Source organism: Myxocyprinus asiaticus, chromosome 44, assembly GCF_019703515.2.
Source record: "Myxocyprinus asiaticus isolate MX2 ecotype Aquarium Trade chromosome 44, UBuf_Myxa_2, whole genome shotgun sequence".
Taxonomy (NCBI): Eukaryota; Metazoa; Chordata; class Actinopteri; order Cypriniformes; family Catostomidae; genus Myxocyprinus; species Myxocyprinus asiaticus.
This window is the reverse complement of record NC_059387.1, coordinates 29172221-29244309: the sequence shown is the minus strand read 5'-3', so window position 1 is coordinate 29244309 and position 72089 is coordinate 29172221. Positions and strand designations below refer to the sequence as shown.

Genomic DNA, 72089 nt, shown 5'->3' with positions numbered 1-72089 from the left:
TCTGCATAGAAAGCCCCAATTGGTTTCTCAGAGTGTAGAATAACACATTGATGTATTTTCCACATCTGGGAAAACAAAAAATGCTTGATGGTGAACTTTACTTCAGAAGTTCACTTCTGAACCTCTCTTGGGGTGAGTGATGTTCCATGTTGGGTTACACAGCTGTGGTGGTCCTCCCCGCAAGCTGTTAAAAAATATCTTGCCCAATTAATTAATCCAAAAGGATATTGTACCTTCTGATTCCTCAACATGAGTGGAGCTCAGATACAAAATACAAAGGTACTATATAAAGAAAGCTGTCTTTATTTTCATTATAAGCAAATACATAACACATGAGTCTAAAATCATTAAAGAGAAGTTATTTTAGATGCCTTTGTCATCACTGGAGTATGCAACTGGTTTGCTTATTAAATGTGGGATTAGAGGGAACTGTAGTGGAAAACCCTCTGAGCTGGTGAGCTATTTTGGGGCACAGAGGGGTCTCAAAGGGGCCAAATCCCCTCACTTCAGTTATGAATTTCTCATGCAACATGACAGAGTTGTCATGCCAGACAGTGTTTCATATTTCTGTCTGGACCTGAAATTCTTAGACCAATAGCGTCAGACACAAATGAACACCTTGAAAAGTTGTATTGCTCAAAGATTGCTCTTTGATAGACTTTTAAATTCTGTCATCGTTTACTCACCCTCATGTTATTCCAAACTCGTATGACTTTCTTTCTACCGTGGAACACAATACGAGACGTTAGGCAGCATGTTAGTCTTAGTCATCTTTTGACCATACAATGAAAGTGAAGTCAACATGATCACTTAGGAGGTCCGCATGTTGTTTCTCCGATACCTCTGGTACCCTAGGATCGGCCACATTATGCGGACTAACTGACTCGCGCCATCTCCTATCAGACATTTTTGTATCTGCTCCAGTGTGTTTACTGTCTCTTGTGGCGCAACCAGAAGCACGTTATATCAGCAGCATGTAAGACCTGGGTTTGCATACCACATTGAAGCCAGCCCAGGAATTAATTGCGTTTACATAATCTGTGATGAGCATTGCATTTTTCACTCTAAGATTACACTTTTACTGCACTGATGGTTATAGGTTTAGGTTTCAGGTTTGGGTTGGGGATACAGTTTAAAATATACATTCACTGTATTATCTTCAGCTTGTACAGCTGAAAACAACTCACAAATTCACAACTTGCTTTTGGCACCCCTCTGTGGACATTACATCCGGAAAATGAAGCTCACAGACGCCATACACTCAACAACACTTACCACTTTGGCCACTGGGGGCAGTGTTTCAGATTTCAGTAAGCACAGACCGATTTTGGCTAAAGAAAAGTCAAATGACTGTTTCCAATTTCACTGTAAGATCAGTCTACTGAAGTTGTCATTCTGCCAAACGATTTTTTTTTGTAACTATTAACTAGTCCTTTTGTGTTCCACAGGGGAGAAAAATACAGTTTAGGAACAGGATGAGGCAAATGTGACAAAAATGACAGAATTCAGGTGAACTATTCATTTAAATAAATTCTAAGTTATGTTACTTTGTTTTAAGTATTTCTCCTAAACTTCATGGGGAAAAAAATAGGCACAGAGTGAGGTAAATATTGTGGTGAACCAGTCAGCCAGAAGTCAGATTTTTTTTTTTTTACATAATTTCTGCTTTCTTATTGTCTCAAGTGCTCATGCATAAATAATCTCTGTCTAGCTTTGAGCTTTTTCTCACAGTATTTCAAATGCTAGTCCTCAAAATCACTCCAGTCTGTTTCCTTTGAGGGAGTCTTTGAGTCCCACATTTTAGCCCTTTTGAAGACAAATTCTAGCTGAGGCCTCAAGGGAAATATCCAAGTAAATGAACTGGAATTTTGCAACAACTTTTATAAGGACAAACCACTTAAAGGGGACATATTATGAAAAATCCATTTGTGATAAAGATAGGTTCGTAGGCAATGGAGGAGTCAGGAGATAGCGAACAGCTGAGTGTTTTATTCTCTCGTCAGCTTCACATACACATTCAAACATAAAGCAAAAATGGCTCTGGGTGGCCAACTCAAATAGCTTTTCTCTGTGGTCTGTTGCTCTGGCCACTCTCTCTCTCTCCTCTGCCACGCTGGCAGGCCTTATCAGGTCCAGGCAGTGATCGCTGCAGTTTTTTTTATTATCTGTGGACGCACCTGCCCGTGACCCAAGTGGAACCCCAGTTACTTAACTTCCACCCACCCAATTGCGCACTTCTTTGGGTTGGCCGTGAGTCCCGCCTGCCGCAGCACTCTCAGGAGTTGCATATGCCGCCAACAGTCATTACTATAAATGATAATATCGTCCAGATATGCGGTGGCATATGCCGCGTGCGGTCAGAGGATCTTGTCCATGAGGCACTGAAACGTGGTTTGTCTCCGAACAAACCTCAACGGACGCGTCACAAATTGGTGTAATCCGAACGGTGTGGGAAAAGCTGTTTTTTCTCGGAATTTTGAAGTTAAAGGGATCTACCAATAACCCTTTGTTAAGTCCAGCGTCGAGTAAAATTGAGCCGCGCCCAACCGATTGAGTAACTCGTCAATTCGCGGCATTGGATAAGCATAAAATTTGGACACTGCGTTCACCTTCCAGTAGTCAACACAGAACCGGACCGAGCCATCGCTCTTCGGTACCAGAACTACCAGGCTGGCCCAGTCACTGTGCGACTCCTGTATTACACCCATTTCAAGCATTGCCTCTAATTCTTCCTGAACAATCTTTTTCTTGAGTTCAGGAAGACAATAGGGGCAGCTACGAACCACCACCCCTGGGGTGGTCTCGATATGGTGCTCTATGAGGTTTGTGCAACTGGGTAGGTGTGAAAACACGTCCGCGAATTCCGCTTGCAACCGGGCAATGTCTGTAAGCTGTGACAGTGAGAGTTGGTCTCCGCAAGGGACCGGGGTGAATGAATTTGATTTGGGAGATACCTTCGGCCCGAGCTCCGGCCTCTCCGGAACTACCGTCACCAAGGCTACAGATACCGCCTCCCTCCATGGTTTGAGGAGGTTGAGGTGGTATATTTGACGTGCCCCTCTCCTATCCATTCGCCTAACCTCATAATCGAGATCTCCGACTCGTCATGTGACCTCAAATGGTCCTTGACACTTGGCAAGTAATTTGGAGATCGAGGTGGGCAGCAATATAAGCACTTTATCTCCCTGTGCGAATTCCCATAGCCAAGTGCCCCTGTCGTACAGTCGGTGTTGACGTTCTTGCACTTGGAGCAAATTCTCCTGTGTTACCTGCCCCAATGTGTGGAGTTTTGCTCTAAGGTCAAGAACGTATTGAATTTGGTTTTTGCTATTCGAAAGTCCTTCCTCCCAAGCTTCCCGTATGATGTCGAGCATGCCGTGCGGCCGGCACCCATACAGTAACTCAAATGTGGAAAACCCTGTGGAGGCTTGCGGGACCTCTCATACTGCAAACAGCAGGGGTTTGAGCCACTTATCCCAGTTCTTAGCATCTTCGTGTACGAACTTACGAATCATGTTTTTTAAGGTCTTATTAAATCGTTCGACCAACCCGTCGGTTTGCGGTTGATAAACGCTGGTGCAAATCGATGTAATGCCTATTAATTCCTACAGTTCGCATACTGTACGTGACATGAATGTTGTGCCTTGATCAGTGAGGATTTCCTTTGGAATCCCCACTCCGGAGATAATTCTGAAGAGTGCCTCTGCAACACTATGTGCTGAGATGTTGCGCAGGTGCACTGCTTCTGGATATTGTGTTGCATAGTCCACCAGAACTAATACAAAGCAATGGCCACATGCAGTCCACTCTAATGGCCCAACGAGGTCCATGCCAATTCTCTCGAAGGAGACCTCGATCAATGGCAGAGGGCGCTTTTGGGGTGGCCGGTGGATTCACCAACTGACATTCACAGCACGCCGCACACCATTTGCTTATGTCGCCGTGAATGCCAAGCCAAAAGAAACAGGCCATTATAAGGTTCAAAGTCTTTTTGTAACCTAAGTGACCAGCCATTGGGTTATAGTGAGCCACCTGGAAGAGTGTTTCCCGACAGCTCTTTGGTACTAACAGCTGAGTTGTATTCTCTTTGGTCTGAGTGTCCTGCATCGCTCGATACAACCGCACTTTGATAATAGAAAAGTATGGGTATGTGAGTGCAACATTAGGCTGGAGCTGTTGACCATCAATTAATTTCACTTGGTCAAAGGCGTGCTTGAGGGATCCTCCGGATCATCATTTGGCCCCATCTTCATCAGGGCCACAGGTGGGGTAGGCTACAGGGAGGTCAAAGCGCCAGCCCCCTCTCTGGCGATCAGGCTCCTGAGCACCTGCCTCAGCTTGTGCCTGGAGTAGGACTTGGAAGTGTTGTTCCTGCTCCAGGCGCACCTCCATGAGTGCTTGATGCTGGTTCTGCTGGATGCTGGTGAGGGTCTTCAAGACTTCGCCCAGCGGTGAGGACTCCATCACGGCGTTCTCCTCCAAAGCTGGGTTTTCGACACCACTGTGAGCAGGTTCGTAAGCAATGGAGGAGTCAGGAGACAGTGAACAGTTGAGTGTTTTATTCTCTTGTCAGCTTCACACACACATTCAAACATAAAGCAAAAATGGCTCTGGGGGGCCAACTCAAATAGCTTTTCTCTGTGGTCTATTGTTCTAGCCACTCTCTCTCTCTCTCCTCTGCCACTCTGGTGGGCCTTATCAGGTCTCCCTCCACCATCACTATAATGAGAGAAAGGTGTTAGAGTAAATACAGCCCAGGTTACGAGCCTTACCGCTTTCCCTCTACCGCAGACAGACACACGACCACACCCCCCATGCCACACCATTTTTTCTATTTTTTAATTTTAATAAAACTCGCCAGGGTATCCATGGCACCAGCAGGAAAGGCACAGCCCACTTCCAGAAAGGGGTGTGGTGAGCAGCAGCTCCTTTGCATTTAAAGCTATGGACACTAAAACTGCCCGTTTGGAACAGGGCTAAAAAATAGGGGTATACCAACCTGATCTCATGAAAATTCGTACATAATTTACGAGTTGGCTATTTTGTTTTTCACACAATGCTGTTTACATAAACTCGTACGACTTCATCACGTGCCAATTCCCGGATGTCTAATGCGGAAGTAAGCGTGAGTTCTGTGCACGAGGCGTTAAGGACATACTTATTAATATTATGCCCTTACCCAAACACTTTATCTAAACTTAACCAATCAGTAGAGTGTGTAAACATAATAGGAAGCTGTTGCGTGTGACAGAAGCAAGTAATTGATGCGTATTAGATGGAAACGATGTCCAGTGACGTCATTGGCTGTAGTGAAATTCGTAGGAATTCAAACGAATGCAGTCGCACGATATCATACGAATTAGCCAAATGTAGAAAAGTCGTACGAATCCTGAAGATTTCGCCGTGAGAGTGTGTTGCATATACAGGCAGGGTTTGGAGGGTTACTTTTGAAATGTATTCCACTACAGATTACAGAGTACATGCTGTAAAATGTAATTTGTAACATATTTCATTAGATTACTCAAGGTCAGTAACGTATTCTAAATACTTTGGATTACTTCTTCAGCACTGGTAGATTTTTTCACTTGTTTTGACTATAAAAACTCTGCCAGTACAGTAAGACAAAATACACATGTTAAAATACATTCTTTGAAAAACCTAAATATCTTATGCAATGTTGTTTCTAAAACAAGATAAATCAAATTGATCTTGTGTAGAGCCAAGGAGGGCGGCCGGGCTGGAATGACGCACGCCCGGTCCCCAATCAGCCTGATGGGGCGCACAAGGGATAAGGACGGCCGTGGACGACAGTTCGAGAGAGAGAGAATTACAGGCTGCTGTCCTGCATGTGTTTATGTTTGTGTGTTTTTGTTTCAGTTTATTATTAAACTATTATTTATATTCTCAAGCCGGTTCTCGCCTCCTCCTTTCCCTCTAACCCCCTTACACCTTGTTTTAAGGATTTTTAGATTTTTTTACAGGAAAACAATACAAAAATTATTATCAAGAATATGATTTTTGCCCTAATATCAAAGGTCTTACTAGAAAAAAAGAAATTATGATCCAACATGAATTTTCTTGATAAAAAAATATGATCGTGCCTGGTAACATGTGCATGTAAAATGGCTAGAAATAGCATTTTAGCTTAGTGTAAAGCTGACAATTTGCACAAGGTTTATTTCTATTTCTTCTGCTCCAAACTTACTTCAAACTTACTTCTCTGTCTGCTCGTATGAATGTAACACATCATAAGAAAGTGTTTCACCGCTGTTCAAATGCACTTTGGATCGCATCATTTATATGTATAAATGTTTTCCATCTGAAAGGACTAAATATTAAATGAAACAAATGACAATAAAATGCAAAGTAATCTCTTCAGTAATTAAAATACTTTTTGAATGTAACTGTATTCTAATTACCAATGATTTAAACTGTAACTGTAGTGGAATACAGTTACTTATATTTTGTATTGTAAATAAGTATTCCCGTTACATGTATTCCATTACTCCCCAACCCTGTATACAGGCATGTTAGAATAAATGATCTGTGAGGTATTTTGAGCTGAAACTTGACAGACATATTCTGGGGACACCTGAGACTTATATTACATTGTGTAAAAAGGGGCATAATAATAACGTCATTATAACCCGAAGTGCAGGTAAGCGCAGGCCTAGAGGAAAATGTATTGCACAGATGTTGCAATCTGTTACATATCTGATGAGATATAATGGATTTCTCAGTTCTGTTTAATTTAAGTACCAACTTTGTCTCAGAACAAATAAGACAATTGTTGACATATAGTAAGAGCATAGAGATATATCATTAGTGTGGATAGTATAGCTCTGATAATGTGGTCATGGAAAAATCTGATGAGAAATGTTTGAGCTCATATTGAAATTTTAATGAGATTTCATTTGTGATTTTTCCTTCTTTTGGGTGAGCAGACATAATTAACTCTGAACAGATTTGGAAAGATTCAAGCAGGGAGGATTGACAGGGTCAAAACATCCCAGAGGCTTCTTCATGATGTTTTTTTTAACCAACCCTCCACTCATAGCTGCTGACAGGGCATGACGTCATCGTTCTGCTCACTGCAACATAACAAAACTGAGAGACCGTGAGGAGTCACCCATTGCTAAAGGCGGTAGCGCATGTGGGATTGAGGTGGGATGTGAATGTGTAGGAGTAAGACTGTGTGAAGAGAAGAGTATTAAAGGACTATTAATAAAAGCACACCAGATTACTTCTATTTGTACTGTATATACATGCTTTCTTTCTGTTACTTTTTGTATTTGATTTCATGTGTTGGATTTTAAAGAGTTAGAACACCCAAAATTGAAAGTGATATAATTATTTAGTCACCCTCATGTTGTTCTATAATTATACTTTATGATTTTCTTTCTTCTGTGCAACACAAAAAAGGAAATTCTTATGCATATAATGATAGCGAACAGTGACCAAAGGCTGTCAAACTCCAAAAATGTCAAAAGAGTAGTCCTTACTACTTGCACACTGTATTCCATGTTTTCTGAAACTATACGATAGCTTTGTGCAATAAACAGACAGAAAATGATTCACTGATAATCTGATAAGCTCTGGAATCTTATTTGCATAAGTGCTTTTTAAAGGAATATTCCGGGTTCAATACAAGATAAGCTCTATTGACATCATTTGTTGCATAATATTGATTACCACAAAAATTATTTTGACTTGTCCCTCTTTAAAAAACAAAAGCAAATCAGCAATAAAGGTAACAGTGAGGCACTTGGCAATGGAAGTGAATGGGGCCAATTTTTTGGAGGGTTTAAAGCCAGAAAAGTGAAGCTTTCGATTTTTTTAAGGCACTAACATTAATTATACTGTTAAAGCTTGTTTGATATTTGAGCTGTAAAGTTGTTTAAATTATTTAAGTCATTTTAGGGTATACGCCGTTAGTCGTGGCAACAAATTTGTAAAATTGGATATAACTTTACACAGAAAAAGTTACGTGATTTTATTACACTAAAATCATGACATAATGCCAGTGGCGGACTGGCCATTGGGAGAACCGGGACTTTTCCTGGTGGGCTGGCCATGAAATGGGGCCGCATGGGCCGCCACGTTATGCAGATTGCGCCACAAAACGGCGCCGCGATATGCGGAAAGGGGCAGCGATATGCAGAAATGGACAGTTTTGGGCCAGTTTCTATGTAAATTCCCTGGCCGAATTTTCTTCCCAGTCCGCCCCTTAACATTTACGGATTGACCTCGTTCACTTCTATTGTAACTGTCTCACTGTCGTCCAGATTTTTGCTTTTTAAAGAAAAGGAGGGATGAGTCTAAATGTATCAACATTATGCCAAATTCGCTGTTGATTTTGCTTAACTTGTATTGAACCCGGAATATTCCTTTAAGACTTGGCATGTCAAGATCCGTCACACCAGATTTAAAATGTTTAGTTCTTTCCTTGTGTGTGTGTGTGTGTGTGTTGCGATAACCAAATGTGATGTGCCATTTGAATATCCAGAAATACAAAATAATTGGGAGCTGCTGCAAATGGCAGGATTTTCAATATATTTCCTCACACAAAGCTATTACAGTACATGACTTCAGAAGATTTTTATTGAAATATTATTATTATTATTATTATTTTATTTTTTTTGAGAGCTTGACAGCCCCTTGTCACTATATGCTTTCATTGTTTGGTAAAGAGCAGCATGAACATTTTTCTAAATTTCTCCTTTTTGTGTTTTGCAGAAGGATTAAGTAATATTGGAACAACATGAAGGTGAGTAAACTATTTGTTAATTTTTGGGTGAAATATTAATTATAAGCAATGGTTCTAATCACAAAGCCCACATTCTTGGTGGGTGACCAATCACTGTGTCAGTGAATCACTTAGCCACATACAGTGAATAGCTGCCGAATTCCTTTGCAAAAACAAAATAGGGGGACTAGACAGGGCATGAACGATATCTCTCCCTTATCTATGTGATGCACTATTCACCCCTCTCTCAGGTATCACTCTTAGGGCAGACATCCCGCTCACTTAGACAAAGCAAATATCACATGAACATAAGCAACAAAAGCCAGGAAGTTGCAGAATTATTTTCCAGGTAATGACTGACTCATTAACTATCTAGCCACAGCAATGAAAACTTGTTCATTCTTACACATGCAAAGAAAATTTCCAAGTTCAGTGTATTCATGTAATATATTGCACCTTGCTCTGGAAATTGGGTTAATAACAGCTTTAATGTTCAGAGCCCTGATTCCCACTTTTAGAAATGGATTGTTCTTTTGGAATTTAACTTCTCAGCATTGCTCCTTGAGGGCTGGATACACCTTGCAGTGATTTTTGCCAGAACCAGTTACAATAGGAGCTTTGTTTAGACAGAAATGGTCATGAAATGGAGTATGAAATTACCATACAGAGGCTAAAACACATGTGATAACCCATGATAACAACTTGAAAATACAAATTCAGCTGACAGCATTTGTGGAGTAATGTTGATTACCACAAAAAAAGTAATTTGACTCATCCCTCCTTTTCTTTAAAAAAGCAAAAATGGATGTTACAATGAGGCACTTACAATGGAATTGAATGGAGCCCAATTTTGGAATGTTTAAAGCCAGAAATGTGAAGCTTATAATTTTATAAATTACTTACATTAACTCTTCTGTAAAAACTTGTGTATTATTTGAGCTGTAAGGTTGTTTAAATCACTTTACTGTGGTTTTAGGGTTTACGGCATATGTCGTCATGGCAATGAAGTTGTGCAACTTGACAATTAAAAAGGTTAGTAAGCAATTAAATCACTCTAAAATCATGTTTACACAGACAGTGTTTATGTCTTGTGGCTATAAAGAGTAGTTTCAGGCTAGGAATTATTGACAGAAATTGGGGAGGGATTGCAAATGTGAAACTGTCAGCCTTTGCATCATGTTGTACACTCAAACTGAAATTTCAGAAGGAAGCTGTATTATGTCTGCTGTAAGTCTGGAATCTGGTACAAAGGTCAGAGTCACAAGCAGTCTAGAGAATGCTTGTAAAGTGTTATTGTAGTGAGACATTTTATTTTATGACAAACATGAAAGCATGTGGACTCTGAAAACTTCAAACAGATACTCTCTGAAAAGTGGAGGAGTTAGATATATGATCATGAACATCAAAGAAGTGCATATTCGGCCTGGGTAGCTCAGCGAGTATTGACGCTGACTACCACCCTTGGAGTTGCAAGTTTGAATCCAGGGCGTGCTGAGTGACTCCAGCCAGGTCTCCTAAGCAACCAAATTGGCCTGGTTGCTAGGGAGGGAAGAGTCACTTGGGGTAACCTCCTTGTAGTCGCTATAATGTGTGGTTCTCGCTCTCGGTGGGGCGCGTGGTGAGTTGTGCATGGATGCCGTGGAGAATAGGGTGGGCCTCCACACGCGCTACATCTCCACGGTAACGTGCTCAACAAGCCACGTGATAAGATGCTCGGATTGATGGTCTCAGACGCGGAGGCAACTGAGGTTCGTCCTCCGCCAGCCGGATTGAGGCAAGTCACTACGCCACCACGAGGACTTAGAGCGCATTGGGAATTGGGCATTCCAAATTGGGGAGAAAAGGGGAGAAAAAGAAACAAAAAAGAAGTGCATATTCACACACACATCAGACTCAGTTTAGGTCTTACTAGAGCTTATGTTGTGGAATTTGAACTGGTGAATGTGCAGTGTGTCCCCTTGCGGTACATTTAATAAATTATTACAGTCAGTCTTGTCTCTCATGCCTTGTGAATGACTTTTTTTTTTTATAGTGAAACTCATGGGAATGTTGCTGTACTCTAATAAGACAGTAGATAAATGGAGCCCAAAAGCTGATGAAGTTCTATAACAAAATATTGACAGTTATTACACTTAGCGTGACTGATTAATAATACAGGCTGTATAGGAGCCAATCCAAAGACCTTACTTTTAAGACATCTTCTGGCCCAATCGATTGAAAGGAACCCAAGTGCCCTTTTTTCAGGTAGAAAAAGTTTGCTGAATCTAACATCATGACTATAGCAATGTTCTCTTTCTGGAATCAGTTGCAGCTGCAGGTGGTCTGGGTGTGAGCTAATGTGGAAAGCTTTAGTGATTCAATGTCTCATTTGATTACATTAACAAAGCCCAAAAGAGCTGTTACAATCCCATAAAATAGATTGATAATGACAAATAAATGGTTTTCCGTCAACAGATGTTTCAATCAGGGATGGCAGAAGTAGGTCACAAACTCAACAGTGAATGCCTGGTTGAATCCCAGTTAGGATGGAAACAATCAGACAAACATTTCAAAAACTCTGATCTTAGAATTATTTTCACCATGGTAAATATTTCAATTCTGCCATTTTCCAAGATATTTCAGTGGTGATGCTGAGCACACAGCGCACCGGAGTCAAAACAACCATCCACTATTTCCATGTGACAACAAACAGATGATCATGAACACTTTCCGTATAGCTTCAGGGAAGCGTAAATAAATAAATTCAATGGAAAGATTCGAAACAACATATTGTTTATGTTTTGTTGTAAATTCAGGAAATGACTGGAATTACATTTCACACACAATGAGTAATCAGTGTGACTGCATGAATGCACATAAACTTAAGTAAATCTTCATAGTAAAGTTGTTTTCTACAGGTTATAAATGTGTTAGTACTGTTATTCAATTCACTATACACTCAAAGATTATTTTAGCCTATTTTTATTTATTTATTTATTTTAAAGATTTACACATTTCAATTTCATAACAAAATTCCATCAAATTAAATTTAGTGTAATGTTTAACAAAATTAAGTAAAACTTAAAATATATATTTTTTTGTTTTATTTTATTAAAGATTACTTAATTCAATTTGATGGAATTTTGTTATACTGAAATGTGTAAATATTTTAAAAAATTGTGTGTATGATGCCTCATAGAATTTTTTATTTTTTATTATTGAATTAAGATTCACATAACATGAGCTGATATTTAGAGTTAATATTGATAGTTAACATTATAATTGACGTTTTAAACTATTATCAATATTAATTAATCATTATAATGCTATTTTAATAGTCTCTACTTGTATTATATTTCAGTATATCACTGTCAGAAATTAACTATTTTTTTAATAGGCAATATTTGCCCCTGATTTTGATTTTTCAGGGGCATTTTTATCTTTATGAGGGCAAATATTCTTTTTTTTTTTTTTTTTTTTTTACCAAATAAAACACTCTGTGTGTCATCCTTTCATGTAAAATGAATTTCAATTTCTTTAAAATACCATTTACAGACTAATTAGTAAGCTATTAGGTTGTTTTCTATAAAATTATATCAAAATCAATTCACATTTTGTATGATCATATATTTTAGCCTAGAATAAAATGACACAAGATGAAACAATCAAAACAGACGAATTAATAAAAAATGTGTGGCCATTTTTAGCCAGAGCCCCCTTTCTGACCCTGCAGTATATTATATTACTGTATATTAGTTAATGTTAAGAGGGTAATTTTTCCAAACGCAAGTAAGTAACTCCTTTTAGTAAAGCTAAAAAGCAAGACACTTAATTACAAAGTAAACTTGAGCACAATTACACAAGTACATCACTGTTCATGCATGTCTTGTGGTCGAAGTAAAATACAGTATGAATGAATGAATACTTTTTAGTGCTACCAGTAGAGGGTGCTGTTTCAAAACGCCTGCTCAAGACTGTCGTATCACGTTTGTCCTCTTTGACTTTCCGTAGTGTCTGTATTGTTGTCAAATGTAGACTGATCTGCTCAAAAGTCTTCTCTGTCTGCTTTCACAGCTGATACTTTCCATATCAGTTTACAAACCCTTTTAAAATATACATTTGCCGGTTGCTCTTATTGAATATGATTATCTACATGTTTTAAGACTCAAACTTAAAGTTTGGTGTCATTAATTCAGTGATAGTAATTCATTTATTAACGTGACTGATGGCATTATTATGTGGAGCGGTGTGTGGTGTCATTCTCGCTGGTGTAATATTAATATCAGTGTTTATTTTGCAGTTTTTTGTGATACCACGGCATGGATCTGAATATAAACCAGGACACAAGGGATCTGTGTCAGTGCTGGTGGTGTCTGGATCAGGTAAGAGCCAAAACCAGACAGGATTGATATTTCTATTATGAGCAGAATTATCATCAGCTGCACCCACAGATGAGTCTGGGTGTTTTTATTTATTTATTATTATTTATTTATTTATTATATGTATTATAATAGATAGAAATAATTTATTAAGATTTTTTTATATTTATAAAAATATTTATAAATTGTATAATAATTATAATTTATTATAATAAATCCCCTCTGATATTATAATAAATATAAACATTATTATTATTATTATTGTATTTATTACTATATTATTTTGATTAATGTACTTTTTTTTTTACTTATTTCTTTGATTGAGCTGCATCTTGCTTTTTAAAACTGTTTTTATATGACGTTTTATTGTTATTATACACTATATTGCCAAAAGTATTCGCTCATCTGCCTTTAGACGCATATGAACTTAAGTGACATCCCATTCTTAATCCATAGGGTTTAATATGATGTCGGCCCATCCTTTGCAGCTATAACAGCTTCAACTCTTCTGGGAAGGCTTTCCACAAGGTTTAGGAGTGTGTTTATGGGAATTTTTGACCATTCTTCCAGAAGCGCATTTGTGAGGTCAGACACTGATGTTGGACGAGAAGGCCTGGCTCGCAGTCTTCGCTCTAATTCATCCCAAAGGTGATCTATCGAGTTGAGGTCAGGACTCTGTGCAGGCCAGTCAAGTTCTTCCACACCAAACTCGCTCATCCATGTCTTTATGGACCTTGCTTTGTGCACTGGTGCGTAGTCATGTTGGAACAGGAAGGGGCCATCCCCAAACTGTTCCCACAGTGTTGGGAGCATGGAATTGTCCAAAATCTCTTGGTATGCTGAAGCATTCAGAGTTCCTTTCACTGGAACTAAGGGGCCAAGCCCAGCTCCTGAAAAACAGCCCCACACCATAATCCCCCCTCCACCAAACTTCACAGTTGGCACAATGCAGTCAGACAAGTACCGTTCTCCTGGCAACCGCCAAACCCAGACTCGTCCATCAGATTGCCAGATGGAGAAGCGTGATTCGTCACTCCAGAGAACGCGTCTCCACTGCTCTAGAGTCCAGTGGCGGCGTGCTTTACACCACTGCATCCGACGCTTTGCATTGCACTTGGTGATGTATGGCTTGGATGCAGCTGCTCGGCCATGGAAACCCATTCCATGAAGCTCTCTACGCACTGTTCTTGAGCTAATCTGAAGGCCACATGAACTTTGGAGGTCTGTAGCGATTGACTCTGCAGAAAGTTGGCGACCTCTGCGCACTATGCGCCTCAGCATCCGCTGACCCCGCGCTGTCATTTTACCTGCATTTTCGAGTTGCTGTCATTCCCAATCGCTTCCACTTTGTTATAATACCACTGACAGTTGACTGTGGAATATTTAGTAGTGAGGAAATTTCACAACTGGACTTGTTGCACAGGTGGCATCCTTTCACAGTACCACACTGGAATTCACTGAGCTCCTGAGAGCGGCCCATTCTTTCACAAATGTTTGTAGAAGCAGTCTGCATGCCTAGGTGCTTCATTTTATACACCTGTGGCCATGGAAGTGATTGGAACACCTGAATTCAATTATTTGGATGGGTGATCGAATACTTTTGGCAATATAGTGTATAATGCTTTATAGTTATTATTATTATAGATGCAAAAATTATTATATTTAATAATATTTATTTTTTATATTTAGCATGCCTTTCTTAACTTGTTTTAGAGCTACTAGCTTAAAAATGGCTTTTTAAATTATATTTATTGTTATTTTAGGTATTATTATTATTATGCCTTGTTTACTATTTCTTTGCTTTCTCTTTTTATCCATTAGGAGGACACATGACAGAAATAATCTGTTTGATGGGGAGTCTTATAGACAAATGGAAAAAATGAGTGAAGAGAAGATCAGAGCATTTGAAGCAAAGAAAAGTGGTTCTGCATTGTTTGCTGAAATATACTTGCAAAATAAATAATTTGACTCAATTGCTTTTTTTTTTTTTTCATCAGTGTGCAATGTCTTCTTTTGACCAGCGGATGGCAGAAGATCCTACTTAAAGACGCTTACCTACTCTAAACCTGCATCCTTACATTAGGCTTAACTCCTAACCATAAGTCACCACCACTTTATCAGTTAATTAAATGTTAGTCGGTCAGTCTTATTCCCTCATTCAGTTAGCTGCATAATGTTGTGTTGCTTAAAGGGACTGTTTACCTTAAAATGAAAATTCTGTCATCATTTATTCACTGTCATGTTGTTCCAAACCCATCTGACTTTCTCTCTTCCACGGAATGCAAAATAAGATGTTATCCTCAGTTACCATGTCATGCAGGTGTGAAACCACATAAGGATGAGTATATGAGACAAAATGTTTCTTTTTGGGTGAACTATCCCTTTAATATTCTCATCACAACTATACCATTTGTCACATACATTTTCTGTTTAAATGACAGTTCACTGGATTCCTCACAGTCGTGAGGTACGTCAGTCATGTGCTCTGAAGTCCTCTGTCCTGTTGGTCTTCAGACTCCAGCCGGATATTGTGGGTTGTCTTCCCCCCCCCCCAATCATGTCCTTATTAAGTATTCATTTCCTCTGTTCAGGATGTCTGTGTAATGCCCTCCAGGAAAAGAAAATTCATAAAATATTTATGAAGGAAATCATGCCTATGGGCAGCCCAGCTCTATTTTGAATCAAAAAGTGCACTTTTCTTGTAAATACTAATACATTTTAAAGTTTTGAATTTAAGTAGATTAGAAAAGTGATATATATACATCATTAATTGATTCCTTCATGTAAATTATGTACATTTGTTTTGACCAAATTTTTTTGTTTCATTAATGTACCATATTGCTCAGTAATATTCAATGCCGTTTCTAAACAACATTTCTCAAAATGTGCGTCTTAAATTTTTTTACTCAAAAAAGAAAGTTCTCTGATCGTTTACTCACCCTCATGCCATCCCAGATGAGTATGACATTTACATCTGCTGAACACAAAGATTTTTATAATTATATTTCAGCTCTGTAGGTCCATACAGTGCATGTGAATGGTGAACAGAACTTTGAAGCTCCAAAAAGCACATAAAGGCAGCATAAACCTTACATAGGACTCCAGTGGTTTAATCCATGTATTCAGAAGTGATATGATAGGTGTGGGTGAGAAACAGGTCAATATTTAAGTCCCTTTGTTTTTTAACCATAAATCTACACTTTTACATTCTTTTTTTTTTTTTTTTTTTGGCAATTAACATTCTTCTTGCATATCGCCACATACTGGGCAGGGAGAAGAATTTATAGTAAGAAGGACTTAAATATTAATATGTTTCTCACCCACACCTATCATATCGATATGGATTTAACCACTGGGGTCTAAGGGATTACTTTAATGCTGCCTTTATGTGCTTTTTTTGAGCTTCTGAATTTTGGTACTCATTCACTTGCATTGTATGGACCTACAGAGCTGAGAAATTCTTCTAAAAACCTTAATTTGTGTTCAGCAGAAGAAAGAAAGTCATGCACATCTCGGATGGCATGAGGGTGAGTAAATGATGAGAGAATTTTCATTTTTGGGTGAACTATCCCTTTAATACTGTGGTGTCTGTCGTACAGCTAATAACCTAGAGAATTCCAGCATCCTGCTTATTGTTTTGTACAACATAGCTTTATGTAAATATCTCCACCCTCTTTTATTTACAATTCAGATCATATCTGTGAAATCTAGCCCAAAATGCACACCTTCAAAGACTTTCTAAACACATGAAAGCCTGTTAAAACTGCCTTGAATTCCCAAAAACCTAGTTATTAACTCTGTTTTGCACTCTGTCATTCCACATTCCATACAGCAGCACCAGTGAAAGTTTAAGTAGGTGATTGAGGCCTTTTTTCCTTCAGCAGGTGATAAGACTATCACATTACTGCTGCAAGACTATCTGCTGTATAAACAAACCCTAATCCTGCTGTTTGTCAGCGTCTCTTCAGCAAGAGAAAGACAGATAAAAACAGACTGAGGGAGAGAGGCATGGAAAACACTGAATTGGAGGGGGGTTGAATTAGTAAAAGAGAGAGATGGACTGCGTTTAAGCCGTTTTTCGGGAATGCAGAGTAATCTAGGGCCCCTCTCTCCTCCTCCTGTGGTTGTGTAATGAAGGGTTTTGTGAGGAGCCACGGAGGGGTCTTGTTCTCGGGATGTGGCGAGACCTTACTGGCTCCTCAGCCCAGCTGCTCAACTCCTCAAGGGGGTGGGACTAAGCAGCATCAAGTTTCTGTGTTGCCAGGTGACCAGCCGAGGGGAGGCAGAGCATGACTAAGTAGCCTGTGCTGCAGTACTCGAGCTGTGGAGGCTGTTACTGGCATCCACACTACTATTCTAATAACCTCTAAATAGCACCCTCTCTCGCTATGACATCATTTTCCACTTTTAACATCATGCTAGTTTTCTAGAAAGTGAAAGAACCATTTTGGGCTTATAATATCATTTATATACACGTGTGTGTATATATGTGTGTGTGTGTATCAGTTGTCACATTAGTTTCATGTTATGAGAGTGTAGACAAACTTCTTGTGTTGATTCTTGAGATTTTGACATTAGTTTTGTAAATATCAAAAATACTTATAATGGTCAAAAAATTGCAAGTGTGAACCAATAAAGTATTTTTGGAGCAATAAATCAGTGTGCGGACACTTACCAATTTTTTCTTTGTTGATTGCATCGTGTCTTGCACCAGTGCCCAAATCAGATTGGATGTGCATACCTTTTTTCTTCATTTTTCTTTATCACATTACACTTCAACATTACATCATTACACTTTGAAATTAATTAGAGATGATCAACAGAATGTCCTCAACACAAATGTACCATTTTATTTTATTTTTTCTTTATTAAAACTGACATAATCACTCACTTCCCCTAAAACCACCTATCATCAGAACATAACTTTATATGTTACATATTATAAATATATTTTTTTTAATTATTATTAAATGTAAGATTTATATTTCCATTTTTATGCATCTTGAAAAAATAACATTACTAGTAGTTTGTAGAAAGAAAAAAAAAAAACCTTTTTTTAGAAGGTTCCACTGCTTCACAGTGCCCATACATTCTGGTCATTGTCACCAGATATGAAAACATTTTTAAAATCTGTTAATATCTAAGTCAGCCTTCATCTTGAAGGTCCTCTTTCCATATATCACCTGCTTTGCATTAAGCAAGGTCACACATAGTATGGTAGTAGAGATGATGGAGGCATTGGATGTATTTGCAGGCTTTAATGAAGAACAATAAAGAACCAAACAAGCTATACACTAACATATGAATGTTACACAGAGGAGAACTAACCATGAATGAACAAAACTGGAGGGTATTTATACACAAAAGGAACTAATGAGGGAATGGAAGACAGGTGAGGATGATGAGGAACAGATGGAAGTGATGAGGGCAGTGAATTCTGGGAGATGTAGTCCAGGGGAAAATTTTAAAATAAGAGTCCTTGGAAAACATGAGGGAGACAGACTGTGACACACTGGCTCTGATAAGTTTTATAGATTTTATTAAGTTTACTCTAGGTAATTGTGTCACAACCAAATTGTTAAGAACCTCATTATAAGTTGGTTCTATTAGTAGCTAGCAGCACTAGAAAAACAAAAAGGCTACTTCCAACATAGTCTCACGATGACTCCTAATAATTCATAAGAGATGGCGAAATCGTAAGATATCATACAACTTGGCTTGTACGAAAAAAGCTATGACTTTCATTCCCATAGAGACCAACCATTCAACAAACAGAATTTCAAATCGATACAGTACTGGCATTACATTTTAGCTAGCCTCCTATCCAACAATTTATTTTAAGAAAGGAAACGTCAGTCTGGGGGACGGAGCTTTAACTTCTATCAAAAGATTATGGGAGAAAGATTTAAACTTGGTATTGGAGGAGGGAGTGTGGGCTAGGATTTAAAAAAACATGAAGTCTACATCTAGAGATGCAAGGGTGCGCCTTATGCAATTCAAAATTTTACATTGATTCTATTGGACCCCCTTTAGATTGTATTGGCTTGGTCTTAAAGTCACACCCACCTGCTGGCGATGTCAATTAGAAGATGGAGACACAACCCATGTTTTTTTGGTGGTGTGTTAAGATCCAAGAATTTTGGTTGAAGGTTCAGAGTATTATGTGTGATGTATTGGGCACTCAAATTTCATTTTGCCCCAGACTCTGTATTTTAGGCGATGGGGCGGTCATCAATATAGAGAATAAGCACATAAAAAATTTGGTCCTAACCAGCGTCATGATCGGCAGACAAATAGTTTTAAGGGGATGGAAGTCGGCTGGAGCGCCCCAGTTTCAGGAATGGTGCTTGGAGATGGGGAGGGTGGCGGCTTTTGAAGAAGGATCATCTAGAAGACTGGGGAATTTAGATTTGTTTGTGGGGAAATGGGGCAAATATCTGCCGTTTTTGGAGGGCTCTCGGGCAGTAATAGTAGAGGTTAAGTATTGATTCTGTTTGGTTATGTTTTGCTTTTCTTTGTTTAATATATGAATCAATAAAAATACAAATAAAATTATCACAGAAGAAAGGAAACGTCTGTGAAAATATTTGGGTGCTCATTCCATATTTATTTATGCAATAAAAATGACTGATGTCTGTTAATAACCTGTAATTCCTCATCTAGTTGTAAACCTAGATGTTTTCTTCCCTTGTAAGCTGTTATTTGAGCTCGTTTTAGGCGTTAAACTTCAGAACAAATCATAATAATATCTTTCGTCAGTTCATTTATTTTTCTCTGTGGGAATAATAGTCATACGATTTTGTATGAACAAACTCGATTTTGTACGAGCCAACTATTCGTTTTTTTCCGATTTTGCCATCTCAAACTATTATCATGAGTTGTTATGAGACTGGGTTGGCTACTTCAACTTCATTTAAATCATGTGTGATGTGTTTTTAGAATCTTACAGATTTAAATAGCCAAATATATGCCTTAAATCTAATAATTTTTGTTCAGTACATATTTATTTGTAATGTGAGATTACAATATGAGTACCAGGTGGCCTTTGATTCACCACTGGACCGCAAAAGCAGGATTTCCTTTTTAGTCCTGCAGACAATGTGTAAGATCTTCTTTATGGGGTCCAGCACCCCCATTGTGTCTGGGCCGTGAGGGAGCGTCCTTTAACTTGATTCAAATTTCAGCTGTTTTTTTTTTTTAACCAAACTTGAGCATTTCAGTGATGGACCAGGGCCCGCTTGTCCACATTTCAGAGCGGAATTGGGGGAAATGGGGGGTCAAGTCTGGAAACCGGAGGTGAAGAGGGGGAGCATTGAGTCCTCCTATAGCCGTAAAAGGAAATAAGCACGTCATGAGCATGCACAGACTCCAGATGTGTCAGCACATGCCAGGAGTCTGATGTCGAGCATCATTTCAGCCTACTTCTGCATGCTGTGAGGAGAAGTTAGTGAATACTACCTTTTATTATTTATGGCCAGTGAAAATAGGTTATGCAAGTCTGATAAGCTTGCTCCTGTGTAGCTTTACTCTATGATAATTATAGGTGAAGTCTGTCATTTTGTCGATGTTAGAATATCTTCTAACTATTTTCCATATAGAAAAATATAATTTTTAGAATAGAACCTCTATTTTCTTTTGTCCAAGCTTAAAATCCAGAGACAATTATATGCAAGTCATTAGTAGGTTGATTTCCCCCAAATTTTAAAAACTGTGGCTCTGTGGCACAATCAAACATTGCGTGTCCCAAATGAGGCACTATACACTTTGCACTTACAATATAAACTATGTACTCAACCATGTTGTGTATGAATTTTAAAAGTGTAGTACAGTCCCAAATGGAACACTTAATGGATTTCTACTACATGGAAGCACTCGCCGTTTAACAGCTGACAGAAGTGACGTTTCAAACACATGCAGTACATGTTGCCACTAGCTTTAGCGCATTAGCCAACCTCAGTTCAACACTTGCATGTCAAACAATGTGCATACTCAAACAGGGTGGGGTGATGGGAAAGCTTTCAACTTATATTTGAAAGGTCCTGTCTCCACTACATTTTGGCTAGAAGCTAAATTTTCCATTGTTTACGATTGTTTCGTCAGACTGGAAACGCAGCCAGGAAACTTGCCCCTTCCGCTACATACAGCAACGCTAGTGGCACAGAAATTACACAATTTACCTTTAATAAATATTCATTTCCATTGTTTTTTAACTAAAGAGAAACATTCTGTTAACTTAAAAATTAGCTTGCAAAAAATAAACAGGTTGATATTTTGACATTTGATGTTTTAGCGAGATTTTGCAAATAGAAAGCTGCTTTTTACAATCTATATGTCAGAAAAATGGATTCCATTTCCAAAAAAGTTAAAAACAATTTAAAGAATTCCCTCCATTCCACAGATCCAGCTTTTTCTTCTGTCGAAAAAACGGGGAGGAGTTTTTGTGGGGGTGGGGTGGTTTGTATGATTTACAAAAACAATAACGGGGGCCTGAACATTGTATGGTGGACGTATTCTCACATTCCAGAGCGACTCCTTACTGTTCCTCAGAGTCGTCACGTTGGTTGTGTTTGACTTTGTACCCCAGTGCTTCAGCTCCATATGTTTCATTTTAGCCTTATTTGGAAATTGTTAGGGAGCGCAATGGATGGATCCACAGATATTTAATCTATTTTTCTGCATGCTTTGATGGAAGATAGTGATGGATTGATCATGAAACATACTGAGATATACATGTAGATAAATAATGCTAATTTAGAGGCAATTTTCAGTTTAGTTAGTCTGTAATCATAAATGAAAATATCCATTATCAAACCCATGAAACAACAGAAATAATCATATACACTGAAATAAATAAAAATACATATATACTGTATATATATATATAGAGAGAGAGAGAGAGAGAGAGAGAGAGAGAGAGATGTTTAGTTTTATATAAGCTGCCATTTTAATTATTTTATTACAAAAGTCTGTCTTTCTGTGTATTTTTGTTTATTCTGACCTTAGTGTTAATACTGTTTGACCTCTTAAATATATATATATATTTTTTTCCACTTTCTATGGTTTTCTCATATATATATACACTGGCAGCCAAAAGTTTGGAATAATGGACAGATTTTGCTGTTTCGGAAGGAAATTGGTACTTTAATTCACCAAAGTGGCATTCAACTGATCACAAAGTATAGTCAGGACATTACTGATGTAAAATACAGCACCATCACTATTTGAAAAATGTAATTTTTGATCAAATATAGACAGGCCCCATTTCCAGCAGCCATCACTCCAACACCTTATCTTTGAGTAATCATGCTAAATTGCTAATTTGGTACTAGAAAATCACTTGCCATTATATCAAACACAGCTGAAAGCTATTTAGTTCATTAAACGAAGCTTAACTTTGTCTTTGTGTTTGTTTTTGAGTTGTCACAGTAAGCAATAGACTGGCATGTTTTAAGGTCAAAATTAGGTCAAAAATGGCAAAAAAAGAAACAGCTTTCTTTAGAAACTCGTCAGTCAATCATTGTTTTGAGGAATGAAGGCTATACAATGCTTGAAATTGCCAAAACTGATTTGATTTCATACAAAGGTGTACACTACAGTCTTCAAAGGCAAAGGACAACTGGCTCTAACAAGGACGGAAAGAGATGTGGAAGGCCAGATGTACAACTAAACAAAAGGATAAGTACATCAGAGTCTCTACTTTGAGAAATAGACGCCCTGTGGGATCAGCTAGACTGTAAGGTGCGTGAGAAGTGCCCGACAAGACAGCCACATCTATGGCAAGTGCTACAGGAAGTGTGGGGTGAAATGTCACCTGAGTATCTGGACAAACTGACAGCTAGAATGCCAAGGATCTGCAAAACTGTCATTGCTGCACGTGGAGGATTTTTTGATGAGAACTCTTTGAAGTAGTTTAAGAAGTTCTGAAAATTTTTTCCAAATTGTAATAGTAATTTTTCACGTTATTAATGTCCTGACTATACATTGTGATCTGTTGAATGCCACTTTGGTGAATTAAAGTACCAATTTCTTTCCAAAAGAGCAACACTTTGTACATTATTCCAAACTTTTGGCCGCCAGTGTATATACACTAATTAACCAAACCCACAGCATTTGCATTTATCTCATTTTCTGTTTATGTTTGGGAAGTTTTGCTACTGATACTGTTCAGTCAACCTTCTACTGTGTTGCTGTTTAACTCAGAACAAACTTGTCTGTATTTCCAACACCTGCTGTCTGGTCTGTGCTGACTCATCTCAGGTCCAGGAAAGGAAATAACAATAACTGGTAACAGTTCAACCTCCTAGAGCTGCTCTGTATGAAGTGGCATAATATATTCGCCACACCTTTGTGACCTCATAAATAATTACGCCTCAGCATCTGTGCATGATGTTTCCCTCTGGCATCCTCATCTCTCTGCAGCTGTGACACAAAGACGACTCACCATGACAGGCATTAATGACTATTAACCCTTGATAAGACCTTTGAAATTAAAACATTAGTGTTTAATCCCCCACTGGCTTAAAATTATATATAATTTGCTCGTTTTGGAACAAAACTAACATTTTGTTTCAATGAATGTCAAGAAAATTTCATACAGATTTCATTTTAAAGTTTTATATGTGTTTGGGATTGTTAACCTAAAGACTTTCTCTTTTCGGAAAATGCGGAAGATGCCAAAAAGGAATCACCCATGTAATATCAGGCTTTCACTGTCAGGCTTCAACTTCTCCATCCCTTTTTACACAAAGAGAGACTTGAGAAACAAGCTGTTTTCACTAATGCACATTTACAGTTTTCCTAAAGATCGCTCCACTGTTGCGACGGCCCAAAGATGAAGGTTTTCTGACCCATTATTTATTTCTTGTTGAAAGTTCACATAATGCCCATTTAAATTTGCACCATTCTGATGACAGATTAAAATAACGCTCTGACATCCTGGCCTGTGTCCATTCCAAACACTATCCAATCTCAGTAAACAATCCAACAGCCCTTAAGAGCTGAAGTCAGCGTCTCTCTGTTGGGTGACAGTGATCTCATACCCTGAAGGGAATTTGCAGGTGTGTGTAAAGTGTAAACACGACCGAGACAGATCATACTTCCCAGCCCTTCCTCATCACCCACTTCCTCATCTCTAACTGTTGTTAGGCATTTGGGCTCCGATTTCTGGGTGAAATATCCACAGAGGGGCACCAAAAGCGAGTTGTGAAGCGAGTTGTTTTCAGCTGTACAGGCTTTAATACAGTGAAGAGGAATGCGTGTTTTATAAACTGTACCCCCCAATCCTAACCCTAAGCCTAGCAATCAGTGGAGTAAAAATTTAATCTTAGGGGAAAAAATGCAACCTCTGAATTACACTTGTCCCTGATTATGCGAACACGTTTACTACACGGGATCTGAATCCTGGTCTCCCACGCTGCTGACACAATGGCATCCACTTGCGACACAACTGAAATTAAACATACTGAAGCCAATTATACACTGATCAGCCACAACATTAAAACCACCTGCCTAATATTGTGAAGGTCCCCTTCGTGCCGCCAAAACAGCACCAACCCACATCCCAGAATAGCATTCTGAGATGCTATTCTTCTCACCACAATTGAACAGAGTGGTTATCTGAGTTACCGTAGACTTTGTCAGTTCAAACCAGTCTGGCCATTCTCCCTTGACCTCTCTCATCAACAAGGCATTTCCATCCACAGAACTGCCGCTCACTGGATGTTTTTTGTTTTTGGCACTATTCTGAGTACATTCTAGAGACTGTTGTGTGTGAAAATCCCAAGAGATCAGCAGTTGCAGAAATACTCAAACCAGCCCGTCTGGCATCAATAATCATCCATGCGATTATCTAATCAGCCAATCGTGTGGCAGCAGTGCATAAAATCATGCAGAAACGGGTCAGGAGCTTCAGTTAATGTTCACATCAACCATCAGAATGGGGAAAAATTGGATCTCAGTGATTTGGACCGTGGCATGATAGTTGGTGCCAGATGGGCTGGTTTGAGTATTTCTGTAACTGCTGATCTCCTGGGATTTTCACAACCACAACAGTCTCTACAATTTACTCTGAATGGTGCCAAAAACAAAAAACATTGCAGTTCTGTGGATGGAAATGCCTTGTTGATGAGAGAGTCTACAGAGAATGGCCAGACTGGTTCAAACTGACAAAATCTACTGTAACTCGTATAACCACTCTGTACAATTGTGGTGAGAAGAATAGCATCTCAGAATGCTATTCTGAGATACAGGTTGGCATTAATTTGGTGGCACGAGGGGGACCTACACAATATTAGGCAGGTGGTTTTAATGTTGTGGCTGATCAGTGAATATACATATAATATCTTTCAATTTGAATTATAATATTATATATATATATATATATATATATATATATATATATATATATATATATATATATATATTTATTTATTTATTTATTTTTTTTTAATTCAGATTGAAATATATTGCATTATTGTTGCAGGTGAGTAAAGTTTTGATTAGACAAAAAAAAAAATTGGCTTTAGAAGTCATGATACTATTGTTAATTTTATACCTAGATCATTGAACAAGCCTACAGTGGACAGTAATCCATTTTGCAATGGAGTACGTCCATCTGTCCTTTTCTTACAGGATGCGTAAGAACAGTTGAAAGTACTTCAACATTTTACAAATCGCTTTTCAAGATCCATGCATTCTGTTGAGCTTCATCTAGCTGTCAAGCTCGCATTCTATTGCTGCGCTGCTTGTTAGGTTTTTTGAGGCGCTTTGACCGGCCTCTGCTGACGTGGCACATGAAAACACAGTTACATGTGCTTCAAGCTTGTATTGCTCTGGTGGTTGGAAAATGCATACTTTTATTATGGAATTTACGTACAGGCCAGTGAATGTGATTAATTGTGTTAATATTTAACGCATAATTTTTTATATAATTAATCACACTAAATTAACATGTGAAATCGACAGCCCTTTTAACAACTGAAACATACGTGAGTGGAAACGGCCCTCACCTCTGTTGATGGTCTCACTTGACACAGTTCAGTTGTTGTCCACAGTTCTTGCCTCGTATCACTTTCAGCTCAGAGCAGACAGAGGCTGGATTTTTCCAGAGTTAATGTGTCTGAGCAGTCGGTGTAAGATGATTTCTCCAGACCCCGTGGCTCGTCTCCATCTTAGTCTAACTGCCTTCCTGTGCCGTGCTTTATGTCTCCAGAACTGAACCAGAAAGCTTGTGTTTCTCTGACTCTGAAGACTAAGCACTTTAGGGCATATTTCTGCTGATGCATTACCTATTTTAGACATTAATAATTTTACAGACCTGTCTATTTGATCAAATATGTTTGAGTGAATTTCAGGTGCTGTGTAATGTGCCTGGTACATGTGTCCCACTATGTGCTGCTGGGTTGCTCCTGGGCATTCTGTGCCTGAAAAGGGTCCTTATTGTCTATGTGGAGAGCATCTATCATGTGGAGACGCTTTCTCTATCTGGAAAGATCCTTTACTGACTACTTTTTTGTGCAGTGGGCACCACTGAAAGACAAATACCCAAAGTCTGTTTACTTGGGGAGATTGGTATGAGGAGAAATTGTGCAAAAAAATAGCCAAAAATTACATATATTTTAATATTGTTCTTCACAGTGAAACTGTGATGTGTTTCATTCCTGTGCAGTTAATGATGTGCTAAATAAACAGATGTATGTTAGATCTCAAGGTTGTCTGGTTTTAACTCAAGAGGATGGGCTGATGAGATGCTATCAGACCAGTTCTACTCCCTAGAAATGTCAACAAAACTGAACCGAAGGTTTTACACAATATATACACTCCATATCGGGTGTTCCAATTTCTCCCACTGAAATTGACCCGTCTCTGGTTCTATTCAGCTGCAGGCCTGCCCAAACTCCCAAATGGGCCCCTGAAAACTTATATCTAATGGGCCCCACTTCAGTCTGGTTCAGAGAGAGATGCATGTGCCGTTATATGTTGGAGCGCCGGTATTTGCAATGCACGTGTGCGATCTCCGCCGGGCAATCTCCGCCGGGCAATATCTGGACGTCATAGCACTATCAGGGGTGTTAATCTATCTCTCTTGGGCCCCTCTCAGTGGCTGGGCCCCTGAAAGCTGTCCCCTTTTTCCCCCCTTATGGGCGGCCCTGTTCAGTTGTTAAGCTCTTGAAGATTTGATGATGGACAAGCAGCAGGTCACAACTGTAGTTTTTGTGCAATGGCATGTCAAACTCATTGTGTTGTTATTTCTATATCCTGAGACAGCACTCCTATAAAATAAACCTAAATACTGTAGGTAGAAGGTGTCTTTTCAGACAAGTCCATGCAGGTAACTTAGTAATTTCTTGCTCAGCATTAAGTCTGCCCTCACCTGTGATGTTTTTGAACAGCTGTAAATGGATGATCCCATTAGACATGTCTGGTATGTGACATCATTTATTACATGGCTATAAACATTGAGAAACTTGTGGTGGCAACACACAATATATTTGTACAATTACAACTGTAATTGAAAGACAAACGTTAGCAGCAGTAATTGTTTCTTATGACTGGTTTCGCCGATTAAGTTTGTTGAAGAGGGAGGTAAAGACCTAATACCAATCATACAAGTGATTCAGTCTAAGAGAGATGATTCGAGATTGAAACTGGAATTGCACTTCTCTCAGTTCATTAACAAAACAGAACTTTTAACAGGTCCATGAAATGTTGAACTCTCTTTTGCAAGCATGTAAAAAATGTTCTTGTTTTTTAATTCATAAGTGTTGCATTACAGTGTTGCCTTTGATTTCTTCAAGAGACTTTCAATATCTAATAAAACATGTTGAGATGTTAGATTAAACACATGGCAAAGCTCCAAATAGGCAGCTATTTTGGTGTTCTGTTTAAGCTTAAATATGTAATTTATTAGAAAAATTCACTAAAATGCAACAACATAGAGAAAAACAAAGTGGAGCACGTCTTCACGTCGTCATTTCCTTGTTTACACAGAACAGATTGAGCTACGGAGAGATATTGATCTCCATTGACAAAGCATCATGATAATATGATGTCAGATGAAAATTATACTGTATATATACACTGATGAGCCAACACATTATGACCACCTGCCTAATATGCTGTTGGTCCTCCACGTGCCGCCAAAACAGCGCTGACCCGCTGACACATGGACACTACAAGTCCCCTGAAAGTGTCCTGTGGTATCTGGCACCAAGACATTTGCAGCAGATCCTTCAAGTCCTGTAAGCTGCGAGATGGCGTCGCAGTGGATTGGACTTGTTGGTCCAGGACATCCCACAGATGCTCAATCGGATTAAGATCTGGGGAATTTGGAGGCCAGGGCAACACCTTCATCATGTTCCTCAAATCATTCTCGAACAATGTGCAGTGTGGCAGGGCACAGTATCCTGTTGAAAGAGGCCACTGCCATCAGGGAATACATAGCCATGAAGGGGTGTACCTGGTCTGCAACAATGTTTAGGTATGTGGCATGTGCAAATTGACGTCCACATGGCCGGACCCAGGGTTTCCCAGCAGAACGTTGCCCAGAGCATCACAATCCCTTCACCAGCTTGCGGTCTTCCCACAGTGCATCCTGGTTCCATCACTTCCCCAGGTCAACGGTGCACACGTACATGGCCGTCCACGTGAAGTAAAAGAAAACAGGACTCATCGGACCAGACGACCTTCTTCCACTGTTCCAAGATCCAGTTCCGATGGTCACGTGCCCATTGAGGTGCTTTCGATGGTGGACAGGGGTCTTCATGGGCACTCTGACCAGTCTGCGGCTACGTAGCCCTGTACGCAGCAGAGTGTGATGCACTGTGTGTTTTTGACACATCCTCCCATAACCATCATTACAATTTTCAGTGACTTGTGCCACAGTAGACCTTCTTTCTGTTCGGACCATACGGGATAGCCTTCAATGCTCTCGTGCATCGATGAGCCTTGGACCCCCAACACCCTCTCCCCAGTTTGTCCCTCCTCAGACCACTGTCGGTAGGTACTCACCACTGCTGACCGGGAGCACTCCACAAGCCTTGCCATTTCAGAGATGCTCTGACCCAGTCCTCTGGCCAAAACAATCTGGCCCTTGTCAAAGTCGCTCAGGTCTGTACTGCTGCCCATTTCTCCTGCATTCAACATGTTGACAATGAGAACTGATTGTTAGTTTACCATCTAATCTACCCAGACTCTTGACATGTGGCCTTGTTAGGAGATGATCAATGTTATTCGCTTCACCTGTGAGTGGTCATAATGTTTTGGCTCATCAGTGTGTATATATATATATATATATATATATATATATATATGTATATATATATATACAACAGTTAGTTCCGGTCCTCGAATCTGATTGGATGAAAGACGTTCCATGAGTACTGATGTCTCAGAACATCACTGTTTCTATCACTCCGCTTGTGTTCGTGCCGTTCTATACTAAAGTGTAAGCAGTGCAGATTTGTAAAAAGCTAGGTGTGTCTCTTTACATTATTTTCAGAATGGCATTCTGAGATGCTATTCTTCTCACCAAAATTTTACAGAGCGGTTATCTGAGTTACTGTAGACTTTGTCAGTTCGAACCAGTCTAGCCATTGTCTGTTGACCTCTCTCATCAACAAGGCATTTCCATCCACAGATCTGCCCCTCACTGGATATTTTTTGTTTTTGGCACCATTGGGCTGGTTTGAGTATTTCTGTAATTGCTGATCTCCTGGGATTTTCACACACAACAGTCTCAAGAGTTTACTCTGAATGGCGCCAAAAACAAAAAACATCCAGTGAGGGGCAGTTCTGTGGACGGAAATGCCTTGTTGATGAGAGAGGTCAACAGAGAATGGCCAGAATGTGTCGAACTGACAAAGTCTACGGTAACTCAGATAACAGCTCTGTAAAATTTTGGTGAGAAGAATAGCATCTCAGATTGCTGTTCTGAGATGTGGTTTGGTGCTTGTAAGGGGGTTTAGAGGAAAGGAGGAGGCGAGAACCGGCTTGACAACTTAATGCCCCGACTGCCGGCGGGTCCGCCCCGCCTTCCTCGACCTGGGAGGAGACAGGAGGGGAAAAAAAAAACAAACACAAAATGGCGAGGGAAAGGCCAACACGGAGCAACAGAGAGAGAGATTGGAGAGAGAAAAAGAAACTCACCGGTTCTCTGATGCGTCGTCGCGTGGTCCTCGATCACTACTCCACCCTCTCAGGCGGACTGCGGCCGCTCCTCCCCGGGCAGACCGGAGTCAGACCTCCGACCCCCAGCGGACAGAACGCCCCTCCGCTTTCCGGCGTCCCGTGGGGACTCTCCTCCGCCCCTGGTAGCGGCCCTACCACTCCAGGCGGTCGGGGAGTCGCTTCCCTCCTCCCCCCGCGGATGGCAGTCTTCTCTCGACCCCTCCGCGTTCCCGGGGGACGGCAGGGCACTCCTCCGCCCCTGGCAGCAGCTCCCTCGCTCCAGGCGGTCGGGGAGTCCCGTCCCCACTCGCCTCGCGGACGGCGGCCGTTCCCCGCGTCCGGGTGGTCGGGCTACTCCGTCCCCCGTCGGACGGCAGCGGCGCTCCCCTGGGTGGACGGCAGTGTCGAGGATCCTGCGACGGGAATCCCTCCTCCTTCCCGGGTTTCGGCACCAGTGTAAGGGAGTTTAGAGGAAAGGAGGAGGCGAGAACCGGCTTGACAACTTAAATAATAATTTATTAACCAAAAACCCAACCAAAAACACACAACTAAAAACACAGCACAGCTGTCTGTAATTCTCTCTCTCTCTCGAACTGTCGTCCCCGGCCGCCTTTATCCCTCGCGCGCCCCATCAGGCTGATTGGGGACCGGGTGTCTCTCATTCCAGCCCGGCCCCGCCCTCCTCGGCTCTACAGTGCTGTTTTGGCGGCACAAGGGGAACCTACACAAGATTAGGAAGGTGGTTTTAATGTTGTGGCTGATCGGTATATATATATATATATATATATATATACTTTAATATGGTTTTACTGTAGTAACAATAACTGTACTATGATATTTTGGTGGAAACTGTATGTCCATAAGAACATTAAAAAGATAATTTCATATAAATAGATCATTACTGTACAGTTAAATAGTTTAATTTGGATTCACATAAATTTGATAAATGCATTTTATTTTCATATAGCTATTCACATTTGTATGCACAACAGCTTCTGATCTGTTATTATGTTATGTACTCTTATTAGGTTATTATAAAGTGAACCCGTTTTGTTGTTGTTACCATACACGCAAACAGCAGGAAAAAAGAAAAACGATTATAATACAAAACAGCGCTATAGATAATCCACAACTCTCCAGTAAACTGAAACTTATTTAATACAAACGCCAGACTGATCGACTAGCTCGTGGCACCCAAACAATCAGTGACCTCGAGAGCCAAAGGAACAATAGTCTAGTTAATATGCAAACCCGAGGCTTCTGATTGGTCTGAGGAGCCCGTCAATTACTTGCTCCGCCCCAAATCAGGCGGCATCAGACTCAAAAAGAGCGAGAAGTTTTTCCTCGAGTCACTCTGTCGTCTGAACTCACAGTCCGTGCAAATCGGATTTTATTCATGCACACGGAGCGCCGAATTGTTTGCACTGTGATTCTACTGCAGCTTTAGGACTTACCTCGTTCATTCTTTGTTGGTCTGTATTTGACTTTAAGAGAAAACTCAAAGTGAATCATGACCCAGTTTAACAAGGGACCAGCCTACGGATTATCTGCAGAGGTTAAAAACAAGGTAAATAAAAAGTTTCTAATTTGTTTGTTTTGATGTCTATGTGCAAATTCGTGTATGCTGTTATACTGGTATTTACATCATTGCACTAGTTATTTATTTATAGGATAAGACATTCAGGATTATAACCGTATTCTTTTTGTTGTGTACTTAAACTTTTTTTTTTTTTTTTTTTTTTTTAATCGTGCATGGTACTTTTGATGTGGTTTTTATTAAACTGTTTTTATTTGAGAATTATTTTCCTTGATTATGTAAGATTTGCGTGCAGTGGAAGTTTCATTGAATTTTTTTTTTTATTTTTTTTAATTTGAGTTACCTGTCTATAAACCAAGATGAATTTGGGTAAAGAAGGTCATTGATCCTAAAGAACCAGTAAAATTAAGATACTATTAAGTAGCTAATGCTTTGTTTTTATGTTGTACTTTTAGTTTTTCACTGATTGGATAAAATGGAAACTGCTTATGGATTGTTTAAATTAACATCACCTCTTAAAACAGGAGTATCCTATTTTAGGCCTAAAAATAACTTATTTTATATGCTAGATTTTGTTTTACCCATGCCATAAGGGGATGAACATAACAAAGGGGAGAAATTCAAGATTATGTTGACCTTCTAGATTATCTAGAGTTCAGGGAGGAGTTGAGTTGAGTTGAAGGAATACTCTGTGATACAATACACATGACAACAGAAGAGCATCTCTGCTGTAGATCTCACATGTTTTTAGTGCCACTCTCATACAAAAAGTTGCTTGATTGTAGAATTTAGATGTTAAGTGGAAAAAAATAACAAAAATGTGGATAAACAAGCAGCAGGGTCCCAACTGTCTCCATCAGTCTGGATCCATTGAAACATGTTGTGCAATAGTCAGATTAGACAGGATGTTTTACACCTATAAAACAAAGGAAGCAAAGTTAAAAATAGTCCACCATTCAGATTTCTCAATTATGACATCATGAGTGTTGAGGAAGAATAACCTTTCTAGTTTATTCTTCTTTAGATGCTTGTATAGTGTCATTTAGGAGTATATTTGTTTCTCAACTCAAAGGCAGGTAAATTAGTGTAGTTGTATCCTGGTACAGAAATCAGTGTCTCACCTCTAAGGTAAAGAATGCTGGTAGATTTTATTTTATTTTTTGGTGTTTCATTCAGTCATACATTAGAAATGATGATTTCGTCTTGGAATTTGAAGCATTCCTAAAATGTGACGACAATGCCGGGACAGCTGTGATGTGTATAATCCCACTTCTCTTAAAAGTGCTCAACTACTGATTTGATCTGACAAAGTGTTTCTCCCAGTAATGCACTAATGACCTATTTAGTTCAATGAATGACTTGCATTTCTAGCCAGTTACTTTTCCGTTATCTTGCTAAAAATCCAACATATTGATCCTGACTAGTCCTATTACACTGTTTCTTTAAATCCGAGACTTGTTTTCCATTTAGCCAGCTGGACTTTTAAAAAGGTCCTAATTTTAAACGCAAGCGTTTAAACGAATAGTTCATCAAAAAATTAAAGTTCTCTTATTTACTCACCCTCATGCCATCCCAGATGTGTATGACTTTCCTCCGCAGAACGCAAATGAAGATTTTTAGAAAAAATCTCAACTCTGTAGGTCCTTGCAATGCAAGTGAATGGTGGCCAGAACTTTGAAGCACCAAAAAGCACAAAGGCAGCATAAAAGTAATCCATACGACTCCAGTGGTTTAATCCATATCTTCTGAAGCAATATGATAGATGTGGGAGATAAACAGATTAATATTTAAGTGCTTTTTTTTTTTTTTTTTTTTAAACTGTAAATCTCTCCACTTTTACAGCCCTCCTATGCGTGTTCATAAGAGAACCGAGTTCTTCTCCCTCTGTTTTTTGGCGATTCCCATTCATCGCCACCGACTGGGCAGGGAGGAGAAAAAAAAGGGAGGGTGAAAGGAAAAGAATAAATGCATAATATTTGCACACCCAGCCAAGTAGGTGGCGATATGCATGAATAATGCGAATTGCCAAAAAAACAGAACAACTCTCGTGACCGTGCATAGGATGGCTGGTCAAAGTGGAGATTTATAGTAAAGGACTTATTATCTGTTTCTCACCATGAATATACGGATTTAACCACTTATTTACTGTAGTGCTGACTTTTTAGGTATATATCAGGGATTTTATTTTCAAAAACCTAATATTTGAACTGCAAATGTAAGGTATGTGTTTCACATGTTTTAAGCAAATATACATAAGGCTTATGTCTGGTGTTTGTCCTTTGGAAACAATAGCAGCTGGGCCTGATCTTACCTGAAAAATGCAGGCAGTGTTTTTCTGCAGGGCTACACCGCATGCCTTTTTGTTTTATATACATATAAATGGAAAATGGCTTGTAAATGTTCAACAAAATATATTATGCATGACATGCATTGGTCTGAATTGGGTATTTCAGAATGTGTATGACTGTTTTACTGGTTTATATATATATATATATATATATTAGTTTTTAGACTTATTCCTTTCAGAAATGAATGGTATGATGATCAGTATTAACCTGGAACTCGCTAGAATGTTCTTTGCCATGTTAGTTTCAAATCTTTTCTGGGTCATGAACGTTTCAAGGACTTGTTTGTCTCGTTCCTTGAGTTTCATCAGCACTTTTGCTTTACTGAAAGCTGAGAGTTGGCTTTGTTTTTCACTAAGCTGATCTTGAGGGAAGTTTCAGTTTACCAGTAAAATGTTCTACCTTCTTAACCAACTTCAACTGTGTCGCTGTAAATGTCAACATATTACACCACCTTTACAAATGACATAATGGGGAAGGATGTTTTCCCCATCAAATTCATGACCCTTCTCTGGTCGTGTAACTGCAGACACAAGGGGTTGTTCATTACAGGGTTGTTGCCAAAACATCATCCTCTGTCTAGCACAGTGAAGATATTGTTCAGAATGGTTTATTTTTATACATTGAAGGGCTGTCAGTTAACTGCCTATTTTTGTCATGACCATTTGTGTTATATTATTCATGTTACTTGTTTTTGTCATGTTATATTTCCCAAACTGCTTGGACAATAAGGTGTCCAAAAGATTGTGTGGTTTTTTTTTTTTGGAAGTCATTGTTATTTTAGCTCCGTTTTAGAAACTTAATTTTAGTTTTAGCAACCTTTTGAGTTTGGTAGCTTTTGGAAACTTTCTGTATCATCCATAAAGATGGGACTGGTGGAGAGTAGGGCTAAGATATTAACAAATTGTCCACTTTCTGACGATATATGTAAATCATGTACATATGGGTCAGGAGCTTCAGTTAACGTTCACATCAACCATCAGAATGGGGAAAAATGCGATCTCATTGACTTCGACCGTGGCATGATTTTTAGTGCCAGATGGGCTGGTTTGAGTGTTTCTGTAACTGCTGATCTCCTGGGATTTTCACAAAACAATCACTAGAGTTTACTCTGAATGGTGCCAAAAACTAAAAACATCCAGTGAGTGGCAGTTCTGCAGACAGAAATGCCTTGTTGATGAGAGAGGTCAACAGAGAATGGGCAGACTAGTTTGAGCTGACAAAGGCTACGGTAACTCGGATAACCACTCTGTACAATTGTAGTGAGCAGAATAGCATCTCAGCATGCACAACATGTCAAACCTTGACCTACATGGCCTGCAACAGTAGAAGACCACGTCGGGTTCCACTTCTGTCAGCCAAGAACAGAAAGTTGAGACTGCAGTGGGAAGGGCAATACACCTATGTTATTTGCTTTTGAGGTTTTTTTTTTATTTATTTTTTTCAAACCAATGAACCTTCATTTTAACCAAACAGCCATTTTTGCCAAGTAGATTCAAAGTGTTTAATGCAAGAAATAAAATACAGTAAAAATAAGAAAAAAAGTCAAGGCATGGTTTTTCACTCAACTAATTAAACACGCAGATGCTAATAAAACATCTTTGTCTTAACACACTCATTCTTGCAAGTCACAATAGAAATAAGGATTGTAAAACTAGTGGCAAGGGCATTTGGAAACTCAATGGCCGAATTAAAAAAAAAATGCATTAAAATCGATGCAGCGTTCACAATGTTGCTTCCTATTATATCAGCAGCAAAATCATAGCAAATACTTTGTTGTGAATATTCAATATCACCCAGCCCTAGAAACATATTTAGTATCTGTCTATCGCCTCAATACATTGTCTTTGTACATTGGGCAATTGTTGAAACATTTTTAACACCGCTGTCAGAATGTTGAACCTCCCCCAAGACACAGTTTACATACACAGGAATTTCCCCTGAAATGTTTAGATGTGGTTCAACACTTGAGACACCTTGATTCTCTCAGGCCTGGGAAACTGTATTTTCTCACTAGAGTAAATTCATATTATGCTTGGCTCATACACCCATGTCATTCTGTATCTCGGCGTACATGTCCGTCTTGTAGTTTGAGCATTGAGGTCTGGAAATACGCCAGTACTGGGCCAGACGGACTCGCCATTCAAGTCCCAGTGTCCTGGGAGAGGCCAAGTGGAACTGAAGTCACAAGACCAGGGTCAGAACAACTGAGTCATGCCGGTTCTTGGGTAAACCAAGACCAGTTAAAAGGGATAATTCACCCCAAAATAAAATGTCTGTCATTATGTTCTCAGCCTCTTATTGTTCCTTTTGGAACAATGTGTGGGTGAGTAAATGATGACAGAATTTTTCATTTTTGGGTGAACTATCCCTTTAACCTGATGGCTTTGGTTCAGTGCCCTCAAATGCCACATTCCACCTTGATCCTCAGCGTATAGTGTTTCACCGCCATACTGTGACTACTGATGAGCAGCAGGCCCAGCGAGGGGCCATAACATTCCCCACAATGTGCTGATCAGCAATATTTTCCAGGATTGGTTAAGGCTCTGCGGAGTGTGGCTGCAGTTGTTAACCCTGTGTTGCACTTTTGGGAAGTACAGGAAAGTGTGTTTTCCTGAGGCTATTGTTTGGCTTCTATTGTTCTGTGGGATATTATAAGTGTAAACATGCACGACATTTTTTTAAGGTCTTTAAAAGATTATCAAAGTTTATTGAAAGTTTGAAATTCCTTTTAGCCAAAAGTTCTCTGAAGTCACTTCATGTTCTCAGTCCCTCAACATGGTCTTTTTTTTTTTTGTTTTTTTGTTTTTTTTTTTTATTTGTATAACACATCACAACAAATGTAGTTTAAAAGCAGCTTTATAGAGAATCATGCTTTAACAGAAAAATAAGCTATAATGTCAAAGTCCTCAGTGTGTGTGGTTTAATTGAATAAAGTGATGGTAGATTATGCCTTAAATTATTAGTCTTTAGGCCCCCAGTGAGCAAGCCAAATGCAACTGTGGCAAGGAACACACAACTCCATAAGATGTTAATGGAGAAAAATAACACTGGGGGAAACCAGGCTCACCAAGGGAGTCAGTTCCCCTCTGGCTAGTCGTGCTTGTTGAATTGCTCATACTTCTGAATACAATTTTTGTTGAACAATTTGAGAACTAAGTATTTCCCACTTAACTCATGCCACTGAATGATACCTCAAATGATGAGTCTTAATTTGTAGAGGTGTGCTATTTTTCTAAGCAATCTGACTTTTGAAGGAGCATTTCTAGGGACCAGAATATCATAGAGACTTTGGAGTGGGCTCTTTTGACTTGGACCAGTAAGCAAACACCCTAGCAACCAACTAGCAATGCTGTAGCAACCACCCATAACACCATAGCAACCACACAACAACGTCCTGGCAAATATGCATAACACCATAGTGTCATGGTGTTGAGATTTGTATGGCAAGCACCACTTGGAAACCATGCAAATCAAGCTAGCATAACTGTTTCTCAGGATGAATGTTATCCGCCATTTTAAGTGTCTTGATCCATTTTTGTTCCTATTCAGATCTTTTGAAGAGAAAAATCTAGCCGATTTCACATGTATAGTAGAGCAAATCTCTCCTAATGTTTTCTGCTTCACTGAGCATTTACATAGCACATGGTTAAATATTGCCTAATACTGGCTCAACTAGTTACTCCAGCACAATCCTCAATATTAACCTTAAAGAATGATAGTAGTAAATTTAGTTCAGTAAGGTGTTTTAGGATTTTTTAAAATTATTTATTTTTTTTTATATAAAGTTATCCTTCATTTTAACACTAACAAACATTTTGCAACCTGGTCTCATAGAACCGTGTTACTATATGTAATTTTTTGCAAAATTATTTCAGTCACTCATATGCATCGCGGCAGTTAACTGGTGAAATAAACTCCAGAGGTGCTACAACAATTCACTTTTACACCAATTAAAAGGGTAGATATCGCCTTCATAAGCACTTTTTACACCTATAGCGCATGTCTTGTAAGGCATACATTTTAATGTTTGCATTACATAACCAACTATTTTTACAAGCTTGTTCATGTTCAATCAAATTGTGCAGTAGCTCAACTGCATTTGCGACGCAAAGGACCGTGGTACGAGTCCAGAAGAGCATGCAAGTCAACATGTGAGCCCAAAATTTCATAGAAGTATACTGCAACATGAAGTGGTTTCTTCACTAATTGCATTTTTCATCCTACATTCGCTGTTATAACCATGTTAGGGTAGGTAGGTCATTATTGTTGATTTAAAACTTGCTGAGCATTAACCTTAACTTCATCTGTTTGGAAGAACATTTAACTCCCACTTAGCGCCACAGTTTCACCATGACGTTGCCACAATACGTGTAATGAACTGCGTCATGTCATTTTGCAAAAATGGCGTCACAATTTTCATGAGATCAGGCTGTCATTTTGCTAGGATGGGCTATGAAATTCATTTTGAAGTCAATCTATTTAACTTGTTCCAACACATTCTCTCAGTGTTTCAACTTTTCTTCATCAGTAAATTCAAAGTGGTCAAAAGTGCAATGAACTTATGGCTTATAACTGCAGGTTTGAACTGTTGCACCATTTCAAGTTTAATGGGTTGAAATATTTTACAGTGTAGACTTGTAGATCTCAGATTGCAAACTATTTTTTGTTTATTTATTTTTTATAAATAAACCCAAGGTGAGAGAGGCCGGCCTCTCCTTTGTTCCACGGTAGTCATCACTGTTTTATCGATCTCTTGGGGACTGTTTGTCCAATTGATTGTCGTCATGAGAGCCCTTAGGCTCGGTGACCTTTTTTCTTTTTAGTTTATATGTTTGCTCAGTTTTTGTGCTGCCATCAGTAAATATTCTGAATTACGAGTGGGGGAGGAGAGCTAGAGGTCGGACTCCATCAGGATCAACCCACAACCTTCCTGAAGGTTCTTCAGCAAATGCCTCTAACATCTCCATCACAGGTCACTTTTTTTTTTTTTTCCACTTTTTTTTTTTTTCTCTACCATTGGCTGGTTTCCCAGTAGACTGGAAGGACCGAGAGGACAGACGCATGGTTCTGCAATCTTTCCGTATCACTCTGGTGTTCTTCTGTTCATTGTTCATCTTTTTTTCCGTCTTTTTTCTCTGATTCATGTCTAATATAAGTCACCCCAGTCAGTGGCTCATTATATCAGAGATATAGCATTCTTTGTCATCCATTTGAAACCGTCTAGTGCTCTTTTGAACTGTTTGGAACACTGCACAAGTTCTGCAGTTCTTCAAAGGCAGTTCTTTTGTCTGTCATTATAGGAGAAGTCATCTCGCATGACCTCAAATTGCGCAAGGGAACTGCCACAACACCCCATATGCCATATTTTCCTAGTGCTCTCACATTCTGACTGCTGGGCTTTAGTGTGGGTGGATGCCTGATTGATCTTTTTAGCTAGCTGAGAGCCCTTCTATGGAAGTCTATGGGCCCCAAGTAATATCTTGTTTCATCTAAGTATCAGCTTTGTCTCGGATGTTTCTCCTAAAATTCCTTTTTAAGGAATAAAAATACACAAATGGGACAATTGTTGACCTACAGTCAAGATATAATTTGAGCAATGTTGAGATCTCAGATCTTGGCAAATCTGCTAAACACAATTTGTACACATTGAGATCTCATCTGAAACTAGAGACGTGTGCAGGGTTTTTTTTTTTTTTTTTTTTTTTTCCCTCTCTCTCTCAGGAGAAAAAGCAGGCTGTCCCAGAGAAACAACCAATCTATTATAGTGATCTCATTAGTGATTATTTTTTTCTATGGGTGGTACTTATGTGTTTGTCATGACTGTTTGAGAATATATATCCCTACAAAAGCACCGTTGCTGTAAAATTTACAGTGATAGAGACCTTAACACTTTAGATATATCATAGTACTGAATGAGTACCATATTCATGCACCTTGGTATTTCATTCATTAACATTAGTTAATGCAATAGGTATCATGAACTAACATTGAACAATATATAATTTACAGAATTAATCTTAAAGTACAATTGTTCAATGTTAGCTCATTGCATTAACATGTTAACAAATAATTAATTTAAAAAAAATGTATTGGTATGTTGAAATTGACCTTAATCAATATTAATAAATGCTGTAAAAGCATTGTTCATTGTTAGTTTGTTAATGTTAAGAAATGGAACCTTAAGTTTTACCCAAATATCTACACTGGACATCGGTTGATTGTTTAAAAACAGCTGACGATCAGGGCTGATTTATTTCCTGTCAAAAAGGGCCCTAAAAAGAAGACAAATTTCATCATTCAGAATTCAGTTAACCTGTTCAAACATTTAACCCTTGGTTACTGTTCATTACAGCCTGACACCTTTACTGTTCCAGGTCAGTTTTTTTTTTTGAAGTCAGTTTTTGCAATAATGCTACATTAGGTGTAGTAGTTTAAATTATTTGGTCACTTATTTCAGACATCAAAATTCAAATAGGAAACTCAGAGTAAATGAATAAAAATGTCAATAAATCAAACAGCAATAAACTGATATGAACAGCAATGCACAATGATAATACAATTTGTGTACAATCAGGAGACTGCAATAGGAAACTTGCAATTTTTGGCAAACATCAAATTCAAATCCATGAAGTTAACCGCAATAATGTGGGGTCAGACTTTGTTTTTGTTTTTTTTGCAGCCATTTAGACTCCTCAAATCAAGTCCAGTTTTTGTGTTCAGATGGCAAACTGAGGAAAAGTCACCAAGCCTTGTGCAGCTCTAATGAAGGAAACTATATTTTTAATTTTATAAAGAAATGGCAAACGGGTCAAAAAAGACCCAAACAGTAACTGAGGGTTAAAACTATCAGAATCGGTAATGGGTATCATTTCTAAATCGGGTTTTCAAACTTTGATGCCAAGGACCCCCAAATATGATGGACCCTCTTTCTAAAATAAAGTCAGTTACTGTATATATTTTAATGTATAAAGACTCTTATGCTGTGTATGAAAAATAGAAAGTGTGGTTATTATAAAGACAGCGTGTTGGCAAACTTAAATAGTTGGATTTTATATTGTCATTGTACTGAAGCCAAATTAAATTATTAAAAATTTTCCATTTTGGAAAGGCTGTAACATAACAATGTGGAAAAAGTGAAGCGCTGTGACTACTTTCCAGATGCACTGTATAAATGGAAGCCAAAACAAAAGCCAAACACTAAGAGCTGTAAGGAAAAGAGCATATCTGTGAAAAATGTGGGGTTAGAGCTGTGTTTGTGCTGGAAATAAAGTTTTCGATAGCAGACAGCTTGTTGAATGCCATGAACATTGTGTTTCCGGAAAGGCTCCTTATGTTTTGGCAGTGGAGAGAGACATCTCCAGGAGCCTCTTTCCAATGACTACCATGAGAATATCTTCTCCAACCTCCATTTCGCTCTGTCTCTTTGTTTCTCTTGCACTTGCTCTCAGATCTATCTTGATGGCCACATTTGTCTGTGGAGGACTTGACCCTGAAAGCTGTCCTTTAAAATTGAACCTCTGTGATGGAAGCTATTTCCTGGAACTTGTAGCCTATAAACACTTGCTTTTAGAGTGCTTTTAAAGGTTAGTTCGGCCAAAAATGAAAATTCTGTCATAATTTACTCGCCTTTTAATGTCTTTCCAAACCCAAATTACTTTCCTCTGTGGAACACAAAAGGAGATATTTTTGAAGATTGTTCATGCTGAAAAAGTGACACAAAGCACCCTAAATGTTAAAGATTTTCAGTGAATAATGACTTAAATTTTGATCTGTTCCTCATACTTAGCCAACATATGGCTTCAGAAGACTTGGAATATAGTGCAAGTCATATTAACTTCTTTTATGGTGCTTTTTTTTGTCATTCGACGCATTCATTATTTTTTGTTCCACGGCAGAATACTTTCATACTGCGAGTCTCTGTTGGGATTTCATGCTCTGTTGGCAGAATCGCTTGTTGAAATTGCATCACACACTTTGAAGGCAAACACTGCAACTCAAAAACAAAGTAGAAAGCCAAACAAAGGCAGAAAAGAGTTTTGGTGTCCAATCTGATTAAATTTAAGCCACATTTGATTTAAGTTCCAGTGGCTCTTATGCAACTTAACTGGCAAAGGAACCATTTTAATGGTTCAAAAGTGTTTTGGTCCTTTTTGTAATGTAATTTAGTTCACGTAAAAAAAAAAAAGTAAATTCTGTAACTTACTCGCCCTCATGTTGTTCCAAACTTGTATGGATTTCTTACATTGAACACAAGGAGATTTTAGGCAGCATGTCATCTGAGTTTTGAACTACATGACAGTGAGTAAATGACAATTTTCTTTTTTGGGTGAACTATCCCTTTTAAGGCAGTTTATTTTATTTTTTTTGTGCTCTTATCAGGTGACAATCAGCCAAGCATATTGACATTGCAGTAGCTCAGATTGATAGGATGAATGATGACACATAACTGTACAGTTGCAGTCTAAAGGAAGATCATCCAACATAACTGACCCTGAAGAGCCCGTATGACTCTTGACATATTTAAATGACTGACTCACTGATTGCTCCATTCCTTCTGTCATTCACAGATTGCACAGAAATATGACCTACAGAAGGAGGAAGAGCTTCGTTTCTGGATTGAAGACGTGACTGGCATGCCGATCGGAGACCACTTTCAGAAAGGGCTCAAGGATGGTGTCATACTGTGCGAGTGAGTCAGTGGATAATTTGTTGGCAAATTTTGCCTGAATACAATCTTGTAAGGTGACTGAGTAGCTCTGTCTGCTCCAAAGGTGTAGTACTGTATAAGGATGCAGTGCCGGAAATCAATGAAAACAGTTTCAGCATTTAAACATGTTGCTTAAGTGGGTTTTTCCATGTCCAGTCAACTCCCCCACTTGAAATTAATATTTTCTGAAGAAAGATGAACATAATTTATGATAAAAGCCAAAATATGAAATGTCTTTGATCAATATTTACCAAGTAATCCATTATTTTGTTTAGGAGGGTCAGAATGAATTAATCTATAATTTGAGCAAAACTACAGGGGGAAAAAAAATAACTGTAGAAAGGTGCCAGCATCATTTTAATTTGACACCAGATAAGTAGGTCTATTACTAAATTCAGTTGACTTCAGCACCTTTTTGTTGCATCATGCCCAAGGTGTCCAAAAAAAAACACCTTTTTGTTTTGCAATCATGGAAAATGTCTCTTATGAACGTTACCCTAAGAGGGATCGAGACATTGCGTAACAACGCAATTGGGACTACGTCAATGGTCTCACGTTTTCCGACACCTGTATACAGTCACGCCAGTTTATTGGCTGATGGCGCTTAAGCATAAGGAGCCACATCACGGGCTCTATATGGGCAAGCGCTTGACGCCATCTTGCAAGATTTTCTGTAAAAGGCACGAGCCTATGCAGCAACTAGAGCGTATGGCCAGCTCCACAATGTCTCGTTCCCTCTCAGGGAACCAAAGTTCCCCTTCAAGGAAATATCGATGTTGCGTAATGACGCAGTTGGGATGAGATACCATCACGGCAAATGAACAGTAGCTGCCAACTCTAAGCCTGTGTGGAAAGCTTACAGCAGCGCACAAGCAAGCTAAAGAAATGGGAATCTCAATTTAGTCCTGATTCAACCAAGAGAACTTGAAGCAGGAAACAAACTTGAGTCCAAATGATAAAATCTATCAAAAATATGCAGAGTGGACCATCCTGCCACCATACAAATGTCTTCCAAGGGCGCACCTCTAGCCAATGCCCATGAGGATGCCTTGCTCCTTGTAGAATGTGTTTTTGAATACCCAGAGGCGAAGGCAAACCACGTGCCTCGTAAGCACTCGAGATTGCATCCACGATCCATTGAGAGAGTCTCTGCTTGGACACCGAAGCACGCCTGTTGCAGCCACCAAAGCACACAAACAATTGCTCTGACTTGCGCTATTGGCTAGTACTGTCAACATAAACCTGCAGAGCCCATACTAGGCATAGAATATGTAGCCTCTTATGCTCCTCTGCTTCAAATGGTGGAGAAAAGGACTGCAAATTAATAATCTGTGAGCAAAAGGATGAAGAGATTACTTTAGGCAAATAGCCCAAAGAGGTCTCAGCATGACCTTTAGATAACACTGGAGCAAAATCCATGCACAAGGGATTGATCGACAGAGCATGCAAATCACTAACCCTCAAACTATGCCAGTGCTAATAACAGGGCTGTTTTAAGAGTTAGAAATATCAGTTACTGATGTTAAAGGCTCGAACGGAGCAGCCGAGACTCTAACACCATAAAGGGACGCGGATGGGACGAAAAGGTCTAAGCCCGAGTGCTTCACGCATAAAACGAGAGAGAGAGAATGTCTTCCAATAGAACTCCATTCATCAGTGCATGCTCAGCTGCTATAGTGGCCATGTAAACTAAGCGTTTGCTGGAGTAACCCAGGCCCCAAAACGATCTTGCAAAAAAAATCCAGCACTGACCCAATTGGGCAGTGGACTGGATCCTTGCCCTGCACTGCGCACCAAGAGGCAAAAATATGCCATTTTAAGTGTATATAACCTGAGTTCTAGCATTGGTATCGACCACAGTGGGGGATAAACCATCATTCAAATGCTGCTGCGCTACCCGCGCCTGAGACAACATGTCCATTCTGACTGAAACCTCGCAAGGCATTCTCTCCAGGAGAGAGACCAGAATCATACCATACTTGATGGCCAATACGGTGCCACTAACAGAAGACTTAACACCATTCTCCCGAACCCTCTGCAGAATCTAGTGCAGCAATGATGCGCTGTCGGCCACTGATACGCCAGTGCATCGATGCCAGCGGAGCCAGAGACGAGAGAGAAAACCAGTGTGATGTCTGGCTTGATGCAAACAGGTCCACTTCCACTCTTCCAAACCTCATCCAGTGTGTGTGGTTTTTTTTTTTTTTTTTTTTTTTTTTTTCTTTCTTTCTTACAGTCTGCTTGTGTAATGTTCATTCTCCAGGCATCAGAACCTGTCTGGACAGGAGATCCACTACCAAATTCAATCAGCCCGGAACATGTACTGCTTGTAGAGACAGCATGTGACATGCCAGCCTTAGCATGGCATGAGGGCGCACCCCTCCCTGACGGTTGCTGTAGCCACCACCGACCTGTTGTCTGATCGGATGAGACCGTGACTGCCCTGAATTTCGAGAAAAAAAGCCTCAAAGCCAACAGCACCACTAGCATCTCCAGACAGTTTGTGCCAATTCAGCCACTGACCCATCCATACTCAAGCAGGATGGTTCTCGTACGCAGCGCCCCAACCCATAGAGGAGGTGTCTGTTGTTATAACCTTGCGGCGACACACCTGTCCCAACGGGACACCCATCCTCAGAAACCGGTTCCATTTTTTTCTATGGAAACAGAGCTTGGTAGCACCCATGTGTCACTCTGGGACGAAATGCATGCGTCAGTGGTTGAAGTCCCTTTATGGAGTTCATACAACACTGAAAAGGTCTCACATGCAACATGCCCAGGGGAATGACGGCGAATGCCACGATCAAAAGCCTGCGAAACAACATTCTCGCAGGGAGACTGTGTCCCACTTTGAACATTGCTTGACACTGGCCGAATGACAGGACGCAAGTTGGAGGCAGGCATGCTTGCATTGTCCGAGTCTAGCTCCACCACTAGAAACCGCGTCTGTTGCCTCTGCAACAATGTTCTTGTCTAGGTTGACTCGCAGCCCTAGATTGTTCAAGTGACTGCAAAAAAACATCTGTGTTGGACAGCCAATCTGTCTGAGTGAGCTAACACCAACCAATCATCAAGATGACTCGATGTGGATGCTCTTAATCCAAAAGGGTGTCAGTGCTGCATCCATGCCTCTTGTGAACATGCGAGGTGCTAACGCAAGTCTGTACAGAAGGATGCAAAATTGGTTGGCTTTGCCCCCAAATGCGAACATGAGAAAACACTTGTGCCTTGGTGTAATTTGAATGTGGAAATGAGCATCCTTCAAATCTATTGTCACAAACCAGTCCCCCGGCTGCACTTGTGACATTATGTTGTAAAACAACCGCATTCTCTCGTTCAGATTACCCAATTCGGAACGCCTTGAAATTGCTGCCAAGCCATCACGCAGGCAGACGGGAATTAATGCATTATTCTCTATTGCAGTGCAACGAGTAAATACTAGATGGCGCTCTTGGCTTACCATTGGTGGCCGCCTTGCAATCAGCGGCACAGTGGAGGGAAGCCCTTGTGCCTCCATTTTGACTAATTGAATGGGGTTTAACAATGTTTGCCTTATTATATTTGGGCATAATGTCTGTAGTCCTGAAGTGTGCTTACAGAAAATGCTTGTTTTGAAAGGGAAAGAGTGTATGAACATTGGGGAAGAGTACTTGTGCTCATTGTATATCGAATTCTGATATGCCTGTCCTGAAAACCTTGGCCATTGGGACAGAGGCCGAATTCGATCAGGCAATTATAAAGAGGTCACTCAATGTATTTACAGCAGAGGATGCTGGATAAACCATTTTCCCTAGCATAGAACTGGGAAGAATTTGCAAACATGGAGGGAAATGAGAGCAAGCAGGTTTACCACAATGGCCCCAGCATTTATTATGGGGGGAGCAGCATGTGACATTTGAGTGATTCGTGAACACATGCTTATACATCAAATTCCATTATGCCTGTCCCGAGACCCTTGGCCATGGGGACAGAGGCCGAATTCTATCAGGCAAATATAAAGAATGGATCACTCAATGTATTTACAGCAGAGAACGCCATAACCCATCTTCCCTAGCATTAGAACAGGGAAGGATGTGTGAACATGGAATGGAATTTAACAAGAGGCTGGATTTGGAATGAGAGGTTTCCTTTTTTTACTCCCCAGCATAAGTTGCTGGGGAAAACTGAGCCATAATCTGCCTTTTTTTAATAGGCAAAGTCTGATACCAATTGGCCTCCATATACAAATTGTGACCCAATGGTTTCTTATGACCTAGTCGGTCATCCATACATGCTAAATCTCGAGTGTCCGATGCGTATCAAATGGCGGACTCGCACGAGGAGAAGCAAGAGCGTGACCGACAGAGAACTCAAAACACAACTCCTTAACAATGGAAAGGCCGCAAAATCGGTGCGTACAGAACTAACACATCTTAAAAGGAGCAAGGAGTGTGAAGTAGTGCCACCACTGAACGGGGACAGATAGCATTTGCGTCTCTTCACCCTTCAAAGAAAAGATGGCCGCGCAACTATTTGAGTTGGACCCAGGGAGAATAGTAATGTCTGACGCATCCCACGCGTCTGTTCACAATATCGTATTGGAGAATTTTTTTTTTTTTTTTTTTTTTTTTTTTTGAGCCTCTTAAGTCATTAAGCCCGAGCACCAATCACACGGGAGCTTGCCCGCCACCCAACAGTGCTCCAAAAATGTGAGAAAGTGGCCAGGACAGTGCCCCGTGCCTCATTACGTTTCTGCAAACTCTCTAAGGTGACAAAGAAGAAATTGGGTATTTTTAAACAAGTTCCTACCTTTTCCGTCATTCCCGCGATTAAACTCTTCCAAATCAGCATTTCCTCGTGGAAAATGGCCTGTGTGACGTGTAATGGTGCCGAACTAGGCTGCGTGCCAGATAAAGGAGCATGTCTCGATGGTAAGAATGGTGCATCCATCCGGATTGAGAGGGAGAGAGAGAGAAACGCCAGGAAAAGTCTGGTGTCTGTCCTCAATCCTTATGACGAGCCAGATCCTCAAGGCTCATATGGCTCCTTTCAGAGACCACATGGTTTGACAGAGCCTCGATAAAGCGCCATCGGGCCTGTTTAACAATGCTGTTGAATCCGCACACAAACTGCTCATTTCCAATGACATCATGTTGTCACTCAAAAGGGAGAACATAGTCCTTTCTTTGCATGAGTCGCTAGTAACCAACACTGGCTTGGACAAATTCATGCATTAAAGTAAGAAAATCTGGCGAGATGGCACCAAGCACTCTCCTATATAGAGCCCATGACGTGGCTCCCTATGGGCGTAGCTTAAGCGCCATCGTGATTGTATACAGGTTTCAGACCACGTGAGACCACTGACGTAGTCCCAATTGCGTCATTGCACAACGTCAATGTTTCCTTGAAAGGGGACCTGGAAATATCAGGGATAGTATTTTCCAAGTTTGGAAAATCACAGAAATCAATAAATATTAAAAGTGAAAAGTAATGGAAATTTCTATAGTGAAAATACATTTTTCTACTTATTCTAAAATATTTAATCGGCTTGACATTTATTCTTGTGTAGAACAAACTTGCCCACAAACTATAGGCCTAGTGATGTCCAACTTGTAAGCATATCATTCTTTTTAGAGATGAATATATTATTTTTTTTTTTTTTTTTTTTAAAACCAGTTCACATTGATTTGATTAATGCATTGGTCTGGTTTTGAATATTTAATTGACAGTCATGGAGAGTCATGGAAATTCATTTGTCAAAGTATGGAACCCTTTTAACTTTCTGTTTTTATTCTTTTCAGATTGATAAACAAGCTTCAGCCTGGATCAATAAAGAAAATAAACCACTCACAGTTAAACTGGCATAAGGTATTTATCAAAATAAGCCACTTAAGAAACTTTGTTTGCACTTGACAAAGTTATTACCAAAAACACAGTTTTTGGTGTTTTACCAAAGCGACAAAGTATAATACACTGCACAAATCATGTTACAGTCACATGCAACGAAGAATACATGAGCATTGCTAAGCAAGACCTTAATCACCAAGAAGAAACTTTAAAAAACTGAAGTATAGTATAAAACAGCTTGGTGTCAATTCAGAATTCTCTTGCGTGTTTTAAGAATAAATGGGGCCCATTCATGCTCGCTCACAGTCAAACTCATCCACCAACAACTAGCTCTTTTATCTGAATACAAACAAAAAAAAAAATGAGGTAACCATTGAGGTTACTGAAAAACACACCCTTACTGTTGGCTTTGTTTCTTCAGCTAGAGAACCTTGGGAATTTCATCAAAGCCATCCTAACCTACGGCCTGAAGCCCAACGACATCTTTGAAGCCAACGACCTCTTTGAAAATGGGAACATGACTCAAGTCCAGACCACACTTCTCGCTTTGGCCAGTATGGTACGTCTACCATCCAGTGGGAATCCTTCCAGCACTGCTTACTTTAACCTTCCTCATGGTCAATTTGTCAAAGATTTTGATTTTGAATAATCTGTACCGATAGCACCCATAGAGTAACGTTTCGGTGTTGTAAAATGACGACATCTGGGGCCATATTCCAAAAACATCTTAAGGTTCCGTTCACACCGGAAGCATTGTATTCATCGGCACTGATTTTCAATTGTTTTCCAATGTAAACTTGCACTACATGGACCTCTTTGACCATTGCGCCATGTCTTGCTGTTTTTTTAACGCCTAGTACAGAAGCGCCACACTTTTTTTTTTTTTTTTTTTTTTTTTTTTTTTGACGCTGTCAAGTAAAAAGAAATACAAACTGTTAAAAACGAATCTTCTGTTAAGACACCTCCTGTTTCAGTGCATGAACCTGTTGGACCACTAATTCTACAATCTTATCTGTTAGTCAACATGACTATTTCAGTTAGGATTGATATACAGTACAGCATGTTCTGACTTATCAGGTCATAACTGAAATTGTTTTGGTCCTTTTTGTCATGTGACTTCAAAGGAATAGTTTACCTTAGAATTAAAAGTCTGTCATTTACCCACCCTCATGTTGTTCTAGCCCGTGTAACTTCTGTGGAATACAAAAGGAAATGTTAGGCACAATGTTCAGTCTCAGTCTGAATGGAAAATGATGCAGTGAATGTGATTTGGTGACTGAGGCTGTCAGCTCCTAACACACTGTCTAACATCTTGTGTTCCATGAAGAAAGTCATACAGGTTGGAAACAACATGGGGGTGAGTAAGTGATTACAATTTTCTGTACTGTCCCTTTAAGATAGGATGTTTCTGTAATGCGACCATGCTTTCAACTAAACTGGAATTTAACATGTAAATCATTTGCTTTATAAACTATTAAACAATTTGTCTCTTTCCATAGGCAAAGACCAAAGGCATGGAAACAAATGTCGACATTGGTGTGAAATACGCAGACAAGCAGCAGAGGCATTTTGACGAGGAGAAGTTGAAGGCCGGCCAGTGTGTTATTGGACTTCAGGTTATAGACCCTTTACTTGGAACAACCTTAAAGGGATAGTTCACCCAAAAATTGTCATCATACTGTTATTCCAAATTCATATGACTTCCGTAGAACACAATTATATTTATGGCATATTGTTAGGGACCGACAGCCTCAATCACCACTCACTTGGAAAAAAGATGCAATGAAAGTGAAAGGTGGCTGAGGCTATTATTCTGCCTATTGTTTCCTTTTCTGTTTCATGGAAATATGGGTTTGGAACAACGTGAGGGCGAGTAAATGACAACGTTCGTTTTTGTGTTTCTGCCTAGCATTGTTCACAAAACGAGGCTTCCTTTAATGTGGGGGAACAACCGATCGGTTACTTGCCAAGATCTTTAACCACAAACCTACAGCACTCCGATCAGTGCCTAGACTTTGGTTGAGAAAAAGAATTGTTCTGGTGCATGTTTTATACAATGCAATTGACTCTGTAGTATTTCTGAAGTGTTCGTATTCATTTCCTTTTAGATGGGAACCAACAAATGTGCAAGCCAAGCTGGTATGACTGCTTATGGGACTAGGAGACATCTTTACGACCCTAAGACACAAACAGAAAAGCCCTACGACCAGACCACCATCAGCTTGCAAATGGGCACCAACAAAGGAGCCAGCCAGGTACAATCATCCACAATTAACTTATATTTACAGGGATGTAAAAAATACTGATGCTTTGGTACAAAGTCTATACTAAAATGAGAGGAGAAAAAAAAATGTATCAATATCTGCTTTTCTACAGTATCCAGTACAGTAGTGACTCAGTTTTGTACATGCGCACTCTCACATGTATTGGTTTGTGTATAAAATTGATGATCAGTGTCTATTATTCTCCAGGCTGGTATGTCTGCACCAGGTACAAGGCGGGACATCTATGACCAGAAAGCAGCTCAGCAACCATTGGACAACTCTACCATCTCACTGCAAATGGGCACCAATAAGGTGGCATCTCAGAAGGGCATGAGTGTATATGGGCTGGGACGCCAGGTTTATGATCCCAAGTATTGCGCCACCCCAACGGAACCCATCATCCATGCCAACGGCAGCCAGGGAACGGGCACGAACGGGTCAGAAATCAGCGACAGTGACTATCAGGCAGAATACCAAGAGGAGGAGTACCAGGGCGGATACCACGATGAGTACAGAGGGCACTACGATGACCAGGGCATTGACTACTAGAAAAAGCTGCTGCACTGTTAGTCAAAGCAGTATTAACACGATGTATATCAAAAGAGCAAGTCTTTTGCTATGCCTTTTGCTTCTCACAATTACCCTTCCTCTCCCAGCGCATCTGTTTGGGTGGTAGTGCTTTTAAACGATGAAGGGTAAAACATAGAATTGTGAGAGATCAAATCTATCGTCTTAAAGGGATAGTTTACCTAAAAATGAAAATTCTGTCATGATTTACTCATCCTCATGTTTGTCTAAACAACTATGACTTTCTTCTGTAAACACAAAAGTTGATATTAGGCAGAATGTTAGCCTCAGTCACCTTTTACTTTCTTTGTATGGAGAAAAGATTCAATGAAAGTGAATGGTGACTGAGGCTATCATTCTGCCTGACATCTCCTTTTGTGTTACATGGAAAAAGAGAGATATAAGGGTTTGGAACAACATGTATGCGAGACAAAACTTGCATTTTTGGGTCAACTGTCATTTTAACAATGGTAAAATTTATTTTTAAGTGTTTTTATGAAGTATGGAGAACAGTTAGCTAAGGGTTTACAGTTTTGCAGTAAGATTTTTTTGCATTATACCTTTTTTTTTTTTTTTTTTTTTTTTTTTTTTTTTTTTTTTTTGGGGCCTTGCATCTTGGAAGTGTTACTAGTTTAAAAGCTCAATTCTGCTTTGCACCAACATTGGACAGACTAAAAGGATGACAAATGGACTAAAGTCTTCCGAAGACATTCCTAAGTCTTTCCGTCTTAATTGCTTTAAGTCAGTACTTTTAGAATTCCATATCACTGGAAATGTTTTTAATTTGAACATGTTTGCATTGTTAAAGAAACTTTAGCTGACTAGACGACTAAAAACATTCCACTTTATTGGCTTTTTGTTTTTGTGCCATAATATCAGAAATTATATATTTCCCACTGTATTTATTGCCCTGCTTGTCATTATAAACCATTCTTTTATATGGTTCTTCTATGAATAAATTCTATGTTATAAACAAAGTATTGTTTATATACCTTGGTCCTCCAAGTATATCTATTTTTAGCCTTTTTGAGAAGTTTTAGATTTGCATTTTGACTAATGCTTTAAGTTAGGCTCTTTATTGTCATTCAACAAGAAATGATTTCCATGAGGTTGTTGCATAGAATTAACATTTAAATACAGTATATATTAATAGAGAAATAAAGAAGTATATAAAGTTGTACATTTAAAGGTGCAGTAAGTAAGATTCAGAAACCCTTGTTATTAATGACACCTGTGGCCGTTTAGTGAACTGCAGCCAGCTACCTGTTGCTCGTGCTCACTCCATAGGGACCAGAGCGCTCATCGGCCAAAACAATGAAGTAACATACAAAGAGACTGAACGTGATCCACTGGCATCATGCTGACAGATGAGGTAGCATAATTAAAATTACACCGTTATGGTTGTTTTACTACAAATGGAGACCAAACTAAAACTACTTATCAGCTAACATGGCACACTGATACACCCATACAGCTACATACTACCGAACTATACCAGACAGTTTACTGTTGCACTGCACTTATGTTGCACAACTGTATGTTGTACTACGATCAAGAAACCAGCGTATTTGCTTAAATTTATCTTGTATACCTGACTTTTATTATAAAGAGAAAATCGTTGAAATTATTTCAAAGTTACGAAGCAAGGTACCTTGCAATTTGTCAGCGTTAGCAGGCAAGATTGAGTTAGCTAAAATTACACCGATCGATCCTTTTATGGCACTATATTTCGCATGCTTCGCAGTTATGTAAGCTTACCTGTCCAATAAGAATGCCAATTCAGGGTCTGTTTTGATCCCCAAAACCGAACGAAGGTCCCTCCAGGAATCAAATGCCCTGCCGATGTTCACTGTAGTTTTCGCTCAATCACGTTCCCGCTTAGCCAGACGAGATTCAGTCAATAAATGTTTTTGTTTTTTTTGTCGGTATTGTGCTGGGAGCCGGATATTTGCTGGATTCCATCGCAACGATAACGTTACCTAGTGTTTCAGTTTGTTGTCACTGTTGAATAGCAGAAGAGAAGCACTGAAGCAAGGCTCTCGGGAACGCGCATAAACGTCACATCCTTTTGGATTTTCCCTGCAAAACCGACCCGCTCCCTTCGCGTGAAAATCGGTCTACAGGCTTTAATAGGCAACCTAGAAAGTCCGGGAAGGGCAAATTTTGTTGCGTTACAAGCCGTTCACACATTGGCAAAAAAAGGGCGAGTATTACATGTAATTGTTACGTACTGCACCTTTAAAGAGATGCATACTATTTGTAAGAAATATGCAAAAGTACAACAAATACTAAAACATTATATAAACATGTTCTTGAAACGGGCAGAACATGAATCTGTTCTTACATAATTGTTACTACATAGAACTCAATGGGTAATGATGGTTTTACTCAAATACAAAAATAAAAATTGTTATGCTCATGTGCCATCTATAAGGCCCTTAGTGTGCATGGAAAGAGATGACCAAGGCATTGCAAGATATTAATATTCTGTAAAATCCAAGTTTCTTTAAAGCATTGCTGCTCGATTATCATCTATAAATTCTAATTGATTACTATAACTTTAAAACTTTTTTGACAAGTTGAAGTGGTGGTTTGCTGTTGCCCTGTAATGTTGGGGTGTGGGTTCAACAACGGCCCTGATTTCATTCTTTGGCTCTGTTCTCTTGTACCTTTCATGAGGGTGAATTGAAGTGGCACTGGCCTTAACATTTTCGTTCACTCTGCCCAAGTAGCACAGCACAGCCATAAATCTTGTGTTTTTGAGGCTACTCTGAGGCATTTGGAAGCTGCTCCTTGTGCCGATTGCCCACATTTTCTGGAAACAGTTATATAACCGCACTAAGCGCTGAAATCCAGAATCTAAAGTAGAGCAACTCAGCGTTTAAGTAATGCATCTTGTGCTTTTGTATACACCATCCCAGGGTAAGGAGCAGTCTCCATTTGCTCTCCATTTAATCTCTTTGCTGTCTAGGAGAAATTGAGATCTTCAAGTGATTTCATTTGTGTTTTCTTTTTTTTTTTTCTTCTTTTTTTTTTAACAGAATATACTTACAGATTTGAGTTTCAAGTGAAAAGCTACTGGCACAAGTTTGTGTCCTGGAATATGAAAATGTGTATGTTCTGCATCTTTTCATCCTGTACCTTTAAGTTAGATCGATGCGCATGAAATTATGCAATAATTCCTTGACAGATCTAAACCCGTAAACACAACCAAAAGAACTCTGATTTGTATGAAGGGATATGGAACTTGAAGAAAACCATTGAAATTAGTTACAGTTCCCATGCCGTTGTGTTCCAAAACACAGCGGAGTGGTAAAATGGTGTGAAGGGCACATGATGGAACATTCCAGAAGTGTTGGACAAGTTTGCCAGTTTGCACTGGGTTGAGGCTGCGGGAAGCTTGAATCGAGGGCAGAAGAGGATTTATATGTGCAGCAAATACCATGTTAGAGTTGCATGTTACATTTTGGGTCATTCAAATATATACATAATGTAATAGCACATGCCATAATGATATTTTGTTTTCATAGTGATTTGGAGAAATTAAATGCCCAATAATACAGTGGTCCCCAAAAGTATTTAGACACTTAAGCCGCATTTAAAACCAAGTCCCTTTGCATAACATAACAAAATATCAATTCAAAAGGCATTTATTTCTAAGAAATGCAGCACAAAACACACTTTTCAAGCAAAAAGGGACCACTGTATGTTTGTTTTAAAGTATCTTTTCTCAAATAAGTTGTCATTGTCCCAGAAAAGCACTCAGGGTTGCACTCGTAAATATAGAACTGAGAGTCTACTAATTCGAGTCACCGTGTTAGTGCTAAAAATGAAAACAGCACGTATGTCTAGGGGTTAACGAACTTGATTGAACTGTTATTGTTTGAGTTCACATAAGAGGAGGATCACATACTGTAAAAGTATATCCGTGTGTACAGGACAGTCTTGCAGCCAGGACAGTGACCGAACAACCAATCATCTTAATGAGAAAGCAATGGCATTTACTCAAGTGCTGCCCCCTCCACCCCTCCTAACTGTGTTACTGTGAGAGACAATCAGCGCTTTGTGCAAGCTGTGGAATCCGGGACAAAAATGCAATACTCAGTTTTAGAGAAGGCCCGAAACAGACTGTTACCACAGCAACCACAAAAAGCCTTTAAAGGGAGATAGAAATGTAACTATTGCTTTTGTACAGTGCGACGCAACTGTGCCACCAGGCTCTCTGGATCCTGAGGCCTAAACCATGTGGAGTCCTCACTAGACCATGGCGTACAGTAGCAACACAATGGCATTCATCCAAAACACTTTAGAAAGTGCATAGCAATGCACATAAAAACACTCAGAGCACCTCAGCAACCACACAGCAATTCCTTGGCAACCACCCACAACACCCTTACTTCATGGCAAAGCTTTTTTGACTTGGTCTAATAAGCAACTGCAAAGCAACAAACTAAAACCACTCAAAACACCTTAGCAACTACTTAGAATGCTCTGGCAACCACAACACTCTAGCAGTGTGGCAGGGCTCTTTTGAATTGATCCAGTAGGCAATCACCTAGCAAAACCCAGAACACCCTAGTAACCACCCAGCAATGCTCTAGCAAGCAGTCAGAACACCTATATTTGTAGCTCTTCACCGATAGTGTTGAACCTGCAGCAAACCTTTGGCAGCAATGGACAATTTGCAGCTACTGGCAAACACTTCTGTGGAAACTCGTATGGCAACAATGAAGAGTTTGCCACAGAGGTTTGCCAGAACTTTTGATTTTAAAAAAGGAACATCATACTTCAGAACTGTGGTCGTAAGTTTTACATGGTCAAGTGTAACGGGAGCCAACTGGTACATGATTGCTGTGCAGTGTATGTAAACCTCACTCCCCTGGCCTCAAGAGGTGCACTAATGTCTGATGGTAGAGGCTGTAGCCTTTAGCCTCCTCATTAGTGTGCCCACTTCCCATGCTGGCGACGGCGGTCGAATCCCGCTCGGAGCAGGTCAAGCAGTGGTGCCGTGACCCGGATGGGAGTGAGGTTTAGGGGGGTGAGTGTAACGGGAGCCAGCTGGTATGTAATTGCTGTGCAGTGTGTGTAAACCTCACTCCCCTGGCCTCAAGAGGCTCACTAGCGACTTAAGCTAGAGGCTGTACCCTTTAGCCTCCTTGTTAGTGCGCACGCCTCCCATGCCGGCGATGCCAGCTCGAATCCTGCTTGGAGCAGGTCAAGCAGGACCGGTTACACAAGCATCATTGATCTAGTTTCTGATTATATTTCCTCTAATACTGTGAGGCAAGATAGCATTTTATCACTAAAACCAACTCATACTATGCTGAACTTCAGCCAAAGCTTGTTTTGCTTTATATATCTGTGAAAAACTGTGATATAGATTCTACCGATTTTCACGTCCCAGAAAAGAACACTCCCACAAGAGAAATGTGATAAACATGTGTAGAAGCATGTTACGGATCCAAAAACAATAGAGAAAAGAACTGAGTTAGATCTGTGGAAACAGCCTGGATTTCATTAGCCCAGCACCCCAGCCTAACTGCTGAGCCTAACTTCAACTGGGCCTGGAATGAACATAGGGGGAGGGAGGTGTTACGGATGGGAGGATGGATGGAGAACAAAGATATACCGGTCCTCAGACAAACATGCTTGGAGGAACTGTGAGGAGAAAGGGTTTCTTGACTGCTGGTCACCATGGGATTCGTCCACTTGTCTTGATGAGAGATCAGTGAGAATATGTGGCTGATGGTTGTTTGTTGGTGGGATTTTTCCAAGAATGGCACAACTAACCAATACACTGAACCATTCCTGGACAAATCTCAAAATGTAGCTGCCCTGTTGTTTCCTTGATTAGTTAAATTTAGTCTTAATTTGCAAGCATTAAAGGGGAGACCAGGGCTAGTTGTCGACTTTTACTCAAGTCAATATTTCTCGAGGTATAGTGTTATTTTAAAGAGATAGTTCACCCAAAAATTTTAATTCTGTCATAATTTACTCACCCTCATGTCATTCCAAACTTGTATGACTTTTGTGTTCCTTAGTCACCATTCACTTTCATTGCACTTTTTTTTCCCAAAAATGAAATTGAATGGCGACTGAGTCTAACATTCTGCTGGGAATGGTCTATATTAATTGTACTGCACCGAACCATGCTCTATTGGAAATGTCACTGGAACTGTTACTCACCATGCTCAGAACCATTCGGCCAGTTGGTGGAAAAGTGTGTAGTGATCAAATAGTTTTGTTTAAACCAAACTATTAAATGTAAATGTAAACGTCATTACTTAAGGTGAAAGACTGAGTAGAAGGGTTTAATGAGAACAGCAGATGGTTGAAAGAAGTTCTTCCAGTTTAAATTTCCCTTTTGAATACAAGCTGAAACCATGCGTCTGTGACACCTGAAACTTCCTCACATGCCTGTGGAATTTTTTTTTTTTCTTTTCACATTCCCTGGTCGCTCAGATGCTACGAATTTCAGAACGTACTAAGATGAATTCAGTATCGATTATTCTCTTTTCAAATCCAAACCAACAGGCTCTAGCCATCCAAGTTTGTTCTTTCCCAAGCTTTTAAAGGATTTAACTACATTTTCTTTCAACTTCATATCTTTCAGTTTTGTCTCAAATTATTTATTTCATTTTTTAATTTGAAATTTCATTATTTATACAATGAAAACTGAAAGAAAAGTGACTCTCTTCACTAAATTATGAACTTTTGTCACTAAGTTGTTCTGTTATTTTGCGAATACTCTGTTACATAAAAATAAATAATTATGCCTATATACTTTCTAAACATCCAAAAAAAATAATAAAATAAAATAAATAATAAAAAGTGATACTGCTGCAGGATTAACACCTGGGCATGAACACATTGCAAACGGCACATGTTGTCAGCCAAAGACTATTGTTGTATTTCATGAGACACAACGTTTTCTTTCTCCAGGGGGCGCTATATCTCATTGGAGACATTTTTACACTAGATCGTTGTTTTTAATAAAAACTGATCATTGCAAGGGTTCAAACATGTGAATGGAAATAAGCCTCAGTAGTCTCTATAAAAGTATTTTTTTTAAATCCTAATCCAGATATATTAAACGACTGTGATTGGCCCGTCCTGGCTAGTGCAAAAAAAAAAAGTAACAAGTATCACGTGACAGTGCCGTCTATGCGCTGTTTCGACCGCAGTCAGGACCTCTGGACAATAATTTCAACTTGATTAATTATACTGACAAACATTATTACCATTTAAATAAAATCGGACCTTTCTGCCATCATTTACTCACCCTCGTCATTCAAAACCAGTATGACTTTTTCATTCGTGAAACACAAGATTGAGGGATGAGAGGATCGTGACTGTGGCTGTCCAAGCTCCAAAAGCACACATCAAAGCACCTAAAAAGTCGTCCATAACACTCGTGCCTTAGATCTTAGTACTTGCTCGTTTTGATTATTGGGGTGGGGGGGGGTTTCCTCCCCCCCATCCCCCCGGAAACTACGCCCCTGAGTTCATGTATATTGGAATGTCAAAAGTTTTCTTTATTAATTCAAGGTAGTCTGTGGTATAGTGCCTCCTGTTAATCTAAAACATCTGTATCTTAGTCAAGACTCAAGAAAATTTTATTATTTTGTAGTAATCCGGTTAAAGGGATAATTCAGCCACAACTAAAATTCTGTCATCATTTCATCACCTTCATGTTGTTTTGAACCCATATGACTTCATTTTTTCCGTAGAACACAAAAGGAGAAATTATGTAGGACAGCCTCAGTCACCATTCACTTTCACTGTAAGTGAAAATGAAAAGAAGCAACGAAAGTGAATGGTGACTGAGACTAACATATTGCATAAAGAATACAGGTTTGGAATGGCATGCGGGTAAGTGACTAATGACATAAATTGTGTGTGTGTGTGTGTGTGTGTGTGTGTGTGTGTGTGAACTATTACTTTAAAGCCAAAGTATTCATCATCCAGGTAGATAAACATACATTTATAGCAAGGTGACAGTGCTTCTGGTTTCTGCACTACCTGTAAAATATGCCTCAAGTTTATGACATCAGCTTCTGAACAATGTAAGCAGGGTTGGGAGGGTTACTTTTGAAATGTATTCCACTACAGATTACAGAATACATGCTGTAAAATGTAATTTGTAATGTATTCCGTTAGATTACTCAAAGTCAGTAACATATTCTAAATACTTTGGATTATTTCTTCAGCACTGGTAGATTTTTTCACTTGTTTTGACTATAAAAACTCTGCTAGTATAGTAAGACAAAATACACATGTTAAAAATACATTCTCTGAAAAACCTAAATATCTTATGCAGTGTTGTTTCTAAAACAAGATCAATCAAATTGATCTTGTTTTAAGGATTTTCAGATATTTTTACAGGAAAACAATACAAAAATTATTATCAAGAATACGATTTTTGCCCTAATATCAAAGGTCTTACTAGAAAAAAAGAAATTATGATTCAACGTGAATTTTCTTGATAAAAAAATATGATCGTGCCTGGTAACATGTGCATGTAAAATGGCTAGAAATAGCATTTTAGCTTAGCGTAAAGCTGACAATTTACACAAGGTTTATTTCTATTTCTTCTGCTCCAAACTTACTTCAAATTTACTTCTCTGTCTGCTCGTATGAATGTAACACATCATAAGAAAGTGTTTCACCGCTGTTCAAATGCACTTTGGATCACATCATTTATATGTATAAATGTTTTCCATCTGAAAGGACTAAATATTAAATGAAACAAATGACAATAAAATGCAAAGTAATCTCTTCAGTGATCAAAATACTTTTTGAATGTAACTGTATTCTAATTACCAGTTATTTAAATTGTAACTGTAGTGGAATACAGTTACTAATATTTTGTATTTTAAATACGTATTCCCGTTACATGTATTCTGTTACTCCCCAACCCTGAATGTAAGTCACATTTCTGCAGCATGATGTGGAGTCTCACATTTAGTAAGCTAATAAAAAAGGAGATAAGACTTCCTCTGTTTTACAACCAATTAGTCATCTAGTTTGTTCTGTTTACAGATGGAGAACAGGAACAGGCCTGAATCATTTCAGAGGTCACAAAGTGAAACCATGCATGTGAAATATTTCATAGGATTTAGTAAAAGACTCCAGAATATAAAGTTGCTTTAAAGGAATATTCTGGGTTAAATACAAGCTAAACACTGTGGATTGCCACAGAAATTATTTAGAAAATAAATAAAAAAACAGTAAGTCCAGTGGCAGTGGCAAGTGAGAGGGGATTGAAAGTTAATTGGTTGCTCACACGAGTGAACTGTCCAATGTCATTTATGTCATTAAACAGAAAAAGAAAAGCATTTGGCACAAGGATGAAGAAAAGCAATTTGCAATTCAAAATGCATTCAAAATGATTTATTAATTTATTATTTTGTTATATGTAATGAAATTTTACATGAATTAACACATATTTAATTAAATGAATTCAATTAAATAAAACATTAATTAAACAATTTTAAATATATCTATTTATTTGTAAATTATCAATTTATTTTTTTGTTATATTTAACTACATTTTAAAACATTAATTAAACCAGCAGTTTTAAATATGTCTATACATTTGTCCAATTTAATATTTATTTATTTATTTACATTTTAATGTTTGAATTAATAAATTGATTGATCTAGTTTTTAAGAATCACTCCTGGTTCTCCATTCCATTGTAAGTGCATAACTAGTGTCAATGCATCTCAATTTTAGATTTATGACAACACAGGCATTTATGGCCCTGGGGATTATTACATTACATGCTCTCAATTTCCATAAAAGTACTCCAAGATGAATCATCAACCAGGGTGAGGAATTTCCTTGCATGTCCAGAATGAAGAGTAGCACACATGTGAACAAAATGTGAGACAAGTCAGAGTAGTAGAAAGGAAAGAGCCTCTCACTTTGCCAACAAATCCTCTACAGAAAAAACCTGACTGTTCTACTGTATGATTTTTTTTTCTTTGTTGGCACTTTGCCATAGAGTGCAGTCTGTTGCATGAGAGCCATTTTTAATGCCCTTTGTTAAAGAGGAAATCAAAGTGCCCAGACTTTGCTGGTCTAACGTAAAGGTTCTAGAACATTACACAACCTTGCAGTAAATGGATAAACCACTGCTCCTATCTCTCTGGGGTGTTCTGCTGCGGAAATAAGAACATACCTATAAACTCATTACTTTCGTTAATGAGATTAACACAGAATACAACGGTTTGACAGCACCCCCAGCACCCCTACTTCCCGTGGCTATGAACACTCTCTCCTAAAACTATATTTCCCTTGTTAGGTACAAACTTGATTCCAGTGATATCTTAGTGCTCATAAATGTCTGCAGGCAGTAAGTGTTTAAGATAGATATTTCATATTGCACATTGGCAGACAATGGAGACTATTCATAAATTTAAAGCTCAAAGCAGCTTTTACGTAATCACATCCCTTAGTAGGTCCTTCCCTGTTTCATTTTATTCTGTATGTGTTTGCTCAGTTAGGTCAGTCTCTGTTTCCTCAGGAAGAGGCTTAGAGGATGGAATACTTTTCCGCACAGGGCCTGGTGAATAGGACGAAACCCTAAATTTAATAGATCTATACTCTTACTGTATGTCAACAATTGTCTAATTTGTATTTTTATTTCTCCTAAGGACTTTCAGAAGAAACAAACACAACTGAGAACTCCATTTATTCTCCTGAGCTCTGAAAAAGCAGACTCTGATCAATAAACTTTTCCTTTGGGTGGTTCTTAACTGGTTTTGCTTCAGGACAGAGATTTTACATTAAACATCAAATGGTGACTTATAATGTACCAAAATTGTTTATAGTATAGTAGTAAACAAAAATATACTTAAAATCAATTTTCAAAATATTAAAACGTATTAAAAGTACCATTTATGCATAGACTTAACAATATGCAAAATTATTAACACTGTGAAAATTGTGCTTCTAGAAACTGAAGGTTCACAAAATGCATCTAGTCTGTCTTGAAAACAAAATGGATCTGAAACCTCTGTAGATTGTGATGGAAGAGCATTTCCAAAGGGCTCAAAAACACAGTATTACGTGACATTTGTTGTAAGCAACTTATATTGGCATTCTGCATATGCCTTCAATAACAAATTTCTTAGTGATACCTGAAATAGACATTACCAACATCTCCACCCTCCTTTGCACAAGAAAGTGCTACAGAATGAATGTCACTGGACATGCTGTGAATCACGGTCTACAAGACAACATTTTTAGAACTAATTCAATAATCAAATGTTGAAAACACCCAAGGGCTCCGTGGGGCCTGGTCATTTAACTTACACCATTTTAATCTGATTTGTGTCTGTGGTGGCTGAGCAACAAAACAAAGGTCTGTATTGGGTGTTCTAGTCTCGGTTTTTGCTGTCAGGTATGTAAACATGAGAAAAGATGTATCAAATCTGTATATTCTGGTAAGTAAAGCTAAAGCTAGCATCAGTTTTACTACTGCTCATTTCGGGGTTTGGAGGTCATAACCAGGGGCGGATTGGCCATCGGGAGAACCGGGACTTTTCCAGATGGGCCAACCGCGAAACGGGGCCGAATGGATCACGATAAGCTGAAATGGGCCGCCACGTTATGCAGAATGGGGCAGCAATATGCAGATAAGGACAGCAACGCCAACTCCCCCCCACCCCTACAACTTTTGGGCCACTTTCTATGTAAAATCCCGGGCCAATTTCTCTTCCCAGTCCGCCCCTGGTCATAACCCCAATATGTATTAAATTCCAGCTCTGTTTTGTGAGTATGAGTGTACTACAGAAACGAATGACACCTCAAATCATCATTTTAATGGTGCCGTAATTGATTTTAATGAAAAAATTAATTAATAATGGTTCTAGAACTTCACATAGCAAAAAGCAAGAGTAGCAAAATAGCGTCAAACTGATCGCGATCCGCGGCCTTTTTTCCCCACTCACTTTTTAGAGATGGAGTAATTCTTATGTTCCCAGGGTCCTATGTTCGCCAGATTTACATGGCACATAATGAACACATGACAAAGGGTCCTATGTTCCCCAGTTCCCAGGGTCCTATGTTCCCCAGCTCTAAATAGCACATAATGGGAACCTGAAAAACATGCTCCCCAGCTCTGTATTCTCTTAATATGACATGGGCTATTGTGGGAACTTCTCAAAGGGGGTTTGTGTTCCCCAGCACTGCCGTATGGCTCTCAATATAATAGGCCTACACTTGAGGAACTTATCAAACGGTTGGAGTCATGGAATCACCAAAGGTCATAGCTTAATACTTCCTTAGGTGAAAACTTGCCTAGCATACATGTTTTTGAATCTTACTCTCACACTTCACATCTGTCTTCTAACTGGACATGACATCATGACTTAAGTATCTAATTTAATCCAGTTTGTTTTTGCCTCCAAGTAGCATATGCTAGTTTCTTTTTCTGCATTTTTCTATAGTTGATTTTGAACACCCTTTTCTATTTTTAGCTGTGACTGACATCTCACTGCTGAAATGTCCAAATACCAACACAGTGATATTGTTACAATAGAACAGTGCTATGCAGAGAATAGGAGCAGGGAGAAACATGAAAAAAGGGCACATAGCATGCACCAGGGGTGTCTCTAGACATTTCAAACATCCGCACAGAACGCATGCCGATTTCTTTTTTAACAATTAATATAATTCGCCAGTGGAACAGAAAGTGGAATATGGTTTTGTGAATGAAGTTGTAAAGTAAACAACATTGTCTTGATTTTCGTGATACACATTTATTTCAGATGTGACTTCAAAATCAAGTGCCCCTCACAAGTGTCTCCCCCACACACACATTGATCACCAAAAATAGGGTAAAATCTGACCCACAGAGAACACTGTCTTTTAATAGTATGGCAGACTCTTTTATATTCTCTGCCGGGTCAGATTTGACCCGGAACACCACAGATGTAACTATTTTTTAGAGACCTTCAAAATCAAATAAAATGATAATCATTGGTTTTGTTGTGTTTATATAGCTGTTTTGAAGCCTTGTTCCAATAAAAAAAATAAAATAAAATAAAAAAAAAAACAGAATAATATTTGTGAAATATTTTAACTTGAAACAGGTCGAATTTGACCCAAACACAATAGGAGATTTAATATGTGTTAACATAATATTGAACTGGGGAACATAGATACACTCCCTTTAGAGATTATAGCGCTGTCACAGAGACAAGTCTAATAATTTACTGCACCTATTTCATTTATATTTTTTCAGGGCATATGGACATTTTCTGCTTATCATTAAAAAATGTTTTTCCTTACACCACCTTTAATTTGTTGTGAGACTTACGATGTAATTTCACTTGGTGGTTGAATAAATGGGTGGAAAAAATCCAATTAAATTAAGGGAGATTAACAAACCATATCTAGTGATGTAGAGACTTACACTGAGCTCTTTTATACTTAGGCCATCAAACAAGCCCTTAACTGCTCACAACACCGAGCAACTGCATGAAAACTTACTAAAACATTCTGAACACCTTAACAACCACACAGCAACAACCTGGCAACCACCTACACTATCATCATGGCGGCGAGTTTTGTGCAAGCAAGAACCACTTTCATTTTGTACAGAAAATGTGAAAATCTAGTATTCAGTACGAAATCAAACCATCAAGAGAAAATATGAAGACTGTCTGCTCTCTGGTGGTGAGTTGAAGAAATTGCATCTGTGAACATCTGCAACATTTGTTGTGGTGTGTCAATGCCCATTGTGGTAATTTACTGTACAACGTGTTGTGGTTTATCCACTGCATTTTTTATTTTTTTATTTTTTTGGCACGTCTACAGATGTTGAATCATACTATGTCCTGCCACCATACTGCCAAAGAGATTTGGCAATGGCCTTTAGTCCGAATGAAGGGGAACATATGTGATGCAATTTGGCACTTGTCTGAGGAAAACACTAAAATCCTGCCAAATGACCAATGTGCTGGTCTATTGCCCCAGTGAAACCACTACAGAATTTAAAGGGATAGTAAACCAAAAATGAAACTGTTATAATTTACTCACCCCCATGTCTTTCAAGTTTTGTTTGACTTTTTTCTTCTATCTAAACAATCTTAAAACAAAATAGATTTACTTGACAAGCAAAATTGCATAAGATATTTAAAGAGTTCACATGTTCATGTAATCCTTAAATGGAAGAAAAAAGAAAAGAAAAAAAATCACAGTCCATGAAATCCAAGCAAAATTCAAAACAAAGTAGAGCAAACAACTATGGCAAGCCAGTTTAGCTTTTAATGCATCCAGCGTTACTCATTGTAATTGTATTTGTACTAGTAATATTTCAATTAGAGAGCTCTTCAATATATTTTCTACTAGTAAGAATTCCAATTACTGAGCTCTGTAATGACACTGTTACTAGTAAGAATGCAATAGCAGAGCTCTATAATTGAATTACAAAGCTCTGCAATTGCCTTTTTACTGGTAACAATTCCAACAATTGCACACCGAAAAACTGAAGGAGAAATTAGAATTTATGGTAAAAACTGACCAAGAATATTTATCTGTTTCTCATCCACACCTATCATATAGTGTCTGAACACATGTATTTAACTACTGGAGTCATATGGATTACTTTTATGCTGCCTTTATGTGGATTTTGGAGCTTCAGAATTTTGGCACACATTCACTTCTTCTAAAAATCTTAATTCAGGGTTCATACACATTTTTACCAATAATTTTCCATGACTTTTCCATGACTTTTGAGGCAAATTTTCATGACCATACATTTCCTAAAGCATCTATGTACACATGTCAAATAAGAAAGATCTATGTCAAAATTTACCACAGCATATTCTAACTACTGGCAGTACTAACAGAACAGAACTTCCTAACAGAATGACAACTGACAAGCCATGTGGTTTACTACAAAATAAACATTTATTTAAATAACGCTCACTGACACACCAGTATGACTGTTCAATAATATAATGTGTCAAACCCTGAGAACTCCATTGTGTAGCCTTCATAAACATAAATGACTCAGAGGGACAAGAATGTTTGAAAAAAAAAAAAAGGAAAAAGGAAATAAAAGTGTCCAGTAACACTGACATTAAATTAATTAGGATGAAAACAGCAGACTTTAACGCTGTGGAGGCGCGTTAGGTCCCAATGCAAGATAACTCCAATTAAAAAAATGCTTTTAGGATAAATGAGCCGCGGGCCACATAAACCATGTGGAGGGCTGGATCCGTTGCCCAGGTCTGGTCTATACACTTTGTTATGATTAAAATAGCAGACTTTAACACTGACTGGTGCCAGAAACAACAGGTGTTGGAATCCTATTAACTAGAAGCTACTGACATGTAACACAAACGCATTGTCACCAGGACTTGTACTCTAAAATGGGCTTTTTCGCTTATAATATGACATTCTCCATGGTTATATATGAGAGAAATTGAGACAAACATTTGATCCTTTCTGCTGATGTCAGCCTCTGTTTTCTTGAAGTGTGGAACGCTTGCTCCTTAACCTTGTGAATAAACCACGCCCCGCCTGATGGTATTTCTGTAAAATGAGACCACCATCTAGTGGTAGCTGCTTTGCTCACATAGAGTTACGTGTGGATCATGCAAGGCAAAACCAGCAGAAAGGAAGTCTCAAAATTCAAATGAATCAAAGGAAATTGACACAAATAGATGTCAATGAATGTGTGTGTATCTCTTGTTCCACAAATGCCCATTCAATGCTTCACAAGAACAATTTGTGTTTGATTTGGAAGATCTCCCTTTGGTTGCACACACAAATTGTGATGTAGTTGTACAAAAAGGAACACTTGTATTCACAAATCTGTCTCTATTTGTACAAATTTCAAAACATTTATTTAATGACAAACTTCACAGATGTAAGTTTAAATGCATTTTTGAGGGTTGAAATACACATTTGTTAAGTTTTTTTCAAATTAATGGGTAGATATGCACACATTATGAATAAATGTAGGACTTATCCATTGGTAGTTGTTTGTGTGTGAGTCGGCCATGGTAAAAACTGCTAAACAAAAGTCTCAAAATTCAAATGAATCAAACAGAATCAACACAAATAGACATCAGTGAATGCACGTGTTACTTGATCCACAAATGCACATTCAATACTTCACAAGACAATTTTGTGTTTGATTTGGAACATCTTTCTGGTTGCATGTACACAAATTGTAATACATTTATACAAAAGGGAACATCTGTGTTCACAAATATGTCTCTATTTGTACAAATCTCAGCACATTCATTTAATTTTGAATTTCACATACACAAGCTGAAAGGCATTTGTCTGTGGATTGTAAGATACATTTGCAACATTTATCAAATTGATGGATAAGTAGGCGCGCATTTGTTAAATCATTTTGAGTCTAATTTCATCCCATACCTTTTCTGTGTCCCAACATTTCCCTGCCACTCATGATGCACGCGTGTGTTTGTTTTTGTGCAACTGATGATGTCATCATGCCTAAATCGGCAAAAACGCATGCGCAAGTCATTTTAAGTGCGGACTCGAGTACAGTTTGCTTTCTCATGCGAACCGCGCCACAGTTCTAGTGCAACTGAATTCAGACCACCTCCTACAGGCAGTAGTCTGCAAAGCAGTTTTCACATTACCAAATTTTCATGCGAACCGTGCTGTTTCGGACTAAACTGCGACTCTTGACAGAAAGATCAAGGGACATCAGTGACAACCAGCGCAGATCTTCTCTCATGTTTTCCATTAAAAACAGGAGAATGTATGTGATACTGAGACTTTTAATGACTGCTCATCAAGAAGTGAATAATAACACTGCTCGACTCACGTGCAAACATCACCATAAGCTTAATTAACATGGCAAGTTATTACATACAAACATTTAAAGCCTTAATATATTCAAAAAATAATGTAAATATGAAATCTATTAATTCCTTGTACACTATCCATATGAACTTGAGCAATCGTGAGCGAACTTTTCTAGCGTTAATGAGGTGCCAAATGCGACACCGCATGGCGCTACGTCTATTCACAAACTACTCAGTTTACGCAGCAATGCATTTTGCGTACTGCTGCTCCACGCGGGCTCTGAGTAGAGCTTATTCACGTTGCTCCGCGATCGCGCGAAACTTGAAGAATTATTAGCACACGTGTACTGCTGAAAATATTTGTTAGTAAATTCCATGACTTTTCCAAAACATTCAGTGTTAACTTTTTTTTCCCATGACATTTCCAGGCCTGGGAAACACAATTTCTAAATGCCATGACTTTTCAAGGATTTACATGAACGTACGAACCCTGTATTTGTGTTCCTCCGAAGAAAGAAAGTCATACACATCTGTGGTGTCCTTTTAACTATCCCTTTAACTTTAAAAACGCGTCTGTTACGTTCGTTTTGTTGTGTCTAGCATTATTTTTTAGCGTCTGTCTGAACGGCCCCTTAGGCTACAAAACACTTCGGCAATGGAAATGTACAGATTTTTGCCATGTAAATAAAACTGCAGAGAGAGAGAGAGAGAGAGAGAGAGAGAGAGAGAGAGAGAGAGAGAGAGAGAGAGAGAGAGAGAGAGAGAGAGAGAGAGAGAGAGAGAGAGAGAGAGAGAGAGAGAGAGAGAGAGAGAGAGAGAGAGAGATGAGCTCCTGAACTTTCTTGAGTTTATTGCTTTTAAAATGAGTTAAACCTAAGAAAAAACACAAAATGTAGCAAAAATGTCATGGTGAACACAAGTTCAACAGAAAATATTTTGGCAAAAAAACGTTGGAAAATAAGACAAATTTGTGAAAAACTTGAAGAACTTCAACAAGTTGGAGAGGACCCTCCCTACAGAAGGACAACTAAGAGGGGAAAAAACAACAAAATCTGGAGAATAGGGAACTACATTCAAACTTCAATGGAATAACAAGAAGAATTAATATATTTGGGAAAAGTTTTATCTAAAAGGACAATTAAACAAATAACAACTGAGAAAAACTAACAGTGGAAGCCCAGAAGGACTGAAGAAATCTAAAGCAAACCAACAGAGGATTTCAACTTGCTCTTTGATAGAGGTAAGAAATTCACTCAAAAATATCTTCATTAAAACAAGTTGGAAGAGAGAATTAAATTAAAAGGTACTTTAAAAAACTTTACAAACAAATAAAATGTTTGGTCAAAAACTACAGGCTACTAATTCAAAATAACAATAGCAGAGGATAGTTGGCCTTCACACCTTCTGACTGGCTGGTTGAGCTATTGCCCTGAATATCAAAGAGTGTGAACTGTAGCACTATGGCAACAGCAGTAGTGGGGGCTGGTGCTCACACTTTTGCCTATACTACAAACATCCAGTCTGAGAGGAGCAGACAACAACACAAACTTAAAATCCAGAAAGAAAACTCTGAGGCCACGTTTAAAGACACAGCATGGGTAAAATCATCAACACCAACTTGCTTTTCTACACAGAACACCCACCTGTCTGGCTCACAGCATTCTGCACACTTTTTGAACATTTTACAAAACATGGAATTAGTAAAGGCAGACAACTGTACATATATGAGGATTCAGAAAAGGATCCAAAGAACAGGCACCTAACAGTGAATTTTTAATTAAAATGGGACTGTAATCCTACCCTCACAAAATTTGAACACTCAAAGAAATGGTGGAAAGGGATGGAGCAAACCCCTGCAAGCAAACCCCCATTTCTGAGACATCAAAACACAAACAAACTGAGTCCTCCCCCATGCCAGTACAGAGGAAAGGACCACTCCAGAAGAAACAGACAACAACATCCTTCCCCAGAGCAGGTGATTAACATCAAAAGACCTCAGCAGCCACATCCCACACCCCAGCAGGGAGACCACAGCCACAAAACACAGAGGCTGAAATTGCCATCCTCATGGACTCCAATGGTAAGTTCCAGTATGGAGAAAGGCTGTTTCCGGGCCGTAAAACATAAAAACTCTGGTGCCTAAAAACAGGTGATGCCCTCAGAGTACTGCCTTACCCCAGCTTTGGCACACCCTCACACATCATCATACACACAGGCACCAACGACGTGAGAACTGAGCAGGAGAGAGTTGTACGGCTGGTCTGCAGAGTAGCAGAAAAGGCTACAGAGATCTGCCCCAACACAAAGATCATCATCTCCTACCCTGCAGAGACTTTCACCCAGATACCATCCGAAGAGTCAACGCTGATATCTCCAGAGGATGTGCTCTCCTGCCCAATGTGCACCTGGCTCATCACCACACCATCACAAACAGAGACCTCTATGACCATGTGCACATAAAAAAGGACAAAGAAAACGTGTTTGCAAAAACACTGAAAGACATAGCATGGGGCAGACAGACCACCTCAACACCCCTCAAAACTAGACACCTGCCAATCCACCAAATACACCACAACCACACACCCAGCAGAAACCCACTGGTTCATCATGGAGAATTCTTGGCTCCAACTGGACATCACTGGGGTGCCCCACCCCATGCAAAACTCTTCCAAAGAGCACCTCATGCACCAGGACAACCCCACAGACCCCCACCTATATCAGGACACCACAAGAAATCCCAGACTGCACCAGTACATCACCAGAGACATGCACCTGAAGCAGTTCAGCACCAAAGACCCCCACGATCAAAGAGACATCACTCCAGTCAGAGGAGTAAGATTAGGAAGGGTCCATGACCTCCAGCAACCAACCCATCTCACCCACCACCTGCTGACAACACCCCCTGCTCAGCAACACCTCGACAGCCCTGGAGCTATGCCCAGACCCTTAAAGGACAGACTCTGGAGATGGGTGAGATCAGACAGCTGCTGGACTACATAAGTGCTCAGCTGACATGAACAGATTAAAAAAATAACAGCATCCAACAAATGTCACTTTTGCACAAGAATGTCAAAATTTTCATATTCAATAACACTATTAATATATATTACATAGTCTATTACTTTATTACTAAAACATATTTTATATTAAATCCATAATATAGTATATTATAAAAGGTTTATCTCTTTTTTGAAAACATGAACTCTACAACTTGAACTCTAAGAATGACCCTATCAATTTATGTGTGGAATATCCAAGGATTAAAATCAACAGCCATTGGGCTGAAGAGTTTAAACACAGAATTCCACAAAAGCATCAAGGACATGGACATAATAATTCTATAGACACATGCAGCAAGACAGACACCACCACCCACTGTCCCCCTAATTATAAAGAAATCATTTTACCATCACAGAAACTCGGCACATTTTGGCAAGGCAGAGACTCAGGAGGACAAATAATTTGGTACCACTGTAAATTCCACAACTTTATTGACACTGTAAAAATTGGCAAATACCAAATCTGGCTTAAACTCTGTAAGGAACTACTCTTGTGACACATTCCTGTGTGTTATATACATCCCACCATCATGTCCCCCTACTACACTGAATACATGTTTTACTCATTAGAAAAAGAGACATGACATTTCCAGGCCCAGGGAAATGCACTTATTTATGGAGACTTGAATGGAAGAACAGGACAACAGACTGACTTCACGGACACACGGGAGTAAATATATGAACAATAAATTGACCTCTATAAACA

The 72089-nt window shown here is 39.1% G+C and overlaps 1 protein-coding gene and 1 pseudogene across 1 annotated transcript; both read left to right on the top strand.

Annotated features, from left to right (window-relative positions):
* The first annotated feature begins 12742 nt into the window (after positions 1 to 12742).
* Positions 12743 to 26679, top strand: LOC127434480 (UDP-N-acetylglucosamine transferase subunit ALG14 homolog; annotated as a pseudogene).
* A 4928-nt stretch (positions 26680 to 31607) lies between these two features.
* LOC127434471 (calponin-3-like) lies at positions 31608 to 52518 on the top strand. Its single transcript, XM_051687278.1, has 7 exons — positions 31608 to 31837; positions 42723 to 42844; positions 48643 to 48709; positions 49110 to 49247; positions 50188 to 50304; positions 50797 to 50943; positions 51160 to 52518. Exons 1-7 carry the CDS (start codon positions 31781 to 31783, stop codon positions 51499 to 51501), a joined length of 990 nt encoding a protein of 329 aa, XP_051543238.1. The 5' UTR covers positions 31608 to 31780; the 3' UTR covers positions 51502 to 52518.
* Positions 52519 to 72089: the final 19571 nt, after the last annotated feature.

Coding starts and splice junctions, on each gene's coding strand:
- LOC127434471 (XM_051687278.1), top strand. CDS start 31,781: ATGACCCAGTTTAACAAGGGACCAGCCTACGGATTATCTGCAGAGGTT. Junction 42,845..48,642: donor GATGGTGTCATACTGTGCGA/GTGAGTCAGTGG, acceptor TATTCTTTTCAG/ATTGATAAACAAGCTTCAGC. Junction 50,305..50,796: donor AGTGTGTTATTGGACTTCAG/GTTATAGACCCT, acceptor ATTTCCTTTTAG/ATGGGAACCAACAAATGTGC.